This window comes from Choloepus didactylus, assembly GCF_015220235.1.
Source record: "Choloepus didactylus isolate mChoDid1 chromosome 11 unlocalized genomic scaffold, mChoDid1.pri SUPER_11_unloc7, whole genome shotgun sequence".
Lineage (NCBI taxonomy): Eukaryota > Metazoa > Chordata > Mammalia > Pilosa > Megalonychidae > Choloepus > Choloepus didactylus.
The window spans coordinates 54223-115370 of NW_023637584.1; the positions used below are offsets into that span (position 1 = coordinate 54223).

Here is a 61148-nt window from a genome sequence, read left to right on the forward strand (position 1 = left end):
TTGGAATACATGAGAGAATGCCTATGTTCTTAAGTAAAATAGTACAAGAATAATTAAAGAAACTGTTTTATAATATTAGGAATATGAAACAATGTTAAATCAGTGTAAAAATAATTTAAATAAAGAGTTCAACATGTGTTGGTTTCCCTCCTCAGGAAGGTACAGGGTCAGATCACGGGGAGATTACACAGACCTGATTTCATGGGATATGAGAAGAATGGTCACAGTCAGTGCCCCTTGGACCTACTGTCTTGGGCTTCAGCAAATTCAGAAAAATCTCAATTATTTCCTTTACCTTGACATATTGGAAAACTGCTGAACCATCCTTTTAAAGACTATTCCTGAAATTGTGTTTTTTTTCAGAGTTTCTTCCTGATGAAATTGAGTTTATGAATTTTAGGCTGTATTGGCAGAAAACTATGGTAACCTCATGGTGATTTTCTTTTTAAATGAGAAGTATAATTTACGTTTTTTTTTCATTTTAATGAATTCATTTTAAACATTATCTATAAGCTACAACAACACAAAAGTATCAAAGATAAGCATTTTATAATAAAGCAAAGAAATTTTCAGGAAAGCAAGTAACCTGAAATAACTTCTTTGCTTCCCATATCGCACAAGTTTGCATTAATGGGTTATTGACAATGTATTTGATTGAAGATTTCTAATATTATAAACTGTACTTTTCATATATTTGATGTGTCTTCCTAGGGATATTGTTTACTGCTGCACATTCCTTGGTTTCCTTCTTCCCCTTCTTGTCATCTAGTTGTAGCTACACTACTTAACACCCATCATATTCACTTACAAATACAGGCTGCTCTGCTGAGCCTTCTGTACACAAGCAGCTACACAGCAGACCAACAGTTTCTGAACCTTTCCCATTACTTTGAATATGAATCTCTGTACCCTGGTGTTTCTAATATACAGCAGGAAATGCCAAGTTAATAAAAGTCATGGAAAAAATCTCAGTGGGTCTCAAAACATTGGAGGAGACAGTGTCAGCACATATTCCAAAGCAGCATAGAATTCTGGTGTGAACTTGGTAGGCACATATGCATATTATGCTGACCCTCTCCTACTTCACAGTAAGCATCAGGTTGATAAGGGACAGGGCTTATTCCCAATGGCTGCCCAGTGGTCTGAATATATAATGGAATCCCCAAGTGTGCAGGTGATGGTGGAGGTGTTCTGGCTTGTGCAGTTTGTTGTAGGTATATGAGGATGATTCTACAGCCAGGAGGATCACCTGCAGCCCCAATGGATGGTGAAGATTTGTCTGCTCTCATATCAAAGGTGGCTTTTCTTTACAGGTGTATTTATTCTCTTTAATCAGAATATATCTCAATTATTTCCTTCATCTGGACATATCAGAAAACTGCAGAACCATCATTTTAAAGAATGTTCCTCAAATTGTGTTTCTTTTCAGAGGTTCTTCCTGATAAAATTGAGTTCCTGAGTTTTAGGCTGTATTGGCAGAAAACTATGGTGCCCTCATGGTGATTTTTCTTTAAATGAAAAGTGTCAACTTTCTGTCTTTCATTTTATTGTATTTTGTTAAAACATTATCTTTTATCTACAACAACACACAATTATCAAAAATCACCACTTTATAATAAAGCAAAGCAAAGTTTCAGGAAAGCAAGTAACCTGAAATAGCTTCTTTGCTTCCCACATTGCACAAGTTGGCATTGATGGGTTATTTTCAAGGCAGCTGATTAAAGATTTCTAATATTATAAACAGTACTCTTCATACCGTCCATCTATCTTCCTTGGGGTATTGTTTATTGCTGCAGAGTCCTAGGTTTCCATTTTCTCCCTCTTGGCATCTAGTTCCAGTTACATGACTTCACATCTGTCATATCCACTTTCAAATTGAGACTTATCTGCTGAACACTGTGTGCACAAGCAGCTAAACACCAACTGTTTAGCTTTACAAAGTTTTTGCTTTGTGGTTTTCTACATTTCTATCATTAATACTACTAATAACATTTTGCTTGATTGATAGGACATGATTGGTTAATTGCTCAGGAGAAGACCAGTCCCCTAGATGAGATAATTGTACTATGACCAGGTTAATTTAATGATTGTTGATATATTCCTGTGAATACATAAGAGAATGTCTCTGTTCTTAAGTGAAATTCTACAAGAGTATACAAAGAAACTTGCATGATTTAAACATATTTAAATATTTAAAGAAAATCCTATTCAAGGAACATGAAACAATGTTAAATTGGTGATAAAAGAAACTAAATAAAGACAGTTCACATTGGTGGTTTCCCTCCTTATGAAGGCACAGTGTCATATCACAGTGAAATTACACTGACCGGCTTTAATGGGATATGAGAAGAATGTTCACAGTCAGTGCCACTTTGGCCTACTTGTTTGGGCTTCAGCAAATTTGGGAATGGATACATCAGGGAAGTCTTCTTCCTTTGCTAATAAACTTGCTTTCATACCTGGAATAAAATATGTGCCATATTTGTGGTTAATCTCTACCAAGATGAGCACCATGTGAAAGGGGGACTTGGGTGGGCATTCACAGTTACATGTGTTTCTTTCTTACTGACACAGCCAGGATATGTTGAACCCCAGGACAGGGATATCCCTCAGGCAATGATAATTCTTGGAGCAAGGAACCAACAATATTCAGTGTACACCATCATACCTACACTCTGGGAGTCTCCATCACTGTACCTAATCCTACCTCCAACCTACCCAAAAATAAAATTTCAGCCTCACCATGTATCATATGTTATCTTCACCACAGGACCACCTTGAGTGTCATGCAGCATTTGGACCCAGAATGAGAAATCTGGCAAGCATAAATAAAGCAAGAAAACCCACAACTAAGGCAGCCATGAAACAATCCTCATGTCAGCTATAAAGAGAGGACAGTTCAGATACCTCAAAGTTGTTCAAATTTCCCTAACATAAAGTGGATTCATTGACTTTACATGGTCAGGCCTCATTTTAGGCTCTGCTAATTGAGCACCCAGGATGATATGCTGCTTGTTATAGATCCAGTGGTAATTTCAGGGCCATTGGATAAAAAAGGCATGCCCAAGCTTGGCCTGGGGCACTTCATTGAAGTTCCCCCTAAAACACACCCAATTGGAATTTGCCCTTGGGCATTCCTCTATACCTTCCTCCTGGTAGACTCAAACCTTCACCATACATTGGTGCTGCTCATGAACCTCAGGTCTACAGAATCATCATCATATACTTACAACAAATTGCCCAGACCACAACACCTCCACCATCACCTGCACACTTGGGTAGCCCATTGTATTTTCAGACCTCTGTGCAACCATCGGGATAGAGCCCTGTTGCTTAGCAACCTGATGCCTTTTGTGAGGAGGAAAAGGGTCAGCATAATTGGCATATGTACATGCCAAGCACCTGACAGAATTCTATGACACTTTGGAAACTGGGCTGACACTGTCTCATCCACAGTTTCAGGCCCCACTGAGATTTTTTGCAAGAGTTTTATTGACTTGGCATTTCCTGCTGTATGTTAGACACACCAGGGTACAGAGATTCCTTTTTGGAGTAATTGAAAAGATTCAGAAACAGTTGGTGTGGTGTGTAGCTGCTTATGCACACAAGGCTCAGCAGAGTAGACTCTATTTGAAAGTGGATATGAAGGATGTGAAGTCGTGTAGCTGCAACTAGATGACAAGAGAGCATAGAAGGATATGTAGGACTGTGCAGCAATAAACTACACTCCTAGGAAGATACATGGATTGTATGAAGAGTACTGTTTATAATATTAGAAATCGTTAATCAAATGCATTGAAGATGACCCATTAATGCAAACATATGCAATGCAGGAAGCAAAGAAGTTATTTCAGGTTATTTGTTTTCCTGAAACTTTGCTTTGCTTTATAATAAAATGCTGATTTTTATACTTGTGTGTTGTACCTTATAGGTAAGATTTAAAATGAATTCAATAAAATGAAAGAAACATGAATTAAACTTCTCATTAAAAAAAATAATCACCAAGAGAGCACCATAATTTTCTGTCAATACAGCCTAAAATTCATAAACTCAATTTCATCAGGAAGAAATTCTGAAAAGAAACACAGTTTGAGGAGTATTCCTTAAAATGATGATTCAGCAGTTTTCTAATATGTCCAGATGAAGGAAATAATTCAATTATATTTAGATGAAAGAAAATAAATAAACCTGTAAAAGAAATGCCACATTTGATATGAGACTGGACACTATTTTTGTTTTGTGGCTTTCTAAATTTCTATCATTATTATTACTATTAACATTTTGCATGGGTGATAGAAAATGATTGGGTAATTGTTCACGAGGGGTCTAGGCCCCTAAATGAAATATTTGTACAAACAGGTTAATTTGAAGATTGTGGCAATATTCCTGTGAATATGTAAGAGAATGTCTCTGTTCTTAAGTGAAATACTACAAGAATAATTAAAAAACGGACATTTTTTAAACATAAATTTCAAGTTCCTATAGAAAACCTTATTACACAATGAGTATGAAACAATGTTAAATCAGTGAAAAGATAAATTAAATAAAGACAGTTGACATGCGTTGGTTTCCCTCCTCATGAAGGCACAGGGTCAGATCAAGATGAGACTAAACTGACCTACTTCCATGGGACATGAGAAGAATTATCATCGTCAGTGCCACTTTGGCCTACTACCTTTGGCATAAGCAAATTCAGGAATGGAGAGGTCAGGGAAGTCTTACTTTGCTAATAAACTTGCTTTCAGATCTGTAACAAAACATGTGGCATATTTGTGATTAATCTCTCCCAAGTCCAGCACCATGTAAAAGTGGGTCTTGGGGTGGGCATTCACAGTTACATGTGTATCATTCTAACTGACAGAGCCAGGGTATGTTGGCCACCAGGACAGGGTTAATCTTCAGGGCAATGATAATTCCTCATCCAAGGAACAAAGCTTATTTAGGGTACAACAATATGCCTGCCCTCTGGGTGTCTCCATCCATTTATGAAATCATGCCTCCAACCCACTCAATAAAAGTATATCAGTCTGTCCACATATCATGTGTTCTCTTCATCACAGGACCTCCTTTTCTGTCATGCATGATTTAGACCTAGAATGAGATTTCTGGCAAGCATAAACAGAGGAAGAATTCCCACCACTGAGACAGTGGTAAGCCAATCCTCATTTCAGCTACAAACAAAGTTGTCCAAATTTCCCTGACATAAAGTGGGTACATTGACTTCACATGGGCATGCCTCATGGTAGGCTCTGCTAAGTGAACACCCAGGAATCTAAGTTGCTTGTCTTAGATTCAGAAGTAATTTCTGTGACAAAGGAAAAAAAGAAGGCCCCAGCTGGGCCAGGATCACTTTATTAATGTTCACCCTACCCCACAAAACCAATTGGAATTTGCCATTTGGCATACCTGTAGAGCTTCCTCCAGGTAGAGTCAAACTTACTACATCCATCGAGGCTGCAGGTATTCCCCAGAGCTGCAGAAAAATTCTCATATACCTATAACAAACTGCACAGGCCACAACACCAACTCCATCAGACAACAAGGCAGCCATTGGAATAGAGCCCTGTTGCTTAGCAACCTGATGCCCATTGTGAGGTAGGAGAGGGTCAGTATAATTTGCATAAGTGCATTCAAAGCCTCCACCAGAATTCTTTGCCAGTTTGGAACCTGGGCTGGCCCTGTCTCCTCCACAAGTTTGAGCCACAGTGAAATTTCTTCCCTGAGGTTTCTTTACTTGGGATTTCCTGGTAGTATATTAGTCACACCAGGGTACAGGGATTCCTCTTTGAAGTAATGGCTAAGATTAAGAAACATTTTGTGTGGTTTGTAGCTGCTTGTGCACACAAGAATAATCAGAAAAGCCTCTATTTGAAAGAGGATATGAGGGATGTGAAGTCATGCAACTGGAACTAGATGAAAAAAGGGGGAAAAAAGGAAACCTAGGACTGTGGAGCAATAAACAATACCCCAAGGAAGATACATGGACTCTATGAAGAGTGCTGTTTATAATATTAAAAATCTTCATTCAAATGTCTTAAATTTAACCAATTAATGAAAACTTGTGCAATATGGGAAGCAAATAAGTTATTTCAGGTTACTTGCTTTCCTGAAACTTTGCTTTGATTTATTATAAAGTGGTGACTTTTGATACATGTGTGTTGTTGTACCTTATAGAGAATGTTTAAAATGAATTCAATACAATTAAAGAAACAAAAAGTTAACTTCTCATCTGAAAAAAAATCACCATGAGGGCACAATAATTTTTGGCCAGTACAACCTAAAATTCATAAACCCAATTTCATCAGGAAAAAACACTGAAAAAAACACAATATGAGGAATATTCTTTAAAATGATGATTCAGCAGTTTCTAACATGTCCAGATGAAGCAAGCAATTGAGATATATTCAGATGAAATAGAATAAATATACCTTTAAAAGAAATGCCATGTTTGATATGAGACTGGACACTATTTTTGTTTTGTGGACTTCTACATTTCTATGATTATTATTACTATTAACATTTTTCTTGGTCAGTAGGAAATGATTGGGTCACTGTTCAGGTCGAGACCAGGCCCACATATGAGATATTTGTACAAAAAACATGTAAATTTAATGCTTTTGGTAATGTTCCTGTGAATATATAAGATAATGTTTCCATTCTTAAGTGAAGTAATACAAGAATAATTAAAGAAACTGACATTTCTTAAACATAAATTTAAAATTGTTAAAGGAAACCTTATATAAGGAATATGAAACAATGTTAAATTGGTGACAAAAGAAATGAAATAAATTCAGTGTACCTGTGTTGGTTTCCCTCCTCATGATGGCACAGGTTCAGATCAGGGAGAGATTACACTGACCTGATTTCATGGGATATGAGAAGAATGGTCAGTGCCACATGGGCATACTCCTTTGGGCTTCAGCAAATTTGCAAATGGATAATTAGGGGAAGTCTTCTTCCTTTGCAAATAAACTTGGTTTCAGATCTGGAAGAAAACAAGTGCCTAATTTTGGTTAATCTCTCCCAAGTTTGGCACCATGTAAAGGGGGACATGGGGTTGGCATCCACATTTACATGTGTGTCACTCTAACTGACAGAGTCATGGTATGTTGTCTCCCAGGACAGGGATAACCCTCAGTGCAATGATAATTCCTGGACCAAGGAACAAACAATATTCAGTGTACACAATCATGTCTGCCCTCTGAGAGTCTCCATCCCTGTCCAAATTCATGCCTCCAAACCACTCAACAGAAAAAATAAAAGCCTCTCCACATATCATGTGTTCTTTCATTACAGGACCTCCTTGACCATCACTCAGCATTTAGGCAGAGAATGAGATTCCTGGAAAGCATAAATATACCAAGAAATCCCACCAGAAAGACAGTCATGAGCCAATCCTCATGTCAGCTATAAACAGTGGTCAGGGCAGACACCTCAAAGTTGTTCCAATTTCCCTGACTTAAAGTGTTTTAATTGACTGCACATGGCCATGCCTCATGTAAGGCTCTGCTAGGTGAGCACCTGGGATGATATGCTGCTTGTTTTAGATCCAGTGGTAATTTCTGTGCCATTGGAAAAAAAGGCACACCCAAGCTTGGCCAGGGGCACTGCATTTATGTGCTCCCTACCCCACACCCAATTGGAATCTGCCCTTGGGCATTCCTGTAGAGCTTCCTCTGGGAAGAGCCAAACCCTGACCATACATAGGTGCTGCAGGTGAACCTCAAGCCTGCAGAAACATTGTCATATACCTACAAAAATATGCACAGTCCACAAAACCTCTACCATCACCTGCAACCTTGGAGATCCCATTATATTTTCAGAGCATAGGGCAGAAATTGGGATACAGCCCTGTTGCTTAGCATCTTGATCCCTATTGTGAGGTAGAAGAGGGTCAGCATATTTTGCATGTATGCATTCCAAGCCCTCACCAGAAATCTATGCCAATTTTGAACCTGGGCTGACATTGTCTCCTCCACTGGTTCCAGACCCAGTGAGATTTCTTCCCTGAGGTTTATTTACTTGGTAATTTCTGCTGTATAGTATGCCCACAGGGGTACAGAGATTACAGTTTGGAGTAGTGGGAAAGATTCAGAAACACTTGATGTGGTGTGTAGACACTTCCACACAAAAGTCTCACAAGAGAAGCCTCTATTAGAAAGTGGAAATGAATGATGTGAACTCATGTAATTGTAACTAGGTGACAAGAGGGGGAAAAAGGAAACCTATGTCTGTGCAGCAATAAACAATACCCCAAGGAAGGTACATAGACTGTTTGAAGAGTACTGTTTATAATAATAGAAATCCTTAATCAAATGCATTGAAGATTACAAATTAATGCCAACTTGTACAACGTGAGAAGCAAAGAATTTAATTCAGGTTTCTTGCTTTCCTGAAACTTTGCTTTGCTTAATTAAAATGTCAATATTTTTGATATTTGTGTGTTGTTGTAGCTTATAGATAATGTTTAAAATGAATTCAATAAATGAAAGAAATAAAAATTAAACTCATTTAAAAAAAAAAGTCACCATGTGGGTCCCATAATTATCTACAAATACTGCCTAAAATTCATAAACTAAATTTCATCAGCAAGAAACTCTGAAAAGAAACACAATTTGAGGCATATTCTTTAAAAGCATGGTTCAGCAGTTTCTAATATGTCCAGATGAAGGAAATAATTAAGATATATTCAGATGAAAGAGAATAAATATACCTGTAAAAGAAATGCCATTTTTGATATGAGACTGGACCCTGTTTTTGTTTTGTGGCTTTCTACATTTCTATCATTATTATTACTATTAACATTTTGCTTGGTCAATAGGACATGATTGGGTAATTGTTCAGATGGTGACCAGGCCCCTCAATGAAATATTTGTACTACAACCAGGTTAATTCAATGATTGTGTTAATATTCCTTTGAATATGTAAGAGAATGCCTCTGTGCTTAAGTGAAATACTACAAGAATAAAGAAAGTGACATTTTAAACATAACTTTAAGATTCTTAAAGGAAACCTTATTATACAAGGAATATGGAACAATGTTTAATCAGTGAAAAAAGAAATTAAACAGAGACAGTTCACATCTATTGTTTTCCCTCCTCATGAGGCACAGGGTCAAATCAAGGTGTGATTACATAGACCTGCTTTGATGTGATACGAGAAGAATGGCCACAATCTGCCTCACTTGAGCCTACTCCATTGGGCTTCAGTAAATTTGGGAATGGAGAGGTTGGGGAAGTCTTCTTCCTTTGCTAATAAACTTGCTTTCAGATGTGGAGCAAACTATTTGCCACATTTGTGGTTAATCTCCCCCAAGCCCAGCACCATGTAAATGGGGAATTGTGGTGGGCATTCCCAGTTACAAGTGTATCATTCTGACTGACAGAGCCAGAGTACATTGGCACCAAGGACAGGGATACACCTCAGGGCAATGAGAATTCCTGGACCAAGAAGGAAACAATATTCAGTGTACACCATCATGCCTGTCCTCTGGCAGTCTCCAGCCCTGTACCCAATCATGCCTCCAACCCACTCAACAAAATATATCACCCTCTCCACGTATCATGTGTTCTCTTCATCACAGGATCACCTTGAATGACATGCAGCATTTGGGTCCAGAATGAGATTTATGACAAACATAAATAAAGCAAGGAATCCCACCACTAAGACAGCCATGAGCCAATTCTCATGTTAGCTATAAACAGTGGACAGGTCAGACAACTCAAAGTTGTCCAAATTTCCCTGACAGAAAATGGGTTCATTGACTTCACATGGGCTTGCCTCTTGCTAGGCTGTGCCAAATGTATAACCAGGTTGCTAAGCTGCTGTTCTTAGATTCAGAGGGAATTTCTGTGCCATTGGAAAAAAAAGCAATCCAAAATTCCCCAGGGGACTTCATTAAATTTCCCCCTACCCCACACCTAGTTGGAATTTGCCATTGGGCATTCCTGTAGAGCTTCCTCCAGGGAGAATCAAACCCTCACCACCCATCTGGGCTGCATGTGATCCTCGTGGCTGTAGAATCATCCTCATATACCTAATAAAACCAGCACAGGGAGCAAATCCTCAATCATAACCTGCACACTTGGGGATCCTATTATATTTTCAGACAACAGAGCTGGCATTTGGATAGAGTCCTGTGGTTTAGCAACCTGATGCTTATTGTGAGGTAGGAGAGGGTCAGCTTAAATTGCACATGTGCATTCCAAGCACCTGTCAGATTTCTAAGACACTTTGGAACCTGGGCTGACACTGTCAACTCCAAATGTTTGAGCCCCAGTGAGATTTTTTCTCTGAGTTTTCTTAACTTGGGATTTCCTGCAGTATATTAGGCACACAAGGGTAGGGATTCCTCTATGGGAGTAATGGGAAAAATTCAGAAACACTTGGTGTGGTGTGTAGCTGCTTGTCCACACAATGCTCTGCTGAGGGCCTCTATTTAAAAGTGGATATGAGGGATGTGAAGTCATGTAACCAGAACTACATGACAAGAGGGGGAAAAAGGAAAATTAAAACTGTGCAGCAATAAACAATATCCCAAGGAAGATATATGGAATGTGTGAAGAGTAGTATTTATAATACTAGAAACATTTAATCAGATGCCATGAAGATAACCTATTAGAGCAAACTTGTGGAATGCAGGAAGCAAATAAGCTATTTCAGGTTACTTGCTTTCCTGAAACTTGGCTTTGCTTTATTATAAAGTGATTTCTGATACTTGTGCATTGTTGTAGCTAATAGATAATGTTTAAAATAAATTCAATAAAATCAAAGAAACAAATGTAACTTCTCAATAAAAAATATCACCATGAGGGCACCATAAATTTCTGCCACTGCAGCCTAAATTCATAAACTCAATTTCATCAGGAATAACCTCTGAAAAGGAACACAATTTAGGAATATTCTTTAAAAGTATGGTTCAGCAGTTCTCTGGTATGTCCAGATGAAGGATATAATTGAGATATATTCAGAAGAAAGAGAATAAATATACCTATAAAATATGCCACACTAGATATGAGACTGGACACTATTTTTGTTTTGTGCCGTTTTACATTTCTATCAGTATTATTACTCTTAACATTTTGCTTGGTCATGTTTGGGTATAGGTCATAGGATATGACTGGGTAATTGTTGAGTTGGGGACCAGGTCCCTAGATGAGATATTTGTACTACAACCAGGTTAATTTAATGATTGTAATAATGTTCCTCTGAAAACGTAAGAGAATGTCTCTGTTCTTAAGTGAAATACTACAAGAATAATTAATGAATCTCACTTTTTTTAAACATAAATTTAAAATTCTTAAAGAAAGTCTTATTATACAAGGAATATGAAACAATGTTAAATTGGTGAAAAAAGAAATTAAATAAATACAGTTCTCATATGTTGGTTTCCCTCCTCATAAAGGTACTAGGTCAGATTTGGGTGGGATTACATTGACCTGCTTTAATGGGATATGAGAAGAATGGTCACTGTCAGTTTCACTTGGACCTATTCCCTTTGGCTTCAGCAAATCTGGGAATGGGGAGGTCAGGGAAGTCTTCTTCCTTTGATAACAAACATGCTTTCATATCTTGAACAAAATATTGCCACATTTTTGGTTAATCTCTCCCAAGACTGACATCATGTAAAAGGGGTCTTGGGGTTGACATTCACAGTTGAATGTGTATCATTCAAACTGACAGAACCAGGGTATATTTGTCCCCAGTACAGGGATATCTCTTAGGGCAATGATAATTCCTGAACAAAGGAATAAACAATAATCAGTGTACACCATCATGCCTGCCCTCTGGGTGTCTCCATCCTTGTACATAATCATACCTCCAACCCACTCACCAATATATATCATCCTCTCTGTGTATCTTGGGTTGTCTTCATCACAGGACCACTTCAACTGTCATGCAGCATTTGGTCCCAGAATGGGATTTCTGGCAAGCATAAATAAAGCAAGAAATCCCACCATCAGACAGCCATGAACCAATCCTCATGTCAGCTATAAACAGTGGACAGATCAGACACCTCAAAGTTGTCCAAACTTCCCTGACATAAAGTGGGTTTATTGAAGTCACATGGGCATGCCTCATTGTAGGATCTGCTAAGTGAGCACCTGGGATGCTAAGAAACTTAACTTTATCATGTCCTTTAAAAATATTGTCTTCTCACTTTTAAAAGAGCTAAGTCTTTTCCTTTCCCATTTTGGCTTATAAATCAGTGATGTTTTTCACAAAACCTGTGTTCTAGTGGCTAACCCATTGTACTTTCTCAAGGACAAATCTTAAAATGTATCTTTTTATTCCCAACAGTTACAAAGAATTTGTTCTTTCACCATGGGAAAAAATATAAATAAACTACTAAAAATGATTAAATTCATATAATATGTTATAAGTTGCACAAGAAATGTTTAGATAATGTCATAAGAATTGAAAACTTCTAACCTTCTTTTAGTTACTGATGTGCATAACATCAAACAGCAATATAGTAATGCTAATTATAATTTCAGTTACTTTTAAGTGTTATCTGTCACAAAAGCAGCCAAATGTCCTTATAAATTACATTATTTTACTCTAATTCTTCTCTAAAACTGCTTGCAGTTAGCTACATGTCAAAGCTTCATCTTCAACTACAACAAATAAAAACTTTTCAAAAAGAAACAAGGCAAGTATATAAATTATGTTCTACTTATTATCTAACATAACCCTAGTAAAATGTAAAAAAAAAAAAATTAAACCTCTGTTTTAATTAAAGGGCTTGCATGTTTAAACCAAGCCCCTAGTGCTATGCCTGCATGCTCTCTTCCCATCAGAGTTATTGGTAAGACCCATTTCTGTGGTCTCTAAAGCTATAAGGGTGTCAACCACATCACATGGACATGCTCCAGAAGTAGATGGACACATGCTGTTACTGCAAACACCTTTTACTACAGACACCTTTGCCTCTGCCTACCAGAAAAGTCTCAATCACTTTAGCTTTTCAGTGAACACTGCCTCCAAACTGGCTCTGCTGCATAGCATCAGAGGGCACTATAAAACAGCACAATGGAACCCTAAAGCCCACCGTCCTGTTTCCCAGAAGATGAATGATGCTGTGCTACAACTGTACAAAGAAGATACCTCCCAGAGCTGTAATTGCCAGTGTGATGTGGTTGAAACCTAAAAACAATTAATAATTGACACTAAAGCCTGCTCCTATGAGGGGACAACATGTATGGTACCATAAACTTAACACTCAATGCAGCTCAGGAAAAAATTTAAGCATTCATTAGCATTAAGTGCTATACATATATACCAAATAAATATAATAATGTCTCTTCAATATTAAATCATATGCAAAATAATAATAATGTTAAAATTATAATAAACTAAATGCATTTTCCAAGTGGTTAATAAATTTACTATAAAATAGAAAATAGCCCTTATTACCACAGTTTTTATTCTGTTTGTCACCTGCTTATCTTATTATTGCCTACATTGTATCTGTGAGTTTTTGTCCAAAACATCTTCCAAATTAATATAAAAACCTCCTCACCCTTGCTCAGCAAAAAGCAGTTACAGGAAAAAAACCTCCATCCACTTTCCCCTTTATAAGAGATGCTCACAAGATACCATTTCTTAAAAATAAAAAAGTCTCATGAGAAAGGAAAATTTAAAAGCTAAATAAATACAAAATATTCAATATAATTCTTTAGCTAAATTATGGTTAATATACTCCTCAATATCCAATAAAGAAAAAGAAAAAAACTGTTTATTGAAATTACTTCACTCAAGCAGCTTTATTATTCTAACCAGTTATTCTATAGTGAATATTCCTGATATAATTGTCAATATTCAAAAAGAAATTATTCAACTGTTCACCATAGAGTATGATTAATGTAGGCTTTTTTCTGGACTACCTTGTCAGATTAAAGAGGTCTGCTTCTACTTTCAGTTTTCTGAGAACTTTTAATGCAAATCATTGTTAAATTTCATTAAATTTTTTCTGTAACCATCAACATGGCCACAAGTTTTCTTCACATTTAAGGTGGATTGTAGGATTCTCAATATTTAAACAAATTTGCATCCTTGGAATAAATCTAATTTATATATTTTTGAATGTCTTTGGACTAAATTTACTGATATTTTGAGTTGGGTTCCTGAGTCTGAATTTATGACATATTCATCTACATTTTTGATTCTTGCAATGTACATAGCAAACTGTATTTTGAAGTTATGTTTTCTCATGGAATGAATTCAAAATATTTCATTTTTCATTATATGGAAAACTTAGAAGGAGATTGGTTATATAAATACATATTCATTTTGAAAATATATTGTCTTTTGTAAAGATGCAAACTTCATTAAAATAATTGAACACAATTCTCCATTTATTAATTACACTGAATTTTGCATTTTAAGGAATTGGTTAAAGATGGCTCAATACGCATGTTCCATTTCAAATGAGCTCATTTATTATTCAATATCTTGGGTATCTTCTTTTGTGATCATTAATCCTAGCATCAATAACATGTGATAAATCATAAGGGAAGCCACCCCAAAATATTTGATAGTTGGAATGAGTAATTTTCTAAACACTATGATACTTGATACTTAATGTCATAGGAACAAATTTAATGATAGACTGGATTTCTGTGTTTGTCTATTTTGCCAATCATTTAGAAAAATATAAGGGTGAAATAATTATCAAAACTTTACTCCTAGACATTATGAAATGTGATTGAAGTAATTTCATCAAATTATTACTGTAAATGTGCTCCTCACATTTTCTTACTTTATTGGTGAATAAATCATTTCATATGTGGAAATGGAATTAGTAGCAAAGACCTTAAGAACCAATTCTTTCATCAAGCATCAGAGGTAAAACTTGATATTTTGGATATAAATTAACACAGAAAGTTTTCAATGTTTACTAATAACAGAAAGTTAAAAATATTAATTGCAAGTTGTAAAAGAAACTAAAATATGATGGAGAAATATGCAATAGAAAGGATGGAGCAGTTGTTATATTGGAACATAAACTGGAGATCGCCCCAGCTAAGTATCCCAGCCTACCATTTTTCATCTGACACCAGGACACAATTTTGCCAAATTTTCTGCCATTTTAAAACAAGGATCACCTTTATTCCAGTTGGCAAGGACACAGTCATCATTTCTGCTCAAGGCCTCATCAAAAGTATCTTTAGTGTCCATATTTCCCCAGACTCTTCAAAGCAATTTAGATCTTTACTATGAAGAGCTTCACAATTCTTCCAGAGTATTACCCTTATCCATTTAAAAAGCTGTTCCAAAATGTTTGGTATTTGCAAACTCAGCAGCACCAGCACCCCACTCCTCTGGTACCAAAATATGTTCTGATTTGCTAATGCTACCATTTTGCAAAACACCAGAAATGGATTGGCTTTTATAAAGGTGGTAGGCCAGTTTGAATGTATTATGGTCCCCAAAGTGCCTTTATCTTTGATGCAATCTTGTGTGGGCAGATGTATTAGTGTTGATTAGATTGTAATTCTTTGTTTCCATGGAGCTGTGACCCACCCAACTGTAGGTGATAACTCTGATTAGATAATTTCCATGGAGGTGTGGCCCTGACCATTCAGTGTGGGCCTTGATTAGTTTACTAGAGCACTATATAAATTCAGACAGAAGGAGTGAGCTTGTTACAGTCAAGAGGGACACTTTGAAGAATGCACAGGAGCTGAGAGAGGAGCTGCAGCTTATAGAGACATTGGAGATGACCTTTGAAAACAAACTTTTTCTCCAGAGAAGCTAAGAGAGGACAAATGTCCCAAGAGCAACTGAGAGTAACATTCTAAAGAGGAGCTGCAGCCTGGAGAGGAATGTCCTGGGAGAAAGCCATTTTGAAACCAGACTCCAGAGCAGATGCCAGCCACATGACTTCTCAGCTAACAGAGGTTTTCTGGACACTATTGGCCATCCTCCAGTGAAGGTACCCAATTGTCGATGTGTTGCCTTGGACACTTTATGGCATTAGATTGTAACTGTGTAGCCAAAGAACCCCCTTTTAAAAAAGGCAATCCATTTCTGGTATTTTGCATTCTGGCAGCATTAGCAAACTGGAACAGGGAGTTTATTTGTTTACAAAGTTACAGTCCTAATGCCATAAACTGTCCAATGTAAGGCAACAATAGGGTACCCTCACTGGAGACAGGCAATTGGCATCAGGAAAACCTCAGTTGATTGGGAAGGCATGTGGCTGGTGTCCAGGTTGCATTTCAAAATGGCATTCTCCAAAATGTCAGCATCAGATTACAACAGCTGTCTTCAAAATGTCTTTCAGCTGCAGATTCTTTGAGGTCCTTCTGTTTGTGAACTCTTTTTATAGAACTACAATGATTAAATGAAAACCCACCCTGAATGGGTTGGTTCCATATCTCCATGAAAATCATCTGATCAAAGGTATTACCCACAGTTTTGTGGGTCACATCTCCATGGAAATATACAACCTAGAGGTCAAACCCTAATCAAAAAGATTTGTCAATCTGTCCCCACAATACTGCATCAAAGAATATGGCTTTTTCTGGGGAAAATAATAAATACAAACTGGCACAATTACATTTCTCTTTACTTGTTGGTAAAAACTCACCAAAACCCACTTTCCATTCACCACCCCTCCAACTATGGTGTTCAAACGGGTTGTAAAAGTTAGATTTTCCAGTGAGCTACAGAAAATATAGATCCTGCACCAGGTAAACATATCATCCCTTGGTCTCACACATAAGTTGTAGTTTTAAAACCCACTCAGTATCATCCTTTACCCTTGGGCCTGATTTGCCTTAGTCCTAATCAGATCCTCTTTGTTCATATCACTAATTAAAGTCTGAATTTTTTTCAGCTTTTTCCACAGTTGCTGTTTGGGGTAATACTGCCATTTATTGCTGCCAAGTTCTAGCTCTGAGTCTCATGTGTCACAGAGATACCCAAAGTTCCAGAGACCTACCAGGTTATATAAAAGGAGCTAAGCATCTCAGGATTTAGGGACAACCATTACAATTCAGGGATAGAGTGACTGCTGTTAAAGCTTACAATCCAGAGACCATTATAGTACACATTTCCTGATAAGCTGTGCTCTAAGATTCAGTTCTCAGAGTTTACACATTATAGTCAGTCCATATTAATGAGGCATTATAATGTTTTTCCTCTCATTTCTAGTGTGCTTCACTCAAAATGCTGTACTCAAGATCCATTTACCTAGTTGAATGTCTCACAGCTTCATTTCTTCTTGTCACTACTCAATTTTACATTGTATGCATACATGGCAGTTCACTATTCTGTTCGTCAGTCAATGCACTCCCAGGCCAGCTCTGTCTACTGCAAAGAGTGAAAATGGCCACCATATACACTGGTGTGTATTTGTCCATTAGTGTCCCTGCTTTCCAATCTTCGATGCACATACCATATACTGAGGTGGCAGGACCTTGAAACCCCCAAAAACCTATCTTCTTCTGGACCACCGTACTGTCCTTCAGATAGGCTACACTATTCTACTTCCCTACCAATAGTGAATATATATATTTCTCTCACCAAGGTCTATCAAACACAGTGTCCTTCTGCTCATTTTCCCCTGCAATTTTATAGGGGTAAATTCCATTACCATACCATATTCTACAGCATACAATCAATTGTTTGCAGTATCATTATATTGCTGTGCATTTTTCTCCAAAATTAGCACTTATGCTTGTTCATAACTCAAAACAAGAAATGAAACAAAAGAATAATACAAAAGATAAAATGAAAAGTAAAAATAAATTACAATACAGCAATAATATCAGTCAACAACCCTACTACCAAAATCCTGTGCCCCTCTCCTTCTTTCCCTCCCAAATATTCAGCTCTGGTATATTGCCCCATCACATTTAATGGGGGCATACAACAATGTTATCATTAACCCCAGACTCCAATTGCATCATTTATATTCTTTCCCCCATACCATCCCCTATTCAACATCCTGCAAGGTTATCATTCACCTGTTCTCCCCTATGAAAAAACATTTTTATATTTGTGTATTTAGTCATTGTCACTGACCACTCTAGGTTTCACCAAGCTACATGGTCCCAGTCACTATCATCCAACCTTCCCTCTGGTATTGCACATGCCCCCAGCCCTGCTTCCTCAACCTCACTCACAGCCATCCTTGGTCAGTGCACCTAAAATACTATGCTACCATCACACATCACTGCACTGTCCATTTCTGAATCTACCAAGTCAATCCTGTTGAACATTCTGAAATCATTCAGCCTGAAGTGGCTGATCTCTAACAACTACCTCCTTATAACCTGTGTTCTCAATTTTAACTCTCAAAGTTTGTTCATTAATGTTACTTCATATTAGTGAGATCATATCATATTTGTCCTTCTGTTTCTAGCTAACTTCACTTAACATAACATCTTCAAGTTTCATCCATGTCATTATATATTTTGTGACTTTGTTCTGTCTTACAGCTGTGTAATATTCCATTGAGTGTATATGCCACAGTTTGTTTATCCATTGATTCATTGATGGATATTTGGGCTGTCTCCATCTCTTGGCAGTCATAAATAATGCCACTATGAACATTGGTTTAAAATGTTCTTTCATGTTTTAGCTTTCAGATCCTCTGGGTATATATCTAGTAATGGAATTGCTGGATCATATGGCAATTCTATCCTTAGCTTCCTGAAGAAACACCAAACTGTCATTCAGAATGGCTGAACCATTCTACATTCCCACCAAGAGTGAATAAGTGGGCCTCTTTCTCACCATCCTCTCCAGCACTTGTAATTTTGTTTTTTGGATAATGGCCATTGTGGTAGGTGTGAGATGATATCCTATTGAGGTTTTGATTTGCATTCCCTGATAGCCAGGGGAATTGAACATCTTTTCATATGTTTTTGAGTCATTTGTATTTCCTTTTCAGAGAAGTGTTTTTCCATGTATTTAGCCCATTTTAAATTGAGTTGTTTGTCTTTATCTTGTTGAATCATAGGATTTCTTTATATATTATGGATATTAAACCCTTATTTGATACTTGGTTTCTGAATATTGTCTTCCACTGCATAGACTGCTTTTTCCCTTTGCTGACGAAGTCCTTTCTGGTAAGAAGGTGTTTAAACTTGAGGAGATCCCATTTATCTAATTCTTCTTTGATCATCCTTTGGATATAAGGTCTAGGAAACCAGCTCCTATCACTAGATCCTTAAGATACTGTCCCAGGTTGCTAATGTTGCTGGAATGCAAAATACCAGAAATGGATTAGCTTTTACAAAGGGGGTTTATTTGGTTACAAAGTTACAGTCTTAAGGCCATAAAATGTCCAAGATAAGTCATCAACAATTGGGTATCTTCACTGGAGGATGGCCAATAGTGTCCAGAAAACCTCTGTTAGCTGGGAAAGCACGGAGCTGGAATTTACTCCAAAGGGATGGTTTCAAAATGGCTTTCTCCCAGAACATTCCTCTCTAGGCTGCACTTCCTCAAAAATGTCACCCTTAGTTGCTCTTGCGGTGTTTGTCCTCTCACCTTCTTCAGAGCAAGAGTCTCCTATCAATGGCTGTCTTCTAACAGTCTCTCATTTGCAGGTACTCTCTTAGCATCTGTGCCTTCTTCAAAGTGTCCCTCTTGGCTGTAGCAAGCTTGCTCCATCTGTCTGAGCTTATATAGTGCTCCAGTGAACTAATAAAGGCCCATGATGAATGGGTGGGGCCACACATCCATGGAAACTATCCAGAGTAATCACCCAGAGTTGGGTGGGTTGCATCTCTGTGGAAATACTCAATGAATCACAATCTAATGAATACTGATACATCTGCCCACACAAGATTACATCAAAGATAATGGCATTTTGGGGGACATAATACATTCAAACTGGCACATTCCACCTCCTGGACCCCAAAATGACATGATCTTTCCTCATACATATACACTCATTCCATCATATCACAAAACATTAAATCATTTCAGTAACAATAGGTAAGTACATGATCCCATTAATCAGTTACAGGCATGGTTTGTCCTAAGGCATAGTTCTCCTCTAGCTGTGGAGCTGTGATACTCAGAAGAAGTTGTGCACTTCCAATATACAAAGGAGGGACAGCCATAGGGTAAACATTCCCATAGCCATAAGGAGAAACTGAAAAGAAAACAGAGTTAACAGGATCAAAATATTTCCTAAAACCTGAAGGGCAAACTCCATTAGATTTCAAAGTCTGAGAGTCATTTACAGAATGATGTATCCTTGGGGCTTGAGAGAACAGGAGTCCAACCCTTTGCAAAGGCTTTTGTGGCAGCCCTTTTCTCTTCAAACACTGGGGTGAGTACTCCAAAATATCCACACATTGGGGAGACCACCTTCTTCTTGGCCCACCCTCCTCAAACATTGAGGTGCCACCCAGATTCTGCCTTTCCAGGGCAAGGCTCTACCTTCTCCTAACAATGGGTTGGTGGCCAGGCTCTCCCCAATCCTCAGGGAATGTGCTCCATCCTCTCTGAGGTCTGAGGTGGGAATGCTCTCAACCTCTGTAGCAAACACACCCTTTCCATGCATGTGGGCTGCTCCACTCTCCCATACCAAGACCCTTTGACTCCAGACCTCAACCGCCATGGCTCTGTCTTTGAAGAAATTTTTCCTTCAACTTGTTTCTTGTCTGTCTCCTCCAGTCCAGACCAGCAGCAGCTCCATTTATGAAGATCTCACAGAAAATCTGTTGGCTTCATATGAAGCACACAGGGGTCAAAGCCATCAGACAATAGGACTTTCCAGAAATCCTTTCTGGATAACTCCATCTCCAATCCTGGCTTGTACTGAAATGGTGGCTGGTTTCCATGTTTGGTTAAATCCTCACATTGGGCTATAGCTTTTCAGGTTCCACCCCTGGAATCCCAGAATAATCCAAGCCACCAGTTTCTGGTTTCTTTGAACCCAAGGGTGCAGTTCTAAGTTTATCTCTCTCAGTTCACATTTTACTATAAGCTGCAAGGAGAAGCCTTGCTATGTCAACTTTTAGTTTCAAAATTTCATAAGCCAAGTGTCCCAGCTCATCATTCCCAAATTCTTCCTTCCATCCAACAACAGGGCTCAATTTTGCCAAATTCTCTGCCACTTTAAAACAAGGATCACTTTTCTTCCAGTTCACAACATCACATTCATCATTTCTGCTCAAGTCTTCATTGGAAGTATCTTTAGTGTACATATTTCCACAAACAGTCTCTTCAAAGCAGTTTAGGCCTTTTCTATCAAGCTTCTCACAATTCTTCCAGAATCTTCCCCTTAACCATTTAGAAAGCCATTCCAACATGTTTGGTATTTACGATCTCAGCAGCACCAGCACCCCATTTCTCTAGTACCAAAATCTGTTCTAGTTTGCTAATGCTGCCAAATGCAAAACACTGGAAATGGATCAGCTGTTATAAAGGGGGTTTATTTGGCTTCAAAGTTACAGTCTGAAGGCCATAAAGTGTCCAAAGTAAGTTACCAACAACTGAGTACCTTCACTGGAGGATGGCAAATAGTGCCTGGAAACCTCTGTTAGCTGGGAAGGCACATAGCAGGTGTCTGCTCCAAAGTTTTGCTTTCAAAATGGTTTTTTCCCAGGGCATTCCTCTCTAGGCTGCAGTTCCTCAAAAATGTCACTCTTGGTTGCTCTTTGGGTGTTTGTCCTCTCTTAGCTTCTTTGGAGCAAGAGTCTGCTTTCAACAGCCAACTTCAAACTGCATCTCATCTGTAGCTAATCTCTCAGCATCTGTGCCTTCTTCAAAATGTCCCTCTTGTCTGTAACAACATTGCTCCATCTGTCTGAGCTTATATGGTGCTCCAGTGAACTAATCAAGGCCCATGCTGAATGGGCTGGGCCACAGCTCCATGGAAACTATCCAAAAATTGTCATCACCCACAGATGGGAGGGTTGGAACTCCATGGAAGCACTCAAAGAATCACAGTCTGATCAATACTGATACATCTGCCCACACAAGATTACCTCAAAGATAATGGCATTTTGGAGGGACATAGTACAGTCAAACCAGTACTGATACTTGCCTACTTTTTCTTCTAAAAGTCTTATAATCTTAGCACTAGTGTTTAGATCCTCAATCCATTTTGAGTTAATTTTTATATAAGGTGTCAGAGAGTTGTCCTCTTTCATTCTTTTGGATATGGATATCCTGTTCTCCAGACACCATTTATTGAAGTGACTGCTCTCTGCCACTTGCTTTGACTTGACTACCTTATCAAAGATCAAACATCCATAGATGAGAGGGTCTATTTGTGAGCACTCAATTGATTTCCATTTGTCAGTACATCTGTCTTTATGCTAGTACCATGCTGTTTTGACAACTATTGCTTTGTAGTATGCTTCAAAGTCACATAGTGAGAGACCTCCCATTTCCTCCCTCTTTCTCAAGACAATTTTGGTTATTTGGGGCACCTTGTCCATCCAAATAAATTTTGTTACTGGTTTTTATGTTAATGAAATTGAAAGTTGATGAGGTTTTAATTGGTATTGCATTGAATCTATACATCAGTTTAGGTAGAATTGATATCTTGACTATTTTTAGTCTCCCAATCCATGAACATGGTATGCTCTTCCAGTTCTTTGGGTCGTTTTTGATTTCCCTTTCAGTTTCTTACAGTTGTCTCTGTATAGGTCTTCTGTGGCCTTAGTTAAGTTTATTCTTTTGGTGCTGTTGTAAATGGAACTTTTCTTGATTTCTTCCTCCTCTTACACATTACTTGTGTATAGGAAAACTACTGATTTTTCCATGTTGATCTTGTAGCCTGCCAATTTGTGGAATTCATTGATTAGCTCCAGTAGATTTCTTTTACATTTTTCTGGATTTTCAACATAGAGGATAATGTCATCTGCAATTGGTGAAAAGTTTATTTCTTCTCCAATTTTGATGTCTTTTATATCTTTTTCTTGCCTGATTGCTCTAGCTAGAACTTCCAGCAAAATGTTGAACAGTGGTGACAGTGGGCATCCCTGTCTTGTTCTTGTTCTTAGAGGGAAAGCTTTCTGTCTTTCTCCATTGAGTATGATGTTAGCTATGGCTGTTTTATGTATTGCCTTTATCATATTGAGAAAGTTTCCTTCTATTCCTATGCTTTGAAGTGTTTTCATCAATAAATGATGTATTTTGTCAAATACCTTTTCTGATTTGATTGAGATGATTATGTGGTTCTTCTGCTTTAAATTTTTGATGTTGTGTATTATATTAATTGAATTTCTTGGGTTAAGCCAGCCTTGAATACCTGGAACAAATTCCACCTTGTCATGGTGTGTAACTTTTACATGCTGCTAGATTAAATTTGTGAGTATTTTGTTGAGGATTTTTGCATCTATATTCATCAAAGAGATTGGTCTATAATTTTCTTTTTTTGTGGTATATTTTTCTGACTTTCGTATTAGGGTGATGTTGGCTTCATAGAATGTGTTGGGAAGGTTTCCCTCCTCTTCAATTTTTGAAGAATTTGAGCAGGATTGATACTAATTATTTCTTGAATGTTTGGTAGAATTCACATGTGAAATCATCTGGCCCTGAACTTTTCTTGTTTGGGAGAGTTTTGATGATTGATTCAATCTCTTTAGTTGTGATTGGATTGTTGAGGTTGTCTCTCTCTTCTTGAGTCAATGTTGGTTGTTCATGCTTTTCTAGGAAGTTGTCCATGTCAACTAGGTTGTCTGTGTATTAGCAAATAGTTGCTCATAGTATCCTCTCATTATCTCCTTTATTTCTGCAAGGTCAGTAGTTATGTCCCCCTTTCTATTTCTGATTGTTCTTATTTGGATCCACTCTCTTTTCTTTTTTTCTTTTCTTTTTTTTTTTTTTGTTAGCTGAGCTAAGGGTCCATCAATTTTATTTATATTGTCAAAGTTGGTTCTGGTTTTGTTGATTAGTTCCATTGTTTTCCTGTTCACAATTTCATTGATTTCTGCTCTAACCTTTGTTATTATTTCCTTCTGTTTGCTTTGGGGTTAGTTTGCTGTTCTTCCTCTAGTTCTTCTGGATGAACAGATAATTCTTCAATTTTTTTCTCTTTCCTCTCTTTTAATATAGGCATTTAGGGTAATAAATTTTCCTCTCAGCATCATCTGTGCTGCATCCCAAAAGTTTTGATATTTTGTGTTTCCATTGTCATTTGCCTTGAGGCATTTAGTGATTTCTCTTGTAATTTATTCCTTTACCCACTTGTTATCTAAGAGTGTGTTATTTAGCCTCATACAATTATGAGTATTTTGATTTCCTTCCTGTTATTAATTTCCAATGTCATTCCATTATGATCTGAGAAGGTATATTGTATAGTACAAATTCTTTTAAATTTGTTGAGACTTGCTTTAGTACCCAAAATATGGTCTCTCCTACAGCATGATCCATGAGCACTTGAGAAAAATATGTATCCTGTTGTTGTGGGATTTAGTGTTCCATAAATATCTTTCAAGTCTAGATCATTTATTCTAAAGTTCAAAATCTCTATTTCCTTATTGATCCTCTGTCTAGATGTTCTATTCATTAATGAGAGTGCTGTATTGAAGTCTCCAACTATGATTGTAGAAGATTCTCTTTCTTCCTTGAGTGTTGATAGTGTTTACCACCTGTACTTCATGGCACTGTGACTCAATGAATAAATATTGATAATTGTTTTATTTTCTTGATGAATTATCCCATTTATTAATATATAGTGACCTTCTTTGTCTCTGTTATTTATTTTATATTTGAGGTCTAATTTTTCTGATATTAATATAGCTACTCCCACTTCTTTCTGGTTGTTGTTTGCATGATATAACTTTTTCCAACATATCATTTTAAGCCTTTTTTTTATCCTGTGTCCAAAATGAGTTTCTTGTAGACAGCATATAGATGGGTCTTGTTTTTTAATCCATTCTTGTAATCTATTTCTTATTGCAGAATTTTATCCATTGACATTTAATGTTATTGTAAGTGCAGTACTTTCTTCTATCATTTTGTCTTTTGGAATTTATATGTCATATCTTATTTTATACTCTCTCTCTCTCCTTTTACCCTTCCTGGTAGTCTTAATTTCTACACTCTTTTCCAAACATCTCTCTCCCATTTTTCTCTATCAGCCTTTAACTCTCCCTTTAGCATTTCTTGTGGTGTAGGTCTCTTATCCACAAACTCTCTCAGTGTCTGTCTGTCTAAAAATGCTTTGATTTCTCCCATATTTTTGAAAGACAGTTTTGCCAAATATAGGATCCTTGGTTGGCAATTTTTCTCTTTCAGTAACTGAAATATCATACTATTGTCTTCTTGCCTTCATGGTTTTTGCAGAGAAATCTGTATGTATTCTTATAGAGCTTCCCTTTTATGTGATGGATTGCTTTTCCCTTCATGCTTTCAGAATTCTCTGTTTGCCTTTTACATTGGAGCATCTGATCAATCAGTGTCTTGGAGTATGTGTGTTGGTTCTATTCTGTTTGGGGTATGCTGCACATCTTGATTTTGTAATATTATGTATTTCAAAACAGAAATTTTCAGTGATTATTTCTTCTGTTATTCTTTCTGCCTGTTTTCCATTCTCTTCTCCTTCTGTGACACCCATACCACATATATTTGTGTGCTTCATGTTGTCATTCAGTTCCCTTAGACACTGCTCATATTTTTTTCCATTCTTTTCCCTAACTGTTCCTTTATGTGTAGGCTTCCAGATTTTTTCTCTTCTAGTTCACTTATCCTTTCTTCTGTCTCTTCAAATCTGGTGTTGTAAGTGCCCATTGTGTTTTTCATCTCTTCTATTGTGCCTTTCATTCCCAGAAGTTCTGCCATTTGCTTTTTCATACTTTGTAGTTCCTCCTTATGTTCACCCAATGTTTTCTTTATATCTTTCATCTATTTTGCCATACCCTCCCTCAGCTCATTGAATTCACTTGATTTTTGAATTGATTTAGGAGATCTGTTTGGTTATTAATTAGTTGTTTCAATTACTGAATCTTAGTTGAAGTGTTAGTTTGTTCCTTTGATTGGTACATATTTTCATGTTTCCAAGTGTGATCTATCTTAAGCTGTCTAGGCATCTGGTTTTCTTGATTAATTTATTCTGGAGCTTGTTTTCATCCTTTTTCCTAAGGCTTTCTTATTGGTTGGCTTTGTTCTCTATCTGTTCTTTGGCATTAAGTTCAACTTATTCTAGACCTCTACCATAACTTCTGTTTAGTTTATTTGAGTTTCTTCTCTTGTTATTCTCATTCTTGCTCTGCCCTTATGTAACTTTTTTGTGAGACAGTCTCCTCCTATATGATTGACCTCAATCAGATATTCCAATTCCAAACAGGCCCGTCTCAGGAGGAGGGTATGGCATATAATGAGAATAAGGATCTGTGTGTTGTCAAACCCTCCTATGAGGTCTATAGACTCTGTTCTTCTCCTAGCCTCTCCAGCAGGTGGTGCTCATCAACCTGTAGCTCCCCACCAGTGTAAAGGGTGTCACAGGTGCCTTTAATTCTCTGCAGATCCTATTCCTGTAGGGATTGAGGCTGACTCAAGTTGGTTTCTGTTTTCCAGCCCCTGGGCACTGAATTCTCTGAAGGAATTCTGGATACCTGAGCTGGGCCCTGCACTACCATTTTCTTGGGGAAGTTATGCCCTTTAGGGAGTTTTCTCCCACAGTAGACTCATTGCTTTGTCTCTCAGAACTATCTTAGCTCCACTCTTGTCTAGGACCAGTGGCCAAATGAAAATCTTTGAGGATTTCTCTAATGGGATACTTAGAATAGTTATTTCAAAACAAAAAATAAAAAGCAGAAAAGAAAACAGAAAAAAAAAGAAGAAAAAGAAAAAAATGAAAAAGAAAGGCCTTTCCCCAGCCCCTGAGTTTTGTTAAGTATGGACTATTTAAAGATAAGCCCTCTGAGACAACTTTAATTCTGCCCTTACACAGGGGCTGGGTTGACAGGGAAGCTCTTATGGGTATTGAAATATAAAAGTATATGGAGTCAGGGAGCAAAAGAAGAGGAAACAAGAAAACAGGAAAACCTGCTTTTCAGAGAAATACCCCAGGTTCCCAGATTTGTGTATGTGCCCTTCTCTGTATTCTGAATACCTCCAACTCTAAAAGTCTCTTTTTTTCTTGTTTTCCCTAGCCCTGTCTCCTCTTCCCACTAGCTGATTTCCCCTGGATTCTCTATTGTCTGCTCTCAGTTTATCTGTGTTTGGAGTTTTTAATCAGCATATTGAGTTTGTTAATCAATTCTGCCTAGGACTGAGTTGAGCCTCCCTCTCAGTGGTTCCTACAACAGACTGCTTCCTCCTCCCTTGGGAAACTAACTACAAGATACTGTGCCATGTCTGGCAGGGAGGGGTGTTAACTCCCTGGCATGGGAGACTTACAGGATTCACTGAGATTTCAGCTTCTCCATTCATTCAAGATGGTTGTATGATGGGTGACTGGTCACAGATTTCCCTGAGATGGCTGTTCCACACAGTTCCTGGCTATCTACCAGCTGCCTGAGAACTACCCTTTGGTTTTAGTCACAGTATTTCTGCCTTGGTGTTTGCAGCATTTGCTGCTGGTGAAGGAATCCTCAAATTCTAAGAGCATTCTACTGGTTTATCTTAGACCTCAAGCTCTACTGGTATCCAAATCCCTGTGAAGCTTGACCTAATCTTCCATCTATTGGCTGTCCTAGCTGGTTGTCCAGGACTCTGTCACAGTTTCACTCCACACAATGTGCTGTTGAGTCTCCTGGAGACTCCTGGAGTCTCCTGGAACAAGTTTCTCAGATCTCATTTTACTCCATAAACACTATCAGGGATCCAAAGTATAATTCATAATCCCTTCATTCCTTCTCAGGGGCTTACTAAGTACTTCTCTGACTCAAGATGCCATCTCTACCCTGACTTGTCTACCTTCTGGTAACCAACCCATGCACTGGTCATTGTGAGTCTCATGAGATTGAATCTGCCCTGAGATCCAGACCTCAAATTCATTGGTTTCAAATCATGAAGTACATCTACAGTTTCCATTTCCAATACTGTAAGCCTACATTTTTGACCCCAAGAAGTAATTGGAATGCAGGATCTAAAATATCTTACTTTCCTGTAGAAAGTTTTACTAACTTCCTTCTCATATCAATAAGGGTTCTTGCCTCCTCGTTCATTGCAAATGTTTTTATCCTCTAAAGAAGCTATAAACATTGTGCTCTGGTTCATCTAATCTTGTTGTTTATTTGCAAAAACAAGCATTTAATTTTCACAGAGTATTTTTGTAAAAGTAACATGGTATTGCAAATTCAATGTACATTCATTTATTTCAGATAATTTTCTTTCCCAGGAATTTTGAATCATTTTCATTTTGAAAATGTTTACACTGAATATATATTACCATTCATTTAAGACATGCAGGTACTTAGAAAAATTAATTATCTAGGACAAAGTTGCATTAGTACACATTTTCAAAATCTCATAAAATATAGTTAGTAATAGTTCAACTGTCATAACAATACACAGTATTTTATCTGGTATTTCCAACAGAATGGAAAAACTTAAATGTAAAATACTGTGTATCTTATATTTAAAGGAAAAATCACCCAAATTTGTTAGTGATAAAAAAATTTCAATCAAATCAATTAGCATTTAATATATTTTAAATATAAATTAATTTAATTAAATAAACACATGCATATATATATTTACATGTCTTTTTCAGTATATTCTTTCCATCTTGTTTTAATTTATTAATGTGTTTGCCAATTTAGTAACAGGCAAATGAATTAAAATTAATTAATGTGCTTAGACACACTATTACTATACATTTACTAAATATGAGTATACAAAATTCAGAAAACTTCAGTGAAATGATACCTTTTGGGAGTGAAACTGGCAATATTTGGCATGTTCTCTACTGAATTGACAGTTACCAAGCCTGTGAAAACATCTAAAAATTGTAACAACCTCCCTACCCCATCCCCCAACTCATATCCTCTGCCAAACCCTGACCTGGCCTAAGGCCATCCAGCCTTATTTACTGATTCATCTTCCATCCATCAAGTCTCATGGGCATTGCCAAGTGAACAAAAACAAAATAATTATTAAAATAAACCATCAAGTAAAAAATCCTGGAGTAATATTTGCAGGTGTTTCTCCACAGATATGGCTAAAATATCAAGGTCAGTACTGACAGGTAAGAATGTACTTTTACATAGGAAGCAGTTGTAGAAATCTGCTCAGGTGAAACATGTGGGACTGCTAAGAAATAAGGCATGCTGATTCTAGCTTTTATTTTATGGGGAAGACAAACAGAAATGATTTTGAAGGACTTTGATTAAAAATGAGAAAGAATTGGTCTTTGTATAGTACTGACATAAGTGAAGAATTCCAAATCTCTTTAATGAAATGTCAAAAATATATTTTTTTATTTTACTAAAGGGTATACAATTTCCACATACAGTTGTTTAAAAAGTAAAAATCAAAGAACTAACTGACTATTCAGCACTTTTTTAGACAAAGTTCTGTTTTTGCCCAAAATACTATTCCTATTAGTTTCTGGAAAGAACTTCTGTGATCACAAATAAAATGTTCTGTTGTGAAGGTAAAAAGTGATGACTTTAAACATACTTCAGTCCTTTATGTTATGTATGAACTTCTGTTTCCACATTCATAAAAAAGAGATTTAAACATGGTGATAGTGGTTGATCAATGTCAAAATAAAAGTAGATGTGAAATAGATTAAACCAAATATGGTTGAATAATTTATTTAGTCTGATTTCACCAAAGAATTTTGAACTGCCATGGTGTATTTAAAAGTAGGATTAAAAGATAAATGGGATTTTACACATTTGGTAATGGAAAAAAACTCCAGGATTTGAAGGAAAATGAATTTTTTAGAAAAGCAGAGAGTAGTTAGAATATGTGGCTAGAGAGTAGGGTACACAATGTCTGAGATAGAGCTGAAAGTGACAGTAGAATTTATATTGTTTGCAATGGATTTCATATTTTAGCACTGTGATTACAAGCAGACAGCTCATGATTATATATGGTTTATTCCATTTTAAATTATCCTCTTAAAAGTTTGACTTACTCTATGAAAGGAAATGATATGTAGTCTAGGTGGACAATTCAAGGACCTCCCCAGCTATGACATCTGGAGTTATGACTCCAGACATTTTCAAATGTTCCTTTGGGTGCAAAGTCAGGCCCAAGTTGAAATCTAGTGCATTAACTGATACCATATGTAAAATATATTAATAAATCACTATGTATTGCTTCATTTAATTTCTTATACCTGTTTAATTTATAGAATGCCAGCTTAGATACTTAAATTCAGTTGTCTAAGGTCAAAATCCTAATAAGTGGCAGTGCTAAAATTCATTCTGAGATTTTAAACCAAATGCTGTACACTTTACTTGTGAAATATAATAGTGTCAACACCTCTCCCATACTGACAAACATTTCAATGGATATATTCTAGTAATCTCTGTATGCCTCCTTCTCCCCATCTCTACAGTTTTTATATGTGTGTGTGTGGGCATGTGTGTGTGTGATTATATAATATACAAATTACAGTTTAATTTCTGGAATTTTATGGTAACATTCAAAAGCACAAATTCTAACTTGATACTTAGTAATTGAAAATATTTCTTTAAGTAATAAATGTAATATTTCAAAAAACATGAATTAAATATTTAAAGGACTCAACTAATATACAATATTAATTTCTTTTCCATCACTCCTGTCTTGGAATTGGTTGATGAAAGCTTTAGCAGAATGAGATATCATATAGAGGATTACATTTCAGGAACCCTAAGAGAGCATTTATACCTGAACCTTGGTTGGTTTAAAACACCAGAACATCTAAGGAATTACAATAGAAAATGTATTTCTGGTATTGCAGGGCATTTCCTGGTGAGGTATATTGTTGTCAGAAAGCTCATTGCTGAAAAGAAGGGATTCAGAGTTTTAGAACAGTTTAGGCCTGGAGAATAGAACTCTGAATGAGGAATAAGAAAACATAAATTTAATCCCTGCTATGATACCAGATCACCATTCAATCTTGAATAAATGACTTAAATTCTTTACTGTTCAGTTTTTTCATCTGCATAACAATCTAAATACATTTTAAATATCTCTACCAGCAGTAAATACATGAATGCTAAAATTGAGGCAAACTTTCTCATATTTTACTTCTAAACATAATGGAATGATAGAAAAAAACATGCCTATGCTAAGAACATAGTTACAGAAATGGTAACATGTCACTTCCAAACTTGACCAGCAATTACAGTAGTTTTCCTCTTGATAGGGTATTGATATTTGCAACCTGCTTTACAGGAGAATATAGGTTATCTTCTTTGTAAGCACATCTTTCTATGTAGGGACACTTTTTCATTGAAAGCAGCTCATGATTTGGACTCTATGTAGAAGTCCTGAGAAACCAGTAATGTGTGAGTGATTATGGGATGATTCTACTCCCCCAATCATTTGCAGTTGAATTGGGAACTTCTGAGTTGTTGCAGGGAAACTTTGGGAATATGATAAAGAAAGAAGGCATGCAGAACATGACTCTAAGGAGAGGATGCTGATATATGTAAGCTTAAAACACTAAAGCAATTTTATTAGAGCATAAAATAACATTTCACATATATATTCTACCATGTACTACCTCCCATTAAAAGAGAATTTATGTTAAATCTATTTTAAAGGGAGTTTTATGGGGTTAAAAAGTGAATCACCTTATTTCTGATGAATTTTCTCTTGTAACCTGAGGTTATCTTTTTAGCTGTTGGTATAGGCAAAGTCACTTAAATTCTATGAATGCCCATTTTCTTCATTCAAATGTAGATGTACTCAAAAGCTTATTCTCAGGCCTGATACCCACCTGCTGTGAACATCAGGTGGGGATGGTTAACAAAAGCCAATACCTGTGTTTTCCCCTTCCATATATAGAAATATTGCTATGCATAGGAAGTTTTGTGCTGCTGATTTTCTCCTTTCTAGAGTAACATTGATATTGATGGCTTCATTCTCAAAGTTTTAGGGTGATTTAGGACAATACAGGTGAAATGCTTTTTAAATGTACTATAAATCGTAAATTATTCATTGAAAATGTAAGAGAAGCAGCAAAAAATCTGAGTTTGTTTATACGTTTTTCTTCTCTTAAAGCACTAAGACAATCAGTATGAATTAATCCTTGTTAGGTAGATCATTTATGTTAATAAACCATATCACATAAGGTTAACACAAGATGCGTGTAAACTATAAAACTGAAATGTTGGGATACCAAGATCAAGTTTAAGGTTTAATGTGACATTTAATAATTTGCCATCTTCTTGAAATACTTTTATCATATTCTCTGTCTTTTTTCTCATCTATAAAACTAGGTAAACAAAAAATATCTCATAGAATTTCTATGGGATGCCCATTTCAGGAAAATGAAAAGATGGGCAGCGTTATGCATTGAGTTGAATCCCCTAAAAATATATGTTCAAGTCCTAACCCCTGCCCCCTGAATGTCATCTTATTTGGCAATGGGAACATTGAAGATGTTATTTGTTTGGGGTTAAAGTTTTTTAGGGTGGGATCTTAATCCAATAACCTTAAACCAGTAATCCTCTGATTTTATAAGCAGAGGAAATTTGTACCCAATCAGCAAGGGAGAAACTGAGACAGGGGAGACAGAGAGAGGGAGAGAGAGAGAAATGACCATGTGAAGGAGGTGGAGATTGACATATAATATCACAAGCCAGGGAACACTATGCATTCTTGCTACACACCAGAAATCAGGAGAGAGTTATGGAATGGATTTTCTCAGTAAGAGGAGCATGATTGGGCTGACAACTTTGTTTTGGACTTCTAGCCTCCAGGACTGTGAGACAAGAAATTTCCATTGTTTAATACAACCAATCTGTTGTATTTTGTTACAGCAAACCTGACAAACAAAAACAGGCAGTGAAAGTAAAAGTAATTTCAAATATTACTTTGGCAATAGTGTCAATAATTCATAATAAATTAAGGTATATGTTTTATATTAGTTTAACATGCTGTATTGTATATCAGATATCAATGACATTTCATGTAAAACTTTTTGTTTTCCTTAATTAGTTATCAGAAATTTTTAAAGGATACACAATAATCAAGAATAATTCTCAATTCTGATGACTCAGGGTGTGTCACTTCTACTTTCCATTTAGTTGGGTATTTGAATGTTTAAATTCCTAAAATATATTTTTGAAATGAATTCTAATGTTTTATTCAAGTAAAGACAAGCACATGGAGTTAAAATTCCACAAAATAAAATAACGGCCATGTAATGCACTTGTACCCCCATATGCATACATCCTACTCCCAGAGTCAATGAATGCATACTATTTTATCTGTCCCCCATGCTTAATTTTATGTTTCCAAAGAATGTTTGCTGCAGTTTCCAAAGTCCTTGACCATGAGGTATTGTGTTGAGTGGTCTCTGAGGATCACCATGAACATATCTTCCCCTTGATATACTCTCTACATGCAGTTTTGTTCCACTTGGTTTGTGTGAGAGTGAGCATGGGTGGGAGTGTCACAGCTCTGCTTGTCTCCTAGATTTTGTTAATATGTTAAAATATATTATTGTGAAACTTGACATTTGATTACTTTTAAATATGACTAAATTATTATTTTTATTTCATTATATTCAGTTTATACCTGATATTTTGAATTTCAAATATTTTGTTTTTGGGAAGGCATTTGGAATTTCCAAGGAAAAATCCTTTTAATAAAGTAGTCCCATTCATATTGTTGGATTATTTGTATATTGTTTTAATGTTGGCTCATATTATTAATTCTTGGAAATAATTTGACAATTTCATGTCCTTATGTATTCTATTCATTTTGGGAACTACCCTAATCATCTCTTTGTACTCCTGCATTGGTTTATTTATTTTTCTAATTTTTCTATTTTTTATCTCTCTAAATTTTATTTTACTTTCATGTAGAATCATACTTTCAAATCATTGATTCAATAATTTATATCTGCTCTATATTTTAATTTTCAAGAGTACTTTCTTGTTCTCTGGTGCTGCTTTTGTGAAATATATATTTATTTTGTGGATTTAATATCTCTTTATATGTCTTAAGACTTTTTTTATTTTAAAAATATTTTTGTTTCCATATTTCTCTTTTTCTTCTCAGTCAGTTTTTACTGTGTGAGTGTGTTTGGATTTCTCTCTTTCATGGTAGAGGCTTCCACAAAAGTCTTCTAATTACTGTATCTAGAATATTTCAGTAATATGGTAAATGGCCCTTCCCAGTTTGGTTAGTTAAAACTGTTAAGACTTTAAACAGTTTTAAAACTGAAAGTCCCATGTCCCAGGGAAACCAGGATGATTGATGTCACAGTTGATAGACTGGTAAACATTCCTCCAGAATGAGCATTTCCACCTTCATGAGTTCTTAGGATGTGAAATTTTCTTCCCCTTTAATTGAATAACCCTCCTTCCATTCAAATACCACCATTAAAGTATACTGAGAACCTTCATCAAGATTTTCTTTGCTTCTTTTTCATTTCCTTCTCTTGAGATAATAACTAACAACATATTTTATTCCATTTCCATGATTTTAGATGTGTTTTCAGATGGAGTAGTAATAAATAATAAATATGTGTTATCAAACTACCACATTTACCTCTGACTGGTACAAATTAAACAGACACACATACATATACACACAAAAACATAAGTGAGGGAAGGAACATTAAAATATTGAAAATGTTTTACCATCATATTTGGGATACCTGAGCAGTGTCAATGGAGCTGAAATGCACATGCCTCACACAGGGCCCCTTGATGAGCCTTTCCTATAAAGAAAAAGCAACTGAGTTAGGAGATTAAAAAGGGAAGATAATGGTAGAATCTAAAATCAAGTGTATGAATTTGAATGTGATGAGTAGGCAACACATAGTTATGAGCCAAAGCCAAATAATGATAAGTGATTTTTAGGATGTAAAGATAGGCAGAGTAATCTCAAGAAGTATGTCTGGCTCCTCAACATGAGCAAATGGGTTGCAGTCACTCATGCATGGCTAGGGAATGAACAAATTTTAAAATCCTGAATACGGAAAAAGCTCATCCACTTTGTATAACTAAACCTGTTAATATAATAGATCAGTCATTTATTCATTCAAACTGATTTCAAATGTGCAAGACTGTTTAAGTATAATGTTTGACCTCAATACATGAATTTATGAAGGAGAAAACATTACCTATATATATTCTTAAAATGATAATGGATATTTTCTTTTATTACTTCTTAGTTATGTAATATTTTGAAGTAAATGCTTGTCATTTTAACATATCTTTGTCTAGTGGAATGAGGTTTCTTGTTCAAAATAGGAGTATTTGATTATTCAGTTATGGAGCAGTGTACTTTTCCAGAAAATCTGTAGTTGCATGAAAAATAGAAATTTAATAAAAACAGTAAGTATACATTTTACTCTTCTTTATTTACCTTGCATATACTTGTCTCTCTCTTCTTTTAGGATAAATCAATATATGGCCCATGGAGAATTATATGCAGACAAAACAGATTTCATCTTATTTGGGTTGTTTCCACCAACAAGAATTGGCCTCTTCCTCTTCACTCTCATCATTCTCATTTTCCTAATGTCCCTGTTGGGCAACTTCTCCATGATTCTCCTCATCCTCTTGGACCCCCATCTCCACACCCCCATGTATCTCCTACTTAGTCAACTCTACCTCATAGACCTGAATTACATCTCAACCATTGTCCCCAAGATGGTGTTCAGTTATCTGTTTGGATACAGGTCTATCTCCTTCATTGGCTGTGGGGTTCAGAGTTTCTTCTTGACTTTAGCAGTTGCAGAAGCTCTGCTCTTGACATCTATGGCCTATGACCATTATGTGGCTATTTGTGTTCCACTCCACTATTCCATTCTTATGAGCAAAAGAATATGTGTGCTGATAACAGGATCTTGGGTCATGGGCTCTATCAATGCCTGTGCCCATACTGCATATGCACTCCACATACCATATTGCAGATCCAGGGCAATTAATCATTTCTTCTGTGATGTGCCAGCCATGCTGACTCTGGCATGCATGGACACTTGGGTCTATGAGTACACAGTGTTTGTAAGCACTGCTCTCTTCATTGTCTTTCCTTTCATTGGCATCACATATTCCTATGGCTGGGTTCTCCTTGCTGTTCACCGCATGCAGTCAGTGGAAGGGAGGAAGTCTTATTCAACATGTAGTTCCCACCTCACTGTGGTGACTTTCTACTATGCACCCTTTGCTTACACCTATCTATGACCTAGAACCCTCCAATCTCCAAAAGAGGACAAGGTTTTTGCTGTCTTCTACACCATCCTTGGCCCTATGCTCAACCCTGTCATCTACAGCCTGAGAAACAAGGAGGTGGTAGGGGCCCTGAGAAGAGTGATTCAGAGAATGTGTTCTGTTAAGGGGTAGACAAATTTTCTGTAGTAGTCTCAAAGATGCATGTGCATGACAGTTCATCTATGTATAAAAAGTAAGAAAAATTCTATTCCAAGCTTAAAGACAGGGAAAAATTAATATAAATGATTAAAATGAACTTCAAAATAACAACATTTTCATGTCATAACTTGTGTTTGCTTTGTGCTGACTTTTCCCATCAATATAAAGGTCATATATATTTCACTAACTTGTGAGTAATAGGTATGGTTTTTTAATATGTAGAAATCTAAATTGGAATGGCATAAGTTGCAATTGTCATTCAGCATAACAGCTCTAATACCTTTAGTGAATCTCTTAATATGATTAAATTAGCATAATGGAGCAATAACTGTTTTAGGAGGGCTAGGTTTAATTGAAACCAAAAGAATTTTTGTTGCATTTCTATTGTTATTGCTCTTAAGAGGTGTGTAATAGTTTTATTCCTAAATTTTTAGTGGATATATATAGCCATTAGGCAGAGAACTTCTCAGGAATATAAAAGCCCACCACTATGGAGGAAATATGAGAAGTTTATGTCATTTTTGAAATGGAAAATGGATTTGTTTGGGTGAATGTTAGGGAAGTGATTTATTAACTGGTCCACAATTGGCTCAAAATTTAGGGCTGTAGAGAAGCCAATGAGGCAACAGGAGAATTGGATGCACTTCAGTTGGCCCCTCACTTATCTACTTATGTTCCTTTTTTTTTACTTTTACACCCAATTTTATTTACATTTCCACAATATTTCGTTTGAAGTTTGTAAAATATGACATGGAGATCATCATCTAATAATCAAGCATTTATGAAAGGCTGAATGAACATTGTATACTATTACAGTAGTTATGTGGTTAATTTTCTTTTATTATTTCAAAAGAATTTGGGTGCAAATTCTGCATCCTCATTGTTGCATCTTTAAATCAGGTATTTTTTTCTTCAAAATGAGTAAATTGGGTTACTCAGTTGAGGTGTGATTTAATTGTTACTTCTCAAATTTGTAAGAAAATAGGAATTAAAAACAAAAAAATAAATGAGAAAACCTCACTGTTCTGTATTTATGTTCTGTAGTACTATCTCTTCCTTTAGTAAAAACCAAATGCTACATGCATGCTCTGATATAGTTTCTGGTGTGAAGATGCATGGCTCTCAGTACTGACATCCTTTCTCAATGCTTAGGGGATACAAGGATATTTCACTATTCCTTCATTCCTTGTGTTTGCAGGGAGGTGTTTTGGGGACTCACTAAGTACTTCTCTGACAAACAAACAGCCACCCTGATATGTCTATTCACCTGTAATCTTACCATGAACTGGTGATTGTTGGAGGATTCTGCCATGAGATCTAGACCACAGGTTGCCTTTGTTTCAAAGCCCCACATCCATGTGGTGATTTCTATCTCAGATCCCCCACACCTAGCTTTGTGACCCCATATGGATAGTTGTGACAGGTCTAAAATATCAACTTTCTATTAGAAATTATTTTTATGCTGTCCCCCACTTCTGAGCTTACCCTTTCTTTGTAAAAATATTCAGAACAAATGCAGTTATCCCTAAAAGATGATGACATTGTTATGTCTTGAATTTACTAAGCATGTATGTTCCTTATATATTCAAATGCAGTGTTTTAGTACTGATCAAGGAAACTTTTAACTTTTCAAAAAACAGATTTGGCTTTTAGGTAATTTCAGGTAGTTTTTAATTGAATTTTAAAAGTTTTAAAGGAAACAAAAGAAAAAAACATTTAAAGAGGACCAACAGTAAGCCTCTCCAACTGAAACACAGCATTAATGCATTTCTTGGACCCCAAGAGAAAATTAAGAACATTAATGGTCTTATCTGCAGTAACAATACATTATTACATATTTTAACATATTATCCCAACAAATTCAGTAAAAATCTCATTTTCATTAATAATTTCATAAAAAGTTTTATTTATAATTTAATTGGCATTCCTGAGTATGAAATAAATGAAAATATGTAATATATAAGATAAAAATTACTGTTCAATGTAGATACTGTGCTTAAATTTAAAGAGTCAGTCTCCCATGTTTCTCAAATATCTTTCTTTCTTCTGTATTCTAGCCTTCTCTGACGGCATTTGCTCAATTTGTAATATTTCTATTCATGTTAAAAAATATCAAGCATTGGGAATTTTAAAGTCAATAACAGTATATTTTAATTTCTTCTATTATCTATTTGATCCTTCTGGAGAATTTTGGATGTAGAAAGATTTTAAGAAACATCATATTTATTTATGTTTATATTAATCCATGGTTTAAAAATATTTAAAAGTATTAGCTGAAAATATTTTGACATTTGAATATATTTGTGGCTCAACTTGAAGTTTCTGTAAAGTTTCCTAAACATACAACTGAATTAAAAGATAATCACTATTCCACTGAAAACTGAATGTTTGCTCAGTGCTTTACTGATTTTGTTTCCATCATGACAGAGTAGTTTGTATTAAACTACCCCAACCAGTATTGAAACAATTACAAAGCTTAAGATAAGCCACATGACTATTTGAAGGGAGACCTTCAATCAATGGCCTTCACATGTTTCTGTTAGTCAAGATTGCTCTCCAAATAGCAGCAGGAGATTCTCTGACTTTTAACTTGATTTGGGAGATACATTTAGTATCTTAACACTATACCCACCAAATAAGGACTTCCTGACAGCGTGGATGAGAACACTGAATAGAATCTGAAGATACACCAAGGATATGTCCTTTACAGTCATCATAATTACAAGAAAATGCTGGTGATGAGCAAGAGGAAGGAAATCTGTTCTCAAAATACAGTAATTATCCACTAGAAATTATTCTTCCAGAACTTCAACCTGATGAATTAAATGGTACAATGAAGGTCAAGTGTAGAACTCCCTGAGGAGACCCCTCTGGGGGCAACAAGTCCCCTGATTATTCGTGGCTGTGTTCTTCAGTCACCTCCTAAATCACCAAGCTCATTTACCACCCCTAGGTCACAGAACTCCAGGTGCAATGAAGCAGCTAAAGTTAGAACATAGAAATTGCTTAACAGAAGAATCACATCAAGACTATTTAGATGAAGAAATACAACATACTCCCTGGCTTCTAGAATGTAGAATAAGCACAAGAAATGAATATTACTTCTAAAACTTTATTCTCACAAGGTAAGTTTATGATGAGATAAAGCAGGGCAGCAATACATTAGAAGGATTCAGGTTTGTTTGTAAGTGTAGTTTAAAACCATGTAAGTGTTTTTTTGCTTTTAGTTTTTAATCCAACATGCTCACTTTTTTCTGGATGGTCTGAATAATGACAGATCTGCTCATTAATCATAGGCATCCACTAAAGAATCTCTTGTCTCTTTCCTTAATTTATTGGAAGTCCAAACTGTTTTAATGGCATTCAAGATGCAGACCCCTTTACTAGGTATTTTCACCATATCTCCCTTTATGAAACTTATGAACCTATCAAACTGTAAAGCAACCAGGGTGATGGGAACTGCATGTTTTTAAAGTCTGACAATGCTGATGTTGCCTAGACCTAGAAAGTACTTAGGACATGTCAGATGTCATTCCCATATCTTCTAAGAAAACTTGGCCTTATCTTTTCTAACCTTCACTGTTATTTTAATGTGCTTCAAAATCTGAAGTAGCTGCATTCAGTTAAATAGAGTTGGCATAAATTTAATATTGAGAAATTAACCAATGCTCCTTTCAAATGGGAAGGCAGGAAGGTGTGCTGGGAAATACATAAGATTTTACCAGAAAAGACCAATTGGCAAGCATATGCAAACTGACCTTGAGACCACAATATCTATCAATTGTCTTTCTTGTCATTCTACAAGGTAGAAAACATGTATAAAGAGTTGTATGGAGTTATCCTGGTGATCACAAGATTAGATTATCTGTGTCAGCTGCTAGTCACATCAACATTGTGTTCTAGGATGACTCTTACAATGATGAATTGTCAAGATCATACAATAACCTGCAGAGGCTCTTCTGGTTAATCCAGGATAAAAAGTTGGGAAAGAGCCACCTCCAATGAAACTATGGAGACCTCAATCTCACAGCATTAGACATTCTTTTTCAATACTCTAAAATTAGAAAAGAGAACAGAAGAAATCTTTGTATTTCCTAGATGCATTTCTTTGCAGAAAGGAAATCTATTTTTATTAATATGGTAATAGAGTGAGCAATTTTACTTCATACAGAATATTGCTATAGCTTTTTTTAAGTGATAAATATACAATTAATGCAAACATAGATTCAGATGGTTTGGAAATATGTGCATGGAGAAAACCTTCCAATTCACAGAAAATTAGAGTACCAAAAAAATCTAAAATTTTTCTAAATAAGAGAATAGAACATGTTCACGTGGGAGACACACTGAGAAGTTTAACAAGTTCGTGTCCCTCTTCATGTGACAGGAGTATGTTGGGTGTTTATGCATCGCAATTGAAAGCACCATGAGTTTCAAATTCATCCAAAACATCCTCATAAATGCTAATTTCCAAACAACCCAATATTTTGATGTTATGCTTCAATACATGAATGCAGAAATTAACCAGGTAATTTTTATCTTATCAGACTTGATCTGTATGTTTAATTTTGAAGTCAAATGTTAATTAAAATGTCTTTCCCTTCTGGTTCCTGGTTAGATTTTTAAAAACAGTTTTATTCACACACCGTAAAATCCATCCAGTGTATACAATCAATGACTCTATATTGTAATATTCTTTCAAAAATCACAACAAAGTTACTATAACAATGCTAAGTGTCAATAATACAGTGGTACATAGGTGTGGGATTTTTCTTTGTGGAGCAATGAAATTTTTTTTAAATTGAATGTGGTGACAAATGCACAACTCTGTGATTACTCCTGGTTATGTTTTGCATAGAGTTGTGGCAGTTGGTTTTACTGTAGAGTCACAGCAATACCTTTTTTCATAATAAATATGTCATGCTATGATAATATGATGTATTTCTCCCTCTGTTCTCCAGTAGCATGCAAAAAATGGGAAGAGAAAATGAGACTTCTGTTGTGGGTTTTACCCTCCTTGGTCTGTTCCCAGAACTGAGACATGCTGGCTTCCTTATCTGCACGATTCTCCTCGTCTATGTTGTTGCCATCACAGGAAACATCACCCTGGTCCTCCTCCTCTCTCTGGATCCCCAGCTCCACAGCCCCATGTACTTCCTGCTCAGCTAGCTCTCACTCATATACATCTCCCTCATCTCCACAACTGTCCCCAAGATGCTTAGCAACTTCTTCTCAGGGACATCAGATATTTCCTACATTTGCTGTGTGACTCAGGTCTATTTCTACACCACCCTTGGAGGCAGTGAGTGCATTCTGCTCTCTGATGGCCTATGATCGGTATGTGGCTATTTGTAACCCTTTGTGGTATGTAGTCACTATGAATTCTGAAGTTTGCCTACAGATGGCCACTGTGTCTTGGTTAGGGGGTGCACTCAATTCCCTGATCCAAACCACATACACCATGCATTTTCACAGATGTGGATCAAGAGAAGTCCACCATTTCTTCTGTGAGCCAGAGGCAGTCCTCAAGCTGTCCTTTGAGGACACTTCAACTTATGAGAAAGTCGTGTTTGTGATTGGAGTTGTGTTCATCCTGATCTCCCTTAGCCTTATTCTAGCATCCTACTTTTTTATCTTCCTCTGTGTTCTCCACTTACATTCCACTAAGGCAAGTTATAAAGCCCTCATCACCTGTTCTTCCCATCTGACAGTGGTGTTTTTATACTTCATTCCAACCATGTTCATCTACATGATTCCCATATCCTTGCACACCTCAAAGCAAGATGAGTTTCTCTCTGTCTTCTATACCATCCTCACCCCTATGTTGAATCCTCTTATATACAGCCTAAGGAACAAGGAGGTTGGGAGGGCTCTGAAGAAAATTCTAGGAACAGTGTTATTATAAAATTAAATGATAATAGTGACAGTTTCTGTTTACCAAGTGATTATGGAAACAGATTCTGCCCATAAAATTCAAGAGTGGTTTATGAATTAGGACACATTTATTGTTAGCAATAGTTCTATGTCTATACTGTGAAAATAATTTTTATTTAACTGATTAGATATATTCTTTGATCTTTGATTAATAAACATAAACATTGCTTTGTTAATTTTTATCCTGTAAGTGTTGATATTTGATTTTACAGATAACCAGCTAGAAGCAAAACAATAATTTGTACAATTTACTTAGCATAAAGTACACAAAGTTATTCCACCAGGGTGATCTGTGAGTTTCTTCTGGATCCATTTTTTCTTATCTTCAGATGACAATGATCAGAATTAGCTACACTGTTACTCTAGAAAAACTTCCTTCAATTGGATTAAAAATAGACAATTAATATGAGATTTCAGGGTATCTGAGCAATGGATAGGAATGAAATTTGCATCAAACATTAAAATAGTCATTGATTTTACACTTTTGCACAATTACCTATAATTCCTCAAGTATAACTTATTTTTTTCAGGTCAATTTATATTTGGAAAAGCAACCCAAGGAACAGAGCCTTCGTGCCACAACTTCTCTGCTTATTATGGAAAAAAAAAGTTTTCCTTAAGAAGCGTGAGGTTAAATATCTTAACAAGTTTAACAAGGCATTAGATTGAAAATCCATGATGTGATCTTGAGTCTCTATATCTTTTCCACTATCCTTCCAGATGATCATTTTTCCAAATGAAATATATAAAGTTTCATAATTGTCTTTTAATTCAGATCTAAAATCTAATACATCAAATTTATGTATTTTGTTGGGTCCTTTCTCAATGCCCCCTTGAAATCATTTTAGTAACAATGGTCATCACAGATGATAACTGAATTGTAACAGCAAGAAATATTGATGTTTCTTCTTTGATGGAAAAGCTGATGTGAGTGCATAAAAGTACTGATATGATTTCTCATGTATACAAACATTTTGTTTGGTATCTTAGGCCTTGGTAAATTTCAAGTCATTCCAAAAGTCTATAGGCCTTTGATAATAAAGAGATATGAGTCAAACATGCCACTATTCTATGTAGATTGGATACACTTGTAATTCAAATGCCAAATAATTTAAAATTGTGGGAGAATTTATGATCAAGTAGTTGTGTTCATTATGTTGTCAGTTAATGTTGTTTGGTTTCTCTTCAAATAATATCTTGATTCAAGCAAAATGTGCAGGTTTTTGTATATATAATGTAATCCAGGGAGAAGGAGGGAGGAGTTGGGAAGGGTGAAACTGGGAAAGAATAATGATACACAAATATAAGAATGTGTTTTCCAGGGCAATTTTATGGGTTGATCTCACAGGGAAATTTCCAAAGAACAAATCAAATGCCTCTAAGAGCTCCCATTAAATCATAGGAAGAGTATTTTTAGGGTCCCATCTCTTCCTAATTGATGTTTTTTGCAAGGTATTTAACACGTGAAGGTATAAGAACATTCTGCATGTGAACAAGTTGCTTAAGTTTAACCTACAGTCAGAGGTGACACCTTTGAAGCCCAGGGCAGAAAGTGAAAGGTGAAAAGCAAACATTCCATATGAAGTGTTTAGGTTGAAGTGGATGGAGCCTGCAGAGAAGAGTTCACTGAACCACAGTTGAGAGCCTTAAAGGATTTGAGATATATTATGAGAGACTTTGGAAGAGTCCATCATGCAGTGCTGAAATCTGCTCTTGCCCTCCATAAACACTAACATGTCACCTATCTTCTAGAGGTTACCAGTGACAATCTCTACCAATGACTTAACATGGGAGATAACAGAAGTAACAACCCTAATGTTGCAGTTGATCCATGATCCTCATTGACCTTCATCAGCTTCCTCCTCAAACACCCATATTAGTTTCCCTCACCATTGCCCAGAACTACAGCTGGTCCAAGACTACTACTTCATTCTCAGGCTGTTATCCAGCTGCATGGGAAGCCTAAAGGGACCTGGCAATAGCCACAGCTTCAGGTTCATTTGAACCCTTACTGGAAATCATGGAAGCAGGAATAGTAACCATAGCCATAGAAATTTAAGGCTAGAGGGACAGGAAGCAAAATTTTCCCAAGGCATTCACTGGAAGTGCATTGTGAATAGCCATTCCTACTTCTTCCATTTGTTCCCCAGACTCCCTTAGTCTAGCTATTGAGAATAGATCACAACACAACAGACATTTACTCAATGTATGTGTAACATCATGAAGATAGCACTCCAGTCCATCTCAGTATTGTTTTTGACAAAGTATCTTAGTTGAATTCTAGTCAAACAGTCCATCATCCTATTGAGCCAATTGTTTCCATTTCATGTGTTATGAGGCAGGACTGATGGATTCCATGGTCAATAGGCCATGTTGATCTTCAACAATAATTTGTATTCCAAAGACAAGGCTGAACTATCTGGTATCCCAGTTTGGTAAATAAGATGTTCTGTTAAACACAAAGATGATAGTGTTGGCAGTGAAAACTTCAAAAGAGAATGAAAAGCCATAGGTAGAGTAATTGTCAGTGCTTGTACAGATGAGCTTCATTTTGTCCCACCATGAATCTGTTGTCCAGCCTTTTTACCCTAAGTCCTTTCTTTTGCATATCTGATTTTCTCATTCCAGGGTCTTGAACAATTGCCTAAGCACCTAGCATTGTGATGGCATCAAGCCAATTATCTCTGTGTAAAAAGCCAGTAGCCAAGGACTCTGGAAAGCTCTGTCCATTTGGAGATTTTCCCCTCACATCTGCCAGGACCACAGTGCAAAAATTTCTTTACATGTTTTGTTCCCACCCACTACTCATGCTATTGCATCTTGAAAGGTGACCCACATTCCTTCCCTTCAATCAGCTGGATATAAGTAACTCTAAGTGGGGACTTAGGAGGGGTTTGGGGGTAAGACACAGAAGTAAATGGCAAAAGAAGTAAGTAGCATGGGTGTTTCAGCCACTAATCTGTATAACTTACTTGTACCCTCCAGATCTTTTAGAGCCCAATCTCAGATGTATGACTTCTGTATAGCAAGGAATTTCTGCATTGCACACATGAATTAAAGACAGTGGGTCTGACAACACCCAGTGCACTAAGTGTAGATCATGTATTAAGTTCTTTGTCAATGATCAAGCTCTCAGTCCCTCCAGAAACTAGTAGAACTCCAAAATCAGTATTTCAAATTGCAGTATTTCAGTTACCATGCCTTTCCTTTCCAAAGTTGTGTGGCCCTCAATTGAGATTTAGGTATTTGAACCATGAATCTCCTACTGGGAATTTATAGACTCCATCCTGCCTCCTCATCTACCATGTATACCTCCAGCACATAGTATCTACTAGATTCTATGGCCTAAGGGGCAAGGGCAAATTTCAAGGTAATTTGGAACTCCTACAAAGTCCTCACCATCTCTTGGCACTAGGAAAATCTAGCAGCCTTCCCAGTTACCTGATAGAGGAATTTTTCTTTTGGTATTTCTGTGTTATGATGATTTTATGCCAATTTATGCCTTTATGAAGGCATATATTCTTTTTTAGCTAATTTTTAATTCAATTTTATTGAAATATATTTACATATCATATAATCACACAAAGTGTACAGTCAATTGTTCCCAGCACCATCATATAGTGGTACATTCATCACCACAATTTTTGAACATTTTCATTACTCCAAAAAAATTAAAATAAGGATAAAAATTAAAGTAAAAAAGAACACTCCAAACATCCCATCCCCCCACACCACTCCCTATTATTCATTTAATTTTTGTCCTCATTTTCTACTCATCTGTTCTTACACTGGATAACGGGAGTGTGAGACACAAATATTTCACAATGATAGATGAGTTTTTTACTACTATTTGGAATATTGTCCCTCTAAATGCCATTAGAACTCACAAAGTACTGCCTCATTTTTTCTATGGACAGAAAGTCTAAGTGTCATAAAGGAGTTGTCCAGGATGCCCTGAGTTTTGGAACATTAAAAGCTTTACCAACATGGCAGGGCTCTGAAATTTTGAAGTGTTTATCCCCCATGATTTTTGGAGCCTTTATACCAAACCACTACATCTGGGGTAGGGTTTGATTTAACATATTGATCAGGTTCAGTTAGCATGATGTCATCAATACTGTGCACCCTTTTGAGGTCATATGGAAATGCAAGATGATTGATGTCTCTACAGTCTATATTGTAACAGAATGCAGAAGAGTTAATATAACTTAGGGGCAAGAGAGTGACTTTGTATTTCTCCCTATCCATATAAAAATAACTTGTTTGTATAATTTTTGTGATGACAATTATAAAGAAATTCTTCATTGTAACAGATTTATTCCAAAGGATAAAATGCGTATTTGAGTAAGGTAGTATCTGCAGCACAGAAACTGCCAGTTGAGTACATATTGGTTAGGTTTATGGTAGTCCACTGCCATATGCCACAATCCATCTTATCTATTAGAGGCCACAAATGCACATTAAATGAGGAGATAATGAAAAAATAAATTTCTTCTTCATTGACTTTCCAATGGTGGTGTTAACCACTGCAATTCATCTCAGAATTCATGATGGCTACTTTACTATCTATCAATTGCAAAAAAATGCAATAACTTCTACTTGGCCTTTATTACCACAATGAGACTTAGGCTATAGTAAGGAAACAATGTTGGGTATTTGCCAGTGACTAAATACAATGATTCTGGCTTGTGTGCAATTTTGGAAACTCTAACCTTACTACATGATGGACTTGGGCCAAGACTCCACCTGTTAAGTGACCTCTGCCATCCTTACCTTTATAGAGAAATCATGATAGTATTTGTAGCTTAGTATCATTGTCAGTTCAGAATCTATACTTAATGGATCTCACATCTCTGTATTTCCTTTTCCCAAGGTACTGTTAGTCTGATAACTGGATGTCCCCCTGAGGAACATCTTGGGAATATATGCTGTGTGTTCTTGAGTAGGAATCACAGATTATTTCTTCAGGGAATCCTGTATTTCTCCTTCAAAGAGTGAACTAAGTGGGGTTGTGGTTGTGTACTGGGGTATATCTAGAAACTGGATAAAGGATCCTGATTCACTTTTTGGTGCTGCTCTTAGCCATCCACTTTCTAATTAAACTTGCAGTTGCCTCAGTTATCATACCTGTAGAATTTCCCCAACCCAGTTTTAGCCCTATCTGCCCCACACATTACTCCTTTTATGGCAACCAGCCTTCATCATGACTTAACAGAAGACTGTGGATTCTGATAAGAATGAATCCTCTTGTAGCCCTGGCATCACTTGGACAATAGAGTTGCAATCATGCAGAACCAGGGAGATGAGATTCATTGCATGGCTTCCAAGAACCAACAATTGTAGGATGTGGTATATTTGCATAAACATATTGTCTAGTATCAGGGCTGAAACAAGGATTCTGCCAGCAACCACATGAATAAGAGAGAGAAGCATGATATCCACATATGATCATATTTATCATAGTGCCATTAATATTAGTAAAGAAATGATGGTCATTATCAAAATCCTTAAACTAGGAGAAAAGCTTGGTGACTTATGTTCTACTCAGTGATATATTGAGAAATAAGGATGGGGGAATAACCAGTTTATGGTGTGTAAGTACTATTGTAAGTGTTTCTTGGTGTTTATTAGTGGATTTCCAACTGTGCTTTATAAATAATATTGTATATTTACAAAAGTGAAAACAATGTCTTCTTATTATTTATTCTACTTCTGTTTATTTTCACAAAATCCCAGTCACTGCAAGTTCCTCACCACTTCTCTGTATTGTAGACTCAATTTTAAAATTAGAAAAGTTAGTTCTAGTTTTCTTGACTGTCTTCCATTACTGTGGATTCTAGCCTATCTTTATAACATATCTTCAGTTTATAACTTTTCTACAACTGTTATTAAATATATAGCATTTGATGATTTCAGAGCAATAACAAGTTTTTCTGCCTATTTTAATAATATAAATGGCAGTTTAAAACCTCCTCATATTCATTGATCCCTGGTTTGAACATATTTAAAAGAATTAGCTCTAAGTATCTTCAAATATGGGTAGATTTGTAGCTCAACTTTGAAGTTTTGGTAAATTTTCATAAATATACAACTGAATTAAAAGAGAATCAACAATCCACTGAAGACTTATGGTTCACTAAATGCTTTAACTGTCTTCCAGTTTCCCATATCACAGAGTAGCTTGTATTAATTAAACTACCACAACAACTATAGAAGCTGAAAACATATATAATACAATTGTTTGAAGGGAATGACCTTCAATCAATGTCCTTCACATGCTTCCCTTTCTCAAGATTGCTCTCCTTATACTGCATGTGGTAATTTGAAGCTATTGTTATGTACCCCAGAAGAGGCCATGTTCTTTTAATCCATTCCTGTGGGTGTAGACCTATTATGAGAGGGATCTTTGATTCAGTTAGTTCAATTGAGATGTAACCCACCTCATTAAAGTTGGGTCTTAATCTCCTCACTTGAGTTCTTTATAAGAGAAAAAAAATACAGAAGCTAAGAAATGAAATTCAGAGAAGCACCCAGAAAAGCTGAGAAATGGAATATCCAAAAGCTGAGGATGATGAAACCCAGGAGAGAAGGACCAACAGATGCTGGCCATGTGCCTTCCCATGTGACAGAGATGTCCGAGATGTCAGCAAACCATCTTCAGAGTTCAGGTATTGTCCTGTTGATGTCTTGAATTAGACATTTTTCATGTCCTAAGAATACAAATTATGAGCTAATAAGTCTCCATTGTAAAAGCCAGCTCATTTCTGGTATATTGCATTCTGGCAGCTTTAGAAAACTGAAGCACTGCAAGAGAGATTGTACTATTTCAACTTGATTCTAGTGAAAAGTTTAGTTGCTCAGACACTATGCCCATCCAGTAGTGACTGCCAGAGGCTGTATCCCAACATCATGGAACTGAACACTGGACAGAAGTTTGAAAACATCCTGAAAATCATATACTGTTTAGTCACATGCTGGTGATGACTAAGAGAGGGGGGAATGCTATTTTCAAAACAGCTAGCAATTATCTATTAGAAATTATTTCTGTGGAAGTTCAACCTCACAAAATAAAAGCCAAGATAGAAGTCCCTGAAGAGAATCCTCTCAGAGTGCAAGGTCCCATGATTATACATGGCATGGATTCTTCATTTGTCTCAACTTCTAAGTAACCATGCTTATTTAGCTTCTCCTTGGTTATGGAAGTCAAGGTGCAATGAGGCAGGTAAGGTAAAGAGCTGGAAATCACTTACCTAAAGAAACAAATCAAGATATCTTTCAATGAAGAAATACAACATACCCCAGGGCATCTAAAATGTTAGCACCACTGGACATGATTTCATAAAATAAGTGCAAAATGTGACAATGCAGAACAGCTGTAAAAGTCAGACTGGCATGTGTGTTTGAAAATCTACTTTAATAACAATCTAAGCAGCACAGTGCATTTAGGTTTATAACCCAACATGATCATGTATTTCTGGTCAGTCTTCTGTAATGACAGTTCTGATTCATTCACCACCTGACCCCACTCAAGAATCAATGTTATCTCATTCTACTTTATTTGAAAATCCAAACTCCATACCTGTAATTCAAAATGCAGACATCTTTTCTAAATATAGCCAACTTTTCCCAATTTTTGCAACATATATATCTATCAAAATGCAAGTAGCTTGGTATGTTGGGAAATACATGTTTTTAAAAGTCTAACAGCCCTGAACATTTCCTGACCTCAGCAGTTGCTTAGGACATGTTAGTCTCATTCAAATTCCTTCTAAGACAACTTGGGCTTTCCTTTTCTAACCTTCACTGTTGCCACAATATCCTGAACAATGGAATGTAATTGTGATCATTCAAACAGATGTGATGTAAATTTGTTACTCAGAAATGAAATAATGTACCTTTCAAACTGGAAGGCAGCAAGGCACCTTACAAAAAGGACCATTTCCTGGCAGTTGCAAGCTCACTTGATATTCACAACAAAGCTTTACTCTTTCTATAAGGTAAAGCAAAAATATAGGGATTTTCTCATGACCATAATATAAGAGCTGGTGGTATTGTTTACCAGGGACCTCACCATTTCATCTAACTATGACGGTTACTCTCAAGTCTCCCAGGTCAAACAAAGCTTGCAGCTGCCCTTGTCAACCCATGGTACAATGTCAGAGAAAGAACCTCCTCCACATAGGATTAAATATTTCTTGTAAACAATCAAAATTTAGAGACGAATGTGCTTTTCTGCATATGAGGAAAATGTTTTGTTTTATTAAAATTGAGAGAGTAATTATGCAAAGCAATGGTGTGCTTTTTTATACACATTAACTGTGGGCTTAATGGAAACACTGATTCAAATGGTTGGGAAATGTTTGTGAGGAGCAACACTTTAACTTCACTGGCAATTAGAAGAGTGAAAAAATAATACTTTTCTAAGCTGTAGAACAAAACATCTCCACATAGGAAGACACATATGCCCATATGGAAGAGAAGAGAATGCTTGTCTCAGAAAAACTAGTAATTACTCATGAGAAAGTATTCTTGAGGAAGTCCAACCTGACAAAATAAATTCTAGACAATTGAAGGCCAACATTAGCTGTCCCCAAGGAACCTCCCCTGGGGGAACCAAGGCCCATTATAAGGGGCTGGGCTTCATCATTTACCCACCTCCTAACTACCCAAGCTCATTTAGCCTCTCCTTTATTATGGAACTCAAGTTACAGTGAAACAGGTAACATGAGAAAATAGGAGAAAATGACATGGAAGAAAAAATTGTGTCCTATTTTAATGAAGAATCACAACCTATCACAGGACATGTAGAATGTGGAATAAGAACAGGATATGATTATCATTTATAAAGCTTTTTGATCATAAGGTAAGTGAACTAAGTGGCACAGCAGAGCAGGTGTAAACATGCAGGATGTTATTTGTGTTTGCAAGTCTGGTTTTTTAATAATTTATGGGAAGCAATAAAATAAAATACAGCAGCTTTGTAATCCAACACACTCACATGTTTCCAAATTCTCTTCTGTAACAAAAGTTCTGATTCATTCACCACCTGACCTCACTTAGTGATAGGCTCTCTCTCCCCCTACTTTACTCTACATGCCATTCAAGATGCAGAACTCTTTCCTATTTATAACCATAACTTCTCCCTTTATGCAATCTATGAATCTTTCAAACTGCAAGGCCACCTGGTGTGTTCAGAATTGCATGGTTTTAATACTTTTACTACCCTGCAGATTTCTTGAATTTAGCAGTTGGTTGGAACATGTTAGATCTCCTTCCAATCCTCCTGAGAATGCTTGGGCTTTGTTTCTCTAACCTGCACTGCTAGTTCAAAATACTGACCTATGTGCAGTAGTTGCATTCATTTAAACCAAGCTGCAATAACTTGCTATTTCACAATGAAAAATACATCTTTCAAATTAAAAGTCACCACTAAATGTTGGAAAATACACTGATTCCTCCTTGAAGGGTAAAATTGGCAAGCAAAAGCAAGCCCGGTTTTAGACTTCCCAGTAAAACTAACAATTTTATTTCTTCTCATTCCACAAGGTAGAGCAGAAATATAAAGGATGTATAGAGATCTTCTACCTACTAATTATCTTTCTTCCCATTCTACAAGGTAAAGCAAACATATAAATTTTGCTATAGAGTTCTTCAACTTATCAATTAATTCTCTTCTCATTCTTCAAGATGGACTGGAATGAAGTGAATGGTGACCATAAGATAAGAACTTGGGGTAGTCAGCATCCAGTCACCTCAGCAGTTTGTCCTATCATGTCACTTTCCCCAATAGATTTCCCAAATCAAACTATAGCCTGGAGCTGCCCTTCAGGTCAATCCGTGATACAAGGCACACACAGAGACTCCATCAATGAAAATGTTTGGGACCGGCTTCTCTTAATTTTAGACTTTGCTATTTGGCTGAACAAAAGCTAGAGCAGAGAAATGAAGTTATTATGTTTAATAGATTCTTTTTTGCACCAAAGGAAAGTGTATTGCTTTCTTTGAAAGGTAATCAGATGAATAACTATACTTTATAAAAAATATTACTTTACCTTTCCATGTGTATTACTGTGGAGTTGTTGCAAGCACTCCTTCACATGGTTGGGGAGGTATGTGTGAGGAACAACTCTTCATTCACTGGGAGTTGGTATGCCACAAAATCATCTAATAAGTTTCTAAGCTGTAGAACAGAACATGTTTATGTAGAGGTAAAAGGGATACTGAGAAGTTTAACAGCTTTGCTGCCTACCCCCTTATCAATGTAGTATGTTGGTTGTTTATTCCAGATAATTAAAATCTCCTAGAGAAATTAAAATTCATCCAATACTTCCTTATTATCTGCTTGCCAAATTTCCAAATGTTTCCACATATTAATTGCATGCCTTGATTAATAATGCAGAAAGTAATCTTTTACAAACACTCTTTAATGCTTATCTTAATTAGACCTTGTCATTACATTTGAAGACAAAGCCAAATGTTGCTTGAAGTCTGTTTCCTTCCTAGTTCTGCTCCATTTGGGGGCACAATGGGAGAGTTGGTTTTATTGCAGAGTCAACATAGTAACTATTTTCCCTTTACTTCCCTAGTTGTATACAAACAAGAGGAAGGAAAATGTTACATCCATGGTGGATTTTACCCTCCTTGGACTCTTCCCAGGAATGAGGCACATTGACTTCCTCATCTGCATGATTCTCCTCATCTATATTGTTGCCATCACAGGAAACACCACCCTGGTCCTCCTCATCTCTCTGGATCCCCGGCTCCACAGCCCCATGTACTTCCTGCTCAGCCAGCTCTACCTCATAGACATCTCCCTCATCTCCATGACTGTCCCCAAGATGCTAACCAACTACTTCTTAGGGACATCAGGAATTTCCTACACTAGCTGTGTGACTCAGGTCTATCTCTACTCTGCCTTGGGAGGCAGTTAATGCATTCTGCTCACTATGATGGCCTATGACCAATACATAGCTATTTGTAATCCCTTGAGGTATATGGTCATTATGAATCCTAAAGTTTGTCTGCAAATAGCTATTGTGTCCTGGGTGGGGGGAGCAATTAATTTTGCAGGTCCTACCACATATACCATGCACTTTCCCAGATGTGGCTCAAGAGGAATCCACCATTTCTTCTGTGAGTTCTCAGCAGTCCTCAAAGTTTCATGGGAGGACACCTCACCTTGCAAGAGGGCAGTGTTAGTAATGGGAATTTTATTTCTCTTCATCCCCTTTGATCTCATCCTCACCTTCTATACACTCATATTCTTAGTGTTCTCCAAGTAAATTCTTTCAAGGGGAAGAGTAAAGCTCTTACCACCTGTTCTTCCCATGTAATGGTGGTGCTTCTGTACTTTTGTCCAATCGTGTTCATCTACATGATTCCGAGTTCCCTGCACACCTCAGAGCAGGACCAAATTCTTTCTGTCTTCTATACAATCCTCACCCCAATGTTGAACTCCCTCATATACAGCCTAAGGAACAAGGATGTAGGAGAGGCTTTGAGGAAAGTTCTGTTCAAAAGCCTTATCACTAGATAGAACAATGAAACTATTTTAAATCATATATATATATATATAAGAATTTCATGGAAAATGGAAAGGGTGGAAAGGGTGGTAAAATGATTCTAAGCTCTTTTAGGTATTCACTTTGTGTTCTATTTAAATTGTGATTCATCATGGATGTGTGGAACCAGAATCTTCTGAGACAGCTGTAGCTCAAATTATAATCACTACCAGATACAGTGTCATAAGGTATGAATGAACCATGGCTCCTTTCCGACTTGTAGTTAATGGAGTGAAGTGATAGGATAAATAGGTTTCAGGTTTAATTCTTCATGTGATTAATTTTGTCCCTGCTTCTTAAGAATGGTAAATAGAAACACATTCTCTTTCAACTACAAATGAATTGCTTTTCCTTTATATCAATACCATTATATCATATTAAACTGGGACATTATGAAAATGTAAAGAAACAAATGTTATTCAAGGTTGCACCAGAAAAAACCATATTTCTATCTAGACATTTGTCTGTAAGTTCCTCTTTTTAGTTTAAGATTTCTTTTTACATAATTGTAACCATATTTGATGTTTAATTATAAATATATACATATGTATCACATTTTCACTTATGGACTTATATCACTCCCATACTAAAATACACTCTCTAACTTGAACCCCATGCCCATATAACATTTCAATAATAAAGAAATATTTGAAAAGCACACTTAAAATTAAGAAAATAAAATTAGAACAATTATTTCCCTTAAGTCAGTCTGGTGATTATGTTGATTTGTTTTAAACCAACAGTACTCTTTCTGTGAAAGTAACCTACAGATATAATTTTAAAAAAGAAAAGCTTTGTGTTCAAAGATTTTTTTTCTGACTACTAATAACAGCAAATCTTCAGAAGAAATCTAAACATCCAATAGTAGAGGAATAAATAACTAATATGTCATCTTTTTTGGTTTGTTAAAGTTGCTGGAATACAATATACCAGACATAGGTTGGAAAAAAATGGGGATTTATTAATTTACAATTTACAGTTCTTAGACTATGAAAATGTCCAAATCAAGGCATCAACAGGATGATACATTTTCTCTGAAGAGAGGCCGCTGGCATCTGGGGTTCCTCTGTCACATGGGAAGGCACTTGGCCAGCATCTGCTGGTCCTTCTCTCTTGGGTTTTGTTGTTTTCAGCTTCTGCCTACAGTGAATTCCTCTGTGTTTTCTATGGGGCCTCTCTCAGCTTCTCCAGGGCTTTTTCCTTAAGTAAACTTCTCTTAATTTCATCTCTAAGCATCTCTTTGTGTTGTATCATCTTATACATGACTCCAACAAGAGGCTCAAGACCCACCGTGAATGAGGCTGGTCACTTCTCAATTGAATAACCTAATCAAAAGGTCCCACCCACAACTGGTCTACCCTCACAGGAATGGATTAAAAGATAATGGCTTTTTTTGGGTACATAACAGATTCAAATACCAGATCATCTCAATGGATCATTTTGCAATCATTAGAAAATCATAGTTTTGAAGATTATGTAACATCATGGATGGGTGCTAGAAACTTGATTTTAATCTTTACTAGAGACCAGACTTTAATCTTGGCTGGAAACTTGATTTTAACCTTTGCTAAGGCTGGTCAAGAAGTTCCTTTACTCCAGGGCTAATTTAGATCTACTAATAAGACTCAATGCTTCTTATGCCTTGACTGAAAATAAGTCATCCAACAAAGTCTCTCCACTCTAGGTGTTTAGAATGAAGACATTTCCCTACCACATATGAGCTCTAAATCTCTTTAATTTGCAATTAGGTCTCTTGTAATGCTTTGCACACTCATAGAATTTCTCCTTTGCTTCCCTGTATCTACATGGCTGAGTAATGAGGCAAACATTCAAATCCTATGAAGCTTCCTGGGGTTCTCTCCCTGCCTAGTTCTCCTTTCTGTGGTACCCTACCCCACAAATTCAGCCCCTTCATCCTCACTCACTAGAGATTTCTGCCTCTTCAGCTCAGTGAGAATTCCACTCTCTCTCTTGGCTCCTCCTTCCACTCTCTAAAAAGTGCATTTAGGCTAAAAGTGGTGGTCACTGTTTGGCTAACCGTATTTCTATCACTCCTCTTAGGGATGACAGTCTTAACTGTTTCTTGTCCAGTGTGTACATATAATGGTTTAATATATTATGTCCAGTTTTTCTAGTTGTTTCCAGTTGGAGGAATATACTAACAACAGTTACACCGAAATGCTTAAATTCTCTTTATTTTAATTTAAAATTTAATTGGTAACAGTCATTAATTTGAGAATGAAACCACAGTCATTGAAAGAAAACTGTGATGATTGAAAAAATCATCTCTGAATGGAGAAGGCTAAAACTTAGGACCATTAATAAAGACACATGAAAAATTTTAAATGTGTATGATGAAAAATGTAACACCTACAATACAAAACCCACCTTGAGGAATAGCACTAGTCACAGGTATGATAGAACTAATCTCTTCAAATGTCATATAGAATTAATTAGTAAGAAAATAACAAAAATTCATAAAATGAGCAAAGATATGAATAATAATTTCATAGAAAAAGAAATGCCAATGTCATATAAGGAATAAGAAAAGCTAAATATTACTCATTCTTAATTGGAAAAAGGCTAATTTTAAAAATGCAATTTAATGCACATATATCTCACTAGCTTAGGAAAAATATTAAAGATGGGTGAGCAGACATCTTCACCAAATATTGGTATAAATTTAAATTGGAGCAATTTTGTGAAGATAATCATTGGCAAAAGCAGAGAGAGGATAATAGTCATTTTTTCATATGACAAAAATTCCTTCATCTATGAACATGTATACTTAGAACACTTTCACTTATAGAGTATGATACAGTTGTATAGGCTTAAGATGTACAGACCCACTTGATATTTTCTAAAGCTACAATGAGAGGATTATAATAAAACTTTTATGTTCTGAAGTCTTTTCCTTGCAGAACATTATAGGAATTTTATATGCTTGTTACTTTTAAAGATTTGGGTAAGTGAGGAGGGAAATTCACTCATGAGTGAACCAAAGTAGAAAGGATGTCATCACTGATGTCAATTTCTATGGGAATTAAAGAGAGGTTCTAGTTACCTCAAGAGAACTAGTGAAGAAGCCTCAGGAACAAAGACCTTAATCTCTGTCCCTTTTAAGACAATCCCTGGGGAGGGTCAAACTCAGTATTCTGTTAATGTCAAATTGACTAGGGAATAAAGGAACTTGGTACAAAAATATTTTAACTGATATGAATCTCTTGGTTTTATTCTTTTATTCCTAATTCCTTGCAATTAATGGAAACATCAAATTGTGTCTTTGCAATAAGAAAGTTTCCCTTAAACATTCTTTATAATTTGTAAAAACAGACTATGAATAAACTAAGAATAACATTATTTTATTGAAAAATTGTTGCTTTGGGGATATAATTGCCTGATAATGCTTCAGTTTCCCCTTGTACTGGTAGTATTTGGTGATGTAGAAAAAATTTTAAAAAATGCATACTTGACTTCTGTTCCTAGGATTATGGTAGATTATCTTTCTGAATGTATATTTATCTGATGACAAGAAATAAATTTATATATATATGTGTGTATATATATGTATATGTATGCACAAATACTCCCTCACACACATGCATGCACACATGCAAACATTTTTTTTTCTGTTTATGCATTACAGAGCTGACAGTTGTCAGAAATAAAGCGGTTCCTGTAAGGGAATAAACACTCACTCGGTTTTGGAGGAGAAAAGAATTTATTTACAATCTTGCAAGATAGGGCATCCAGTCAAACACATGGAAGACTGGCGTGCCAGAGGAAGAGAATGGCGATCTTTAAATCTCCTACTCCTAATTCGCAAGTCCCTCCCCTGTTTCCCCATTGACTGGGTACTACAGAAGTTACAGCCTCTCCGAGAACACTAACTAATTCATCTTTTGAGATTTTAATTTGTACAGCCAATCCTAGAGAGCCAACTAGCTCATTATTGAGATTTTGAACTGATCAGCCTATCCCCCTCAAATTTTTATTTTTTTTTTTTGCTGTGAGTTCCCGCCTCTGATATTACCTCATATCTCTTTACATTCCAGTAACTATGGTTACTTTTCCATATAAGGAGCAGGCAGATTCTCTCTTCTCTTTGTCTGGGGCTTGTTTAAACTGGTTTTGCCTCCATTTCCCTTATTCCATGCTGTCTCTATGTGAAAACTAAACTTATCCCTTTCTTACACAGGTAAATGCTGAAGTTACAGAGAAGTAAAGAAAATGAAAACACAAATTTTAAACTATACAAAAAAAGTTACTACTATGACAGTATCTGGTTGCAACTTGGAAATCATGAAAAATAAATATTTTCAAGGCTTTCCAAGTCTTATTAAATAATACATCTTCATAAAGTTGAAATCTGAAAGGATGACCCCATCACAAATGAGAAATAAGCCTTGCAAGAAAATTTAATGATCAACTGTGTATTGGAGGTATTAACAACTCCAATAAGAAAAAAAAGAAATAAAAGAATAAAAACAATCTTAATATATAAAAAGAAAACAGACATACATCTGATAATATCCCTGATCTATAAGTTTCTCAAATAGCAAAGAGAAAGGGTAGCAATATTGTAAAATAAGAAGCTAGAGATTTGACAGGAAGAGTACTCAATCTCACTAATAGACATAAATATGTAAATTAAAACTGGAGAAATTTTTCATGTATTAATTTTGCAAAAACATCCAAAAGTTTCACATACTCTGATTATGACAGTAACACTCATATATCACTATGGGGAACACAAAATGGTACCGTCCATATGAAAGAAAATTTGGCCACACCTTTAAATATTTTAGGATTTGTTATGGGCTGATTTGTGCCCACCTTAAAAAGTATATTGAAGAGTTGCACACAGTAATTTAGAATGTGACCTCCATTAGAAATAGGGTCATTGCAGATGGAAGTAGTTAAATTTAAAATAAGGTCATTCTGTAGTTGAGTGGTTCCTTAACATAACAAGACTGGTGTCCCTCTAAGGAGAAAAGAAACCAACACCAGAGAGAAGGCCCTGAAAAGATGGGAGAAGGGAGAGATGGAAGTGATGTGTCTACAAGACAAGGAATGACAAAGATTGCCAGAAAACACCAGAATGTAGAAAGAGGCAATAGGAGATTCTACCATAGAGATATCAGTTATTTTAACTTCACTTCAGTAAAAATAAATCCAGATAGCCTGCACACAGAGCACCCATTCTGCTTGTTAACCTAGACATGCATATAACCCTTTTACAATCAATGGCAATTGGATGCTCAGTTTCACTTTAAATGTTCAGTGCAAATACCTCCTTTAGTACTATTAGAGGGATATTCCTCTAGATTCAAATTCCTTCAAGGCATATATTCAATCCCTTCATTTAAAGCAAAAAGAAAAAAAAAAAGGATAAGGAAAGAATGCTATTTCTCAAAACCAACCAGTAAAAGCAGGTGACAACTCTCCAAAAGGGATTATTCTTGAGAAAGTTCAATCTGATAAAATAATCTCAATTGAGGGACAGGGTTCAACTACTCCCAGACACTCTCCTGAGAGCCATCAGTCCCAGGTGATACAACTTAAATTATCTCATTCTCTTCTCCTGCTATTTGTTATGAAACCAGAGAAATATTATAGAAAGAATTATGAGAAGGTGGAAATTCATCAGTTGACATCCAAACACAAATCTAAAGCATGAAGTCGAAATCTCCCAGTGATTGAGACACTGTATACAAGGAATGTGGAAGATGACCTGGAGCTAAACAGATTATGATGATAGGGCAGGCAGAATTTTGGTTTTTAGATGAATTGCTATTTCCCTATATCATGACGATGAAATGCCTGCACAATTCTAAGTTGTTTTTTTTTTTTTTTTGTTTAATTTTCTGTATATGGTGGTTTGGAGCTATGTACCCCAGAAAATGCATGTTCTTAAACTTATTCCATTCCTCTGGGTGTGAACTCTTGCAAATGGGCCTTTTGAAGAGGTTACTTCAGTTAATGTGCACCCACCTGAATCAGGATGAGTCTTAATACTATTACTAAAGTCCTTATAGGAAATGTCCCAGAGAGAAATCCAGAGAAGCAGCCAGGAGGTGAACATCAAAGGAAACATAAGAGAAGGGAGAAGCCAGAAGAGGCTGCCATGTGCATTGCCATGTGACAGAAGAGACAACTACCAAGGAGTGCTAGCTGTCTGCCCCAGAATGCCTTCACTTGGGCTGAGATTTGGGACAAAATGTGGATCTTATGATATTGTATAAACTCTGTCTTTATGTATATATTTATATGTTTATATGTATATACATGTTTACACATATGTGTTCCTCTTCTTCATTCTTTTTGGTCTGAAAAAAAGTGGATAGAGAAAAGGAGAACACTGGTGGGTTTTACCCTCCTTTAACTCTTCCCATTGGCTTCATCATCAGCACGAACCCTTTCTGTGTGTTTTTCCAATCACAGGAAACACCATCCTGGTCCTCCTCTCCAGATGCCTAGGTCCTCAGCCCCATGTACATCCTGCTCAGTCACTTCTCCCTTGAAGATGTTGTTCATCTCCCTGGTTTCCCCAGGAGGCTAACCAACTTATTCTCAGGGATGTCAGACATTCCCTACATTGGCTATGGGAGTTGGGTCTATGTACATTCTGCTCTTACAGGCAGTGAATGGTATCTACCTACTCTGATAGCTTATGATATAGATGTGGCTATTGGTAACTCCTTGAGATACATGGTCATTATAAATTCTCCAGTTTGTCAGAAAATGGCTTTGTGTCCTGGACTAAGGGAGCATTTAATTCCTTTGTCCAAACCACATATACTATGCATTTTCCCAGATGTGGATTATGAAAAGTCAACCATTTCCTCTGTGAGCTACAGGAAGTCCTCAAGGTGTTATATGAAGACATTTTGGCTCACAAGAGAGTAGAGTTATTACTAGGAATTTTGTTTTTCCTCATCCCCTTTGGCCTCACCTTTACCTCTTACACTCTCATCTTTTTCAGTATTCCCCTTGTAAATCTTTCTGGGGGTAGAATAAACCTCTCCTCAGCAACCCTTCCCAAATGATTGTTGTGTTTGTCTACTTCCATCCAGCCATGTTCATCTATGTGATCCCCAGCCCTTTGCACATTTCCAAGATAGATAAGGGTGTTTGTTTCTGTATTCTATACCATTATCACACCCATGTTAAGTCCCCTCATATATAGTCTAAGAAGTGAGAATGTAGGAGAGGCTCTGGTGAATTTTCT

General features: G+C 36.3%; 2 pseudogenes; both read left to right on the forward strand.

Moving 5' to 3' along the window:
* The first annotated feature begins 35466 nt into the window (after positions 1-35466).
* On the forward strand, positions 35467-36395 carry LOC119524748 (annotated as a pseudogene).
* A 5001-nt stretch (positions 36396-41396) lies between these two features.
* On the forward strand, positions 41397-42327 carry LOC119524749 (annotated as a pseudogene).
* Positions 42328-61148: the final 18821 nt, after the last annotated feature.